The 72,089-nt window shown below is 37.2% G+C and overlaps 1 protein-coding gene across 1 annotated transcript; it reads right to left on the bottom strand.

Moving 5' to 3' along the window:
- Positions 1-27,966: 27,966 nt before the first annotated feature.
- On the bottom strand, positions 27,967-31,932 carry LOC132029520 (EIN3-binding F-box protein 1-like). The gene is made up of 2 exons (XM_059418768.1): positions 31,612-31,932; positions 27,967-30,647 (listed from the first exon to the last, which is right to left on the bottom strand). The coding sequence occupies exons 1-2, from the start codon at positions 31,634-31,636 to the stop codon at positions 28,678-28,680; spliced, it is 1,995 nt and encodes a 664-aa protein (XP_059274751.1). The 5' UTR covers positions 31,637-31,932; the 3' UTR covers positions 27,967-28,677.
- Between the last annotated feature and the right edge of the window lie 40,157 nt (positions 31,933-72,089).

Here is a 72,089-nt window from a genome sequence, read left to right on the forward strand (position 1 = left end):
AAGCCTCGCACCGTCATCATCGTTGCTCGGCTCCGGATTGAATCTGCACTTCATAAAATTCTCATGAGATTTACAGCCTTCGAGTGAGTTCGCTATTCACCAAAGTTTGCAGTACTGCTACTACAGTGAGTAAATCGTTCTATCTTGGGAGGATATATTGCACAACCTTGGGTACATTGAGGGGAATAATTTCCTTAAGGACACACTGTGCATTCAGTGGGCTCGATTTAATTCTGAAATTATTTTTAGATACTGTTTCTTCTAATATTTTCCAGATTCTGTTGTTTTCTTAAAATTCCAATTTCTGGTTTAAGTTGTTTTTCGAATACATGTCCATAAAAATCTTAAGGAAATTATTTTATATATTTTTTGGTAATCTGTATTCTATTTCTGGAGATTAAAACCTTTCTGGTTTTCTACTCCATTTGAATTTTTTCAGTCCAATTTGAAGAACATAAAAACTTCGTTGGATTATTAAGGTTCATAACAGTGAAACAATTTGAAGAACATAAAAGCTTCGGTTAACTTGTGAAACAATTTATTCTCTGTTTACTGTTCTGTTTTTGTTTGCCATTGATTAAACTGTTTGTCAACTATTGACAGAGAAAAGGAAAAATGGCAATAGAAAAGGATGTCAATGCCTCTACTCTAATGGAGACTGATGCGGCGGCGACTGTTGCGGCGATGACTGTTGCATCGTTAAGCCGTTCAACTGCTGCACATGCCATGGCACCCGTAGAGAAACCAAGAAAGTTTTTTGCAGTTAACTTCAAAGGATGGCAGCATAGAATTTTCTTTTGGTTGACCACTCTTGGTATGCAAAAGTTCACAAACGACAATCCTCATGTTCCTGAAGAAGGAATGCCTGAAAATCAGCGCTTTATGGTTGTTGAAACTTGGAAGCATTCGGATTTCTTGTGCAAAGGTTACATCCTCAGTGCTTTAGAGGATGATTTGTACAACGTCTACAGTTCTGCGAAGACTTCAAAGGAATTGTGGATTGCACTTGAAAAGAAATATAAAACCGAAGATGCATGCTTGAAAAAATTTGTGGTTGCCAAGTTTCTAGACTACAAATTGGTGGACAGTAAGACTGTTGGAACCCAAGTTCAAGAACTCTAGGTCCTTATCCATGATCTTATTCTTTGAAGGTATTGTGATTAATGAGGCATTTCAAGTGGCTGTTGTGATTGAGAAGTTGCCTCCTTCGTGGAGAGACTTCAAAAACTATCTGAAACACAAGCGCAAGGAAATGTCGCTGGAAGATCTTGTGATTCGCTTGAAGATCGAGGAGGATAATAAAGCAGCCGAAAGGGAGTCACATGGAAATTCAACGATTATGGGAGCAACTATGGTAAAGGAAGCTGCTCCAAAGAATAAGAAAAGGAAGAAGCCTTCAGGACAGAGGAAGGAACAAAATAAGAAAAAATTCAAAGGCAACTGCTATAATTGTGGGAAAGCTAAACATAAGGTGTCGGGCCCTAAGAAAAATAAGAAAAAATATCAAGCAAAGATGGTGGGAAAATATGATGACATTGATGAACTATGTGCTATGCTCACGGAATGCAACTTAGTTGGAAACCCAAAAGAGTGGTGGATTGACTCTGGCGCCACTCGACATGTTTGTGCTGTCAAAGAAGAATTTGCTACATATACTCTAGCGGGACCCGAAGGAGAGCTTTCAATGGATAATATTGCAACAGCCAAGGTTGAAGGGTATGGGAAGACATTCCTGAAGATGACTTCCGGCAAGGTGCTGACGCTCCACAACGTTTTTCATTTTCCTGCAATTAGGAAGAACTTAGTCTCAACTTCCCTACTAGTCAAGAATGAATTCAAATGTGTTTTTGTATCTGATAAAGTTGTTGTAAGTAAAAATGATATGTATGTTGGAAAGGGCTACCTCACAGAGGGCCTTTTCAAACTCAATGTAATGGTTGTTGACAGTATTAATAAAATTTCAACTTCTTCTTATATATTGGAGTCAAATGATTTATGGCATGTTTGTTTTGGACATGTCAACTATAAAATATTGCAGAAATTGATCAACTTAAAAGTATTTCCTAAATTCTGTGTAATAAATTAAAATGTCAAATATGTGCTGAATCTAAGTTTGTTAAACATCCTTATAAGTCTATCGAGAGGAATTCCAATCCTTTAGACTTAATTCATACAGATATTTGTGATATGAAGTCAATACCACCTCATGGTGGGAAAAAGTATTTCACAACTTTTATTGACGATTGCACTCGATATTGCTATGTTTATTTGCTTAATAGTAAGGATGAAGCAATTGAAGCATTTAAGCAATACAAAACTAAAGTTGAAAATCAATTGAATAAAAAGATAAAAATGATGAAAAATGATAGGGGTGGAGAGTATGAATCTCCTTTTGCAGAGATATGTTTAGAATATGGAATTATCCATCAAACTACTGCCCCTTACACACCACAATCCAATGGAATTGCGGAAAGGAAAAATCGAACATTAAAGAAAATGGTGAATGCTTTATTAATAAGTTCCGGTTTGCCGCAGAGCCTTTGGGGAGGAAGCTATCCTTACAATTAACCGAATACTCAAAAAAGTGCCCTACATTCGACATGCTTTTCTGTTGGTAGCATATCCAATGAAAACACAATCAATAGTTTTTGGTCCTATTTTGACCCTTTTAGCTATAGGAACTTGTACTTTGGCTAAGCACCCCTCACACTTCGAAATATTTCAAGTTGGGTTTCTTCCTTTCCATTTTTCATATGGAATAGATTGTGTTTTGCTGATTTTTGGTTCACAAATACGAAAATCCAGACATCCATTTTAATACGGTAATTGAATCAGATAATGCTGAATTCTTTGAAACCATTTATCCGTATAAAAATGAATGTGAGTCGTCTGGAAAAAGATCTAAATGACCTCGGGAAGAGGCAAAGGAAAATACTCCAAGTAATGAGGATCCAAGACGGAGCAAACGCCTAAGGACATCTACATCCTTTGGACCGGACTTTGTGACGTTTTTGCTAGAAAATGAGCCTCAAACATTTAAGAAGCCATGTCTTCTTCAAATTCACCATTTGAGAAAGTGGCAGTCAATAGTGAGATTAAATCAATCTTGAACAACTATACATGAGAATCGGTTGATCTTTCTCCTGGAAATAAACCCTTAGGTTCGAAATGGATCTTTAAAAGAAAAATGAAAATTGATGGCACTATTGACAAATATAAGGCAAGACTTATTGTTAAAGGTTATAGACAAAAAAAAGGCCTTGATTATTTTGACACATTCTCGTCGGTGACAAGGATAACATCCATTCGGGTGTTAATAGCACTAGCAGCAGTATATGGTCTTGAAATCCATCAAATGAATGTTAAGACAGCTTTCTTAAATGGAGACTTAAAGGAAGAAATTTACATGGAACAACCTGAAGGTTTTGTGGTTCCTGGTAAAGAGAGAAAAGTGTGCAAACTTGTTAAGTCGCTCTATGGACTAAAACAAGCACCCAAACAATGGCATGCAAAATTTGACCAAACAATGTTGGCAAATGAATTTAAGATCAATGAGTGTGACAAATGTGTTTACATAAAAAACACTCCAAATCATGAAGTCATTGCTTGTTTATATGTTGATGACATGTTGAGAATGAGTAGAGATATTGTGGACGTAAATGCTACTAAGCGTATGCTTGCTAGAAAATTTGACATGAAAGACTTAAGAGTTCTTTGGTTTGATCTTAGGAATTAGGATTCATAAAACTCCACAAGGTCTAGCATTATCACAGTCTCATTATATCGAAAGGGTACTTGACAAGTTCAAGTATTTGAATTTCAATGTTGCAAAGTATTGCAGGCTATGCGCTCACCAAACAGTATATGAGAGACCTGGTTGAATACCAGTTCCCTTATGCAATGCAGTAAGTAAGGGACACAGAATGTTACCGTGGAAAACTCCTTACTCAAGGAATTAAAAATCACGACCTAACCCAGTAGGATTTCAACTCCACTACACAAGCAACTTCAGGTTACAACTCTATCGTAAGCTAGGAATTAACTCAAAAAATCCCTCTTACAATAACTCTCATCCAACCTAGGAACTAACCCATAGTCCCTCCACCCTTGCAATACTCTTATTGCAAGTACCTCCAGTTGACTACTGATTGCAAGCACCTCCACTTGACTAACTCTAGCCAAGGACCACTAATACACCTAGACTAACTCTAGCCTAGTGTACCACTCAAAAGCTTGCGGAAACACACTTCCAGCAAGTACACTTTGAGACTTTTAGATACCTACAAACAGCTTCTAAACAAGAAGAGTAGGTTTTTTTTTTAAGCACAAATGTACAAAGATTTAAAACAACCTAAAGAACATAGACTAAACTCATATCAGGATCTGGTTCATCAGTTTGAAAGTAACTTTGTTCTTGAAAGATCTTAAGTACTTGTGTCGGCAGCTTTGCACAATTTAGATTTGGTTCTCAAGTCTACCAAATATGTTGCCATCATGTTGTATACATGGTAGGAGCATGTGGGATGGATAGAGGCCACTTATTCACTCTGACCTAAAGCATGGGCCAACTCACAATTGTACTTGTGTGCACCCAGTGGCTCGGTTTACAGCTGTCTCTACCGACAGTGCAAGGTGAACAGAGAGCAGATTATAGACCAGGTCTCTGTCTGGTTCTGAGTTAGTTTGACAATCATCAAAACACGAATGCACTTGAGCTTATCACAAAGACTCCAATTGACGTAAGCTTTGCACTTCAAAAGAATGAAGGTGAAAGTGATTCACAATTGGACTATGCACGAGGTTTGGGAAGTTTGATGTATCTTATGAATTGTACACGACCAAATATAGCATGTGCTATTAGTAAGCTGAGTCGGTTCACAAGTAATCCTAGTCAAACTCATTGGATGGCAATGAAACGAGTTTTGGGGTATTTAAAACACACCCAAAAGTATACTTTACACTATAATAAATATCCCGCAGTAATAGAGGGATATAGTGATGGAAACTGGATCACCGGATCATCTTAAGTTAAGTCCACAAGTGGATATATTTTCACTGTTGGTGGAGGAGCAGTGCCTTGTAAATCATCCAAACAGACTTGTATCGCCCTCTCTACAATGGATCTGAATTTATAGCTTTATACATGGCCAGTGAAGAAGCGGAATGGCTCCTAAATTTTTTGAAAGATATTCCATTTTGGCCCAAATCTTTGGCACCGATATGTATACATTGTGATAGCAACCGACAATAGGTAGGGCAGGGAGCATTATGTATAACAAGAAATCTCGTCACATACGACGGAGACACAATACTATTAGACAACTCCTCTCTAGTGGAGTTATCACTATTGACAACATAAAGTCAAGAGATAATGTGTCGGATCCATTTACAAAAGGTCTATCTAGAGAGGCAGTTTAAAGATCATCGAAGGGAATGGATTTAAGGCCTAAGACAAGTCATCATGGCGATAACTCTACCTAGTAGTTTGGAGATCCCAAGAACTAGGTTCAAAGAGATCAAAAAATGCTATGAATGACGGTTCAACATTTTCAAATAACTCAACCCATTCTCGTGATGAAGACAACGTTCAGAAATAAGGATAAAGTGTTAAGTCTTTTTGATGAGTTAATAAAGCATTAAAGCTTTTTAATGGTTTCTAAGTTTGGCAAGATATGACAAAATAGCTTATCTATAGGATTATATGTTTAGAAATTACCTATATGAGTGTGAAGTGTAAGCCGCTTCAAGGAGAATGATAGTAAAGGCTCATTCTCTATGCACTCATGAAACTAGGCGGTGTTCATGGCTGAAACGAATACAACCGTGAGAACCATAGATGATTAAAGGTTAATTGTGTGACTTATGTTGTCTAGGTATACAACAAAGCTCGACTGTTTAAAGATATCACATCTACCGGTTGACCGACTATATCCGATATAAGTTCACTAAGGAAAGTTCAAAGGGAAACCTACTTATCCAGATGCAATTAATCTTTACTTGTAAATCACACACTTGTCCGTGCATTACTTTATCTTATAGTCATTCCCCATTCATGTGGGGGATTGTTGGGTTTTAATGATTGGTTGAATGAGAAATGGAGGGAAGAAATATGGAGGGAAAATGAATTATTCCCTTTTGCTTTATGGAGGAAGCATTTCTCCCTCATTGGTAATGGAAAGAAAAGTCGTTGTACTTAAATATAGAAAAATTCCTTCTAGTTGTTAAAGGGTTGCGAGGAAGGCAAGCCTCGCGCTATCGTCGTTGTCGCTCGCTCGGCTCGGCTTCGGATTTGAATTTGTATTTGGTCAAATGATCTGATTGATTGATAATCTTTTTGGTCCAAATTTATTTAATTTTTAATTGTATAGTTAGTAATTAATTATCCAAAATTCTGACTTGGTTTTCCGGATGAATTGAAATCTGGATTATGACCCGGTCCGTTTCTGACCTGATGACTCATTTTTCTTTCCCGAATTATTCTAAATCGCACCTTTCTAAACCAACACATCTATGGCTATTTATAATCTGTTGATCCTCAGATTTTTTTTCTTGCGAAATTTCTGAAATTCTTCTCTCTTCTTCTTTTGCACTTCATAAAATTCTCTTATGATTTATAGCCTTCAAGTGAGTTCACTGTTCACCAAAGTTTGCAGTATCACTACTACGGTGAGTAAATCGTTCTATCCTGGAAGGATATATTTCACAAACTCAGGTACATTGAGGGGAATAATTTCCTTAAGGACACACTGTGCATTCAGTGGGCTTGATTTAATTCTGATCCTTTTTTTTTAGATACTGTTTCTTCTAACATTTTCCAGATTCTGTTGTTTTCTTAAAATTCCAGTTTCTAGTTTAAGTTGTTTTTCGAATACAGGTCAATAAGGCCAACTTGAATGAAAGTGTGTCTATTAAACACAAAAGGTGGTGTGGCACAAAGAGTGCTTTTCAACTCGGTGGTAAGCGCGTGAATTACTTAATATAATATTTTATGGAAAAATTTCTGAAATATACAAGTTGGTCACTTACATTACAAAAAAAATAGCCCAAAACTTACATTACGAAAAATAGCCCAAAATATATAAAAATATACAAACATATACAAACATGTACAGACACTTATATCAACATATACCAACATATACAAACGTATATACAAAGGCAAAGAGAGTGAGAGCGAGAGAGAGTGAGAGAGAAAAGTTTGGGTCACTTTTTGTAAGAATTAAAAAAAGGGGTCATTCTTGGTAGCATTGTTGCCCCAATGAACATACAGTATAATTTTCTCTTTTTTTTTTTTTTTCTTCTTTTTCCAACTTTTTCTTTCTTCTCTTTTCCCTTTAGCTTCTCTGCTGCCAGCCGCAACAAAAATTAAGGTCCAGATCATCGAAAATACATAAACCTCTCCACCATCATTCAGATCCAGATCATTGGAAAATCATAACTTTGCAATTTTTTCCTAACCTTTTTCATCTGAAATAAACTTCGTATGTCGAAATTCAACTCTTTTTTCCCCAGATTATATTTCTAAACTCATAAACAGTATAAGGAATAAAAAATCTAACAACATAAAACAAATACATCACGATTTAGTTCACAAATCTCTTACAAAATAACGACTAAAAATATGGGACGAACCCATAAATTGAGCAGCAATTTATCTTCGGATTTGAATATCTAAAGAACCTTTGGAGGAGATTACACAACCTAACAATAATTTTCAAATGTTGGTATTTTAGTACTTGGTGTTTTCTAGGTTTTGATGAATAAAGATGAATGCGATCAATGGAGAGATGAAGAATATGGTGATTTTAAGAGTGAAAGGAGAAAAATGAATTTCAGAAAGCCTTTGAGTGCACTGGTGGGTGCCTGCTTGGTATGGAGAATTTTTTGATGTTCAGAGAAAAAAAGCCACATTGGTTTTTTTATTTGTTGATCTTGCCACATCACAAGCGTGTAGTTCACGCTCTGTATCTGTTTGGCTGCTTCATTACGAGGGTTTAAGAGGTACACTTTCAATTAAGTTGGAAGTGTCAAATAGGAACAAGTCTTAATTGAGGTGCTAAAATGAAAAATACAACCAAATTTGGTAACCCAAGATGATAACAGTAATGGTTGAAACTTTCCTGCAAAAATTTCCATCAAAGTTTTAGGTAAAGGAAAAATATATTTGGCACAACCAAAATGACCCAACTTAGCACAACTCCACCTTTTTAGGGGTATTAATGTAATTCCACATGGCTTTTGAGGGTGTACCAGTAAATTCCTCTTTTTTCTATTCCATTGATACCCTTCCTGAAAAGTTAGAGGGAAAAGTCAAAATAATTTAAATTTTACTCTCTCTTTCTTCAAGACCATAATTACTCTTTTCTTTCCAATAACATTCAACAAGAAAAAACGTGCAATACACCTATTCCAAGTACATACTTGCATGCCTTTTTTTTTTTAAATACGACTCCAAAAATATCTTCATTAGATAAATCAGATAATTATCATATGCAACATATTGTTGAAATGTTGAAAAAATTCAAGCTCAATCCAATAGCTAAGGAAATTTTTCTTCCTTCTTATAATAATCGTGGTGGTGATCAGATGCTTCTCACTAACTTCGTACCGGTTAATAAGACTGATGGTTTTCAATATAACAGATTTTTAATTCTGATTAAAAGTCTTTGTTATTTTTTTGTTTTGTTTTGGAAATTGATGTTTTTGCCTGTTTTGTTTTATGAGTCGATTCAAAATTGAATTAGTGCAAATTAACTAAGATTAGATTAGGATTGAGTAAAAAAAATTGCTAAGTGTTGATTTAATTTCGTCAAATTAAAAAAAAATGTATGCAACAAATAGTCAACACTATGGTTGGGACGAAAAAACGAATCAACTAGAACATAATCTAATCTAAAACCTAACGTTCTCTTCTCTCTCTACACGGAGGCCTGAGGGCTTAGCCATTGCTGCTACAGCTAGTTGACTTTAACTGAAATATTAAATTATCGCAATTTAGCTAAGATTAGATATAATTGAGTAATAATTAGCAAGTTTTGATTTAATTCAATAACTTTTTTTTTTAAATAGTGGATGTAACAAGTAGGGATGGGCATAAACATCGAAAACCGAAAAACCGAACCAAACCGAATTAATTCGGTTTTTCGGTTTCGGTTTTTTTAATAACAAATTCGGTGTTCGGTTCCGGTTCACCGGTTCTTCGGTTTTTCGATTAATCTGAAAATTTACTAAATATTTTTTACACCCCTCAGATCACTCAACCCACTCCACTCTTCAGGCCCAAATTAATATATCCAACTATCCAAGCCCATCCCTAACTGACCCAAATTAATAAATCCAAGGATCCAAAACCAAGAGAACAGACGCAACTGTCCCAGTTGCAAGTTCCTTTGCAAGACTGCGATATTTCCTCGGAGAAGTAGCTTCATAGATAAAGAAAGAAGCAGTAACAACAAGTCCAATTGCAAGAGTAAACACAGCTAGGGTTGGGTACCACGCATGAGGTACTGGACTCGAAATTGGTTTTGCTGATTGAGCCATTTTTTTGAAAAAATTTGAGAGCAAATTAGATGATCTTAGATATGGACTTAAAACTGTTTTGGAAAGTCTCTTTAGTGTAACTAGTAGGAAAAGAAATTATAACAAACAAAATTGGATCTTTTATGTAACTAGCAAAAGGAATTATTTCATGTACTCATTTTGATGTTAAATGTTTATGGTTGCTCAGGAAGTAAACATGTGTCCCTGCAATGCTCAAGAACCTTTAGTGGATTAACGGATTTGCTATTCAACAGAAGGTATGTTATTGTCTAGTAGTTAAATGCCATTTCCATGAACAAACTTCCTCTATCCATTTGTCATTCAACTCCATCATCCAGAAGTTACAGTGGTGCTACCAACATAGCATGAACATAGATAAGTATATCATGTTGTGATCATTCTCTTATGTTGTCTGCATAGTTAAGCCTTGAAGCGAGGCACAAAACATGTCGATGAATTGAAATAGAACATTTTGAATTAAAAAAACATAAAATAGCTCATTTTTAATTAAAAAGAAAGTCCATTTTACAAGCAGAAAACTGAATTAGAAAAACCGAAACCGAACCGAACCGAACTTCAAAAAATCGAACCGAACTGAATTAATTCGGTGCTTTGTTCGGTGTCCACTTTCAAAAAACCGAACCGAAGTTTGAAAAACCGAACCGAAGAACTGAACGCCCACCGCTAGTAACAAGTGTTCAACACTATGGTTGACTTACAGAATTTATTCAATTTAGCTAAGTATTATATAAGATTACGTAAAACAAGTTGATAACTATTGATTCAATTTCATCAATTTTTTTTTAAAATAAAAAAAGTGGATGTAAGAGTTTGTCAACACTATGGTTGACTTTAATTGAAATTGTTATATCCCGTATTTTTGTACATTGGAACAATCCGGATTAATTATGATAAGTTAAGGACGAAACCATTCGGGGATACAAAGTCGAGACTTTTGACCTTCGATTTTATTTTGAGACATAAGTTGTGCATGAATTTATTGGTATGGAACAATTAGGAAAATTTGGGACCAAAATTGGAATTTATGGAACTTGCAAATCATGCATTTTTCATGCATTTGGCCGTGTAGCTATTGGGATTGGCCCACCCATTTTGTGTTCATTTTTAATTGATCCAACACATGGAGTGGGCCATGAATACATGTGCAAGTCTTGTGAAGGCTTAAAAGATGACTACCAACTCATTTCATCATTTAACACTTAGAAAAAAAAGGAACCAAGAAGTTGAAGAGCAAGAATGTCATATCCCGTATTTTGAACAACGGGATAATATGAGTAAGTTGTGACAAGTTAGGAGCAAGACAATTCCGGGACATGAAGTCGATATTTTCAACCATGATTTTGTTCTAAAAGCATAAGTCATGAATGACTTTGTTGGCATGGAAAATATTAAGTAAACACTTGGGGCCAAAAATGAATTAAGAAAACTTGGGAATTATTGAAGTTGAAGGGCTAAAGTGGCCGGCCAAGCAACTTGTGGGCCAAGGCCACATGGAATTCATTTTATATATGGCCAAATTAAGAGATGACTAAGTCATCTTTCTCACTTGAACCATATAGAATTTTCAAGAAAACTTGAGAGAACAAAGAGAGAAAACTCACGGCCAAGGTGAGTAAAAATCAAGCCCAAGAATTAACCATAGAAAAATTTGATTCTTCTAGCAAAACAACTAATTCAAGGGTGCTCGTTAACGTGGAAGCGTTGTTTGAATCATTGGATCAATCGTTTCCACTCTTGGAAGCCTTAGTGGACGTGTGAAGTGAAGAAGAAAAGGGTAAGAACTAATCCTCTTTTATGTGTTGTAAGTGGTGTGGGTGTGTTGTAGTATGCAAATATGAATGAAATTCATACTAGAAGTTGAGTTGAAGTTAAGGCCGAATAGGTGTGCATGGCCGTGCATGTGTAGTTAGGATTGGAAGTAATGAATTAATGTTAGTTAGCATGTTTTGGTTGTTGTGGAGTGAAGAAAAGATTGAAAATCATTTTTGTGTGTGTTTTGGGTGTTGGCCGAATGGCCCCTTTATGTAATTTGGAAATGAACAAATTGTTGTTAGCGTGTTAGTTATCGTCGTTGTGGATTCTATGATGAGAAATGCAAGTTTGATGACTCAAAACAAGGTTATGTTAGTTATGGGATGGTTTGGAAGCTTATGTACATTTTATGTGATTTTTGTGTTTATGAGAATTGTTTTGTTAAGATGTAGATTATTAGCGTAATTCATGAATTTGGAAGGAAAGAATATATTTGGTGTTGTTCTCGGGTTGGAGACAATTTCGGGTAAGTTGGAGCAATATTTGGCTTGGTTGAAATATTGTATGACTTGCTTAAAGTATTCTTGTATATGGTTTGAATGGGTTCGGATTAGCAGTCGAGCGTATGAGCCTTAATGTTAGTTTGATTACATGAGTATAGTTGAATAAATTGGAATATTTCTAAGTATGTAGTAAATGTGTTTAATGTTGGAATGTGTTGAAATTGGATATTTATGTTGGAATGTATTGTGAATTGATTATTGATGTTGTAGTTTGGTTGTCGGTTTGGTTGTTGTTGGAATTGGCCGAGTTGAAATCTCGGGGTTGGTGTAATTATAGGGGAGATGCTGCCCAAATCTTTGTAGCCAAGAATTGGTTAAGATCGAATTCTTAAAACCTTATGATTAATATTGGGTAAATATGACCAAATGTAGATTTTGGACGAAACGGGACTTGAAGTTGGACGAGCGTAAAGGACGAATAAGGTATGTAAAGCTCTCCCATTTCTTCTCTTGGCATGTCTTAGATCTACTAGGCTCGAACTTGGACCTTGGGGACAACTCTATTCTTCAGAGTCTACGTCTAGAAACGCTTCTTTTTCATTCAGTAGAATTGAATGGTTTATTGTGTGAATAGTTAGAGAAATTGTTTTAAACCTCTAAAACTTGTGCAAATGAAATCCGATTGTCCTAAGATACTCATGAATGACGTTATGAAGTTTGACATGTGCAATTTACATACGCCACCTCATTTGACCGAGGTGGGCCCACTTTGTCCGGATTTTTCCCTATTATTCCGCTTGAACTACTTGAAAATAAAAACTAAGGAAAGTTTAGCTACCTTTCTAATTTCTACAGAATAACTGTTATATTTATCTATTTGAGTCCTATGATCTACTTTGGAATTTGCAATTACTCCGGAAAGATTGTTACGATATGAAATATTTCGACATCCGAAAGACTTATGCTCGACTATTATTAAAGGTCCGCTATGAGATCCGTCATACATGCTACGCCTCCGAGTCTCTGTAAGATTGTTGTATGTTTTATATTGCATATGGTATTCTCACTACTGCGCTCGTGCAAGCTTAATACGTCTTTCACCGAGTCCCGGGCCGGGTATGAAATCGTGCGCGGTCTCGTTGCATTATTCACGAGTCCCCATGAGAGGGCCTGGGTACGCTATATATATATACATATATGATGATCGATGATGTGATGGTATGGAGATGGCGGCCGAGGATGGCATTTGATAATCCTACTCGCCGAGTCCCTCACTGTAGGGCGGGTACGGTGATATGCATATGATTACATGACTACATGATTGCTATATATGATGTTTACATGACTACTTACCGAGTCCCTCCCTAGAGGGCGGGTACGTATATGTATATAATGATGTGATTACATGAAATGGATATGCATGAGATATAATTCACGAAGCAAGTTTTTTGATTCCCGATTTCTATATCTATTCGATAAAGTCCGGTTCGGTTGTGGTTATTCTTGTATTCGTGCTTTACATACTCGGTACATATTCCGTGCTTGACCCCCTTTCTTCGGGGCTGCGTTTCATGCCCGCAGTGCCGCTCGGTTTGAGGATCCACTTGCCTAGGCCATACGTTGCCTTTGCGGGAGTGCTCCTTCTTTCGGAGCTCATATATTTTGGTATATATATACTTTACGTTGCATATGTATGTATTTGTTCGGGGGGGGGGGGGGTACGGCGGGGCCACGTCCGTAAATGTGATTACGTACGTACGTACTAGAGGTACGTGGACATGTTTGTGGGTTAGGGTCATGCGTACGGATGCGTATGTATATGTTGTGTGCGGGCGACCCCGTTCGCGCGGCGGCCGGTCCGCATATATATATATATATGTTGTGTTGTGTTGTTGTGTGGCCTTTGTTGGTATTTTACGCGTGCGGGGCTATTACAGATAATTCGTAAAACAAGGAAGCTGCGAAATTTTTACGGAAATTATCCAAATTTGGAACATAGCCTTGTCGGCCTAGGTTGGATACCTGGACGTGTTTGATATAACTTCAGATAGGGTTCGATAGATGCGTTTGGGTGCCCAGATCGAGCACCAGTCACGGCCTACGGGGTTGGGTCGTGACAAAGAAGCTCTCGGCCAAGGAGCCAAAATTTGAAGTTTCATTCAAGCTCTTCTAAAATTATTTTGGTGATGCAAACCCACTATTTTGAGGTCCCTAAGTAGCGTGGAAGTGTCGTTGGAGCGATCAACCCGCTAGTTTTCATTATCGCAAACCCTAGCCTCTTGTGAAGTGGAAGGAAAAAGGTAAGAATTTATCATGTTTTATGTGTTATAAAGGTTGTATGTATGTTGTAGTATGCTAAAATGAAGGAAATTCATGAAATATAGTGTGTTGGAGTTGAGGCCATGTGTGTGAGATTTAGCCGTGTAAGTGTGTGTGTGTTGTGTTGTATTGAAGTGATGAATTAAGTTTTATATAGTATGTTGATGGTTGTAGTGTGAAGAAATGGATGAGAATTATCCATATGTATATATGTTGTGTGTTGGCCGAAAATGATCATGGAATATGACAAAGAACGCATTAATGTCGCTTAGTGTTTTAGTCGTCGTCGCCATGAATTCTATGTTGGAAATGAATGTTTAATGACTCAAATTGATGTTGTAATTGATGCGGACTGATTTGAAGATTATTGTGTATTTAATGTAAATTGTATATTGATGAGAATAGCATTGTTAGGATGTGAATTGTGGATGCAAATCATGATTTGAAAATGGGGAATGTGTTAAAGTGAGGTTCTCGGGTTTGGGGACTGATTTCGGGTGGATTGGAGAAACTGTTGGATTGTTTGGAATGTTGTATGAATTGCTTGGAATGTCTTTAAATATTGTTGGTATGGGTTCGGGTTAGTATTTGAATGTATAAGCGTCGATGTTGGCTTGAAGGTAAGCCGTTGAATCGAATTTATGAATGTTGTTGAATGATGGAAAAGAGGCTTATTAATGTTATATTGTCTTAGGATTGGTTATTGATGTTGCTAGGTTGGTTTTTGTTGTTGTTGTTGATTGATTTGGCCGAGTTAAATTCTCGGGGTGGCCTATTACAGGGGAAATGCTGCCCAAATTTCTGTAGAATTTAGTGTCAGTTTGGGATTAAATGCCTAAACGTCCATAGCTAATGTTTGGCATATTATGACTTGTTTGTAGACCTTGGGCAGCCCGAGACGTAGGTTGGATTTAGCTTGAATTTGGGTTATCTTGGAGAGCGTTTGAGGTATGTAAAGTCAACCTTTCTTCTTTGGCATGCCTTAGTTAAAATAGGCTATGACACGAGCCTCGAGGAAACTCTATTCTCGCAAATTCGAGCATGTCTATGATACGCATTTGTTTCTTGATATTTGTAGCATCCCCTTTGGGAGGGTGCCACCTTCGAATCAAAGCTAATTTTACACTTACGACCTTTAGAAGAAGCTTATGCCAAAGGATATTCACGAATAGGTTTAACAGCGGAAAAAAAAGGGCCACGCGAAAAAGGGGAAAAAGTGCGGCATTCTTCTTTTTTTTCATTACGCCCTTCAAAAATTTCTTAGATAAAATGTAACATCAGGGTATCATTTTAAAGTGGTAATTCCCTTCTCAAATATTCAACTTATTTAAGAAACTTCGTTTTGAAATTTCGCTTCCAAATCCAAGACCATTGCGGGCTCATAAGATACATAAAACTCAAACTAGTGATTATCGCAAAACTATTGTCTTTCTTTGTACATAATTTCAAGACAAAATATAGACCCGGTACATGGCATGACTTAAGTTAAAAGCACACCCTAAAATGGCAAAACAAGTCACCAAGTTCATGTTGCAAGCATATGGTCTTGTTTTCCACAAGCCTTCAAAATTTCATACATAAGTGTCACACGTGTATCATGTACAAGTCCCCAAAATTTTACAAGAACCAGATGCAAATGCAAATGTGAACTTCACAAGGGCTCCCAAAAATCTACTCCAATCGGCCATCTTCACATCTCATCTTGCACCTTACCTACGATAGAAAACAACTATCGCTAAGCATAAAGCTTAGTGGTGTATGTACTTTGGGCTTGGAGCCATTAGATTCTCCAATTCCCTTATTCGTCATAGGTAGCTCAATAAGATAACAATAAACCAAGCAAACAAGTGTATCAAAGTATCAAATACCAACCTTGAAGAGTTTCAAAATATCGATGCTAATATTCGTAGGCTTAAGTATCAAGAAAGCTTATAATTGAATTCAAGAGTAGTTGTCAAATAACCAATTTCGCCCAATGTGTACGTCATGCCATCCCACCAAGCACAATCAAAATCAAGATGGGCCGTAGCCCCAAATCAAGAAGGACTGAAGCCCGTATCAAGAAGGTCGTCACCCAATAGTCAAGAGAATCAAGAGCCATGTTGAAAGTGGCCTTCCACTCGTACTTGAGAATGGACGAAAATCCATCGTCAAGGCGAAATGTAAATTCCAAAGTCAATATGGCCGAGATCCGAATTGAGGGGCATGCCAATATCGATGAAAAAGTCACCGTAACAAGAAGGACAAAGTCCCAACAAGGGTGCAAAATGATCAAGCAATTCGTACAAGTGGGCGATTTAGCGGAAGTTTTGCAATGCTTGAAACAATAATCATATCCGTGACATAAGATGAAAAGTAAGGAAACAACCCACCAAGGTACTTTAAAAATTCCAGAAAACAAAGGTATTTTAAGTTCGAGTTTATACACAAACCTTGGCGTTTTACCATACGACAAGTTCTACCGCGGCCCGAAAGAGCTCACATATCGCCACGCCATAGACCAACCGAGTCCACTTCGTCAAACAATTCCCCTTAGCTTGTACAAGAGTATATATACCTTAAATATACAACCAAATATCTACTTAAGTTCAAGAGTCTCGGCACATCAAAACTAAACATGAAATCGGTGAAAATCGGCCCTAAGCTTTGTCAAAACAGAATTCGGACAGTTCTACTGTCTTGTACTGTCGCTCAGTTTCGAAGGGGTAAATGGCAAGAATAGACTTTGTGGCCTTAATTAAAGTTGTACATATATGTCTTAGGGCCTCAGGGAATTTCAGATCACCCCCATATCAATTTTGTACAAAAAGATATGCTCAAAATACTAACAGCAGTGCATGTAGGAAGTCCAAAACAAAAACTGGACAGCACCTCCCCTGTACTTCTTCGCCCCTTTTCGGGTGGATACAAGAAAAACTGGGTTTTAGACCCTGAATGAAAGTTCTAGGTCTATGAATTAGCTTTCTAAAACATCCAGAATCACTCAAAACGGAGGTCTACACAAAGAGTTATGCTAAAAATACTAACAGCAGTCCAATTCAAAAACGGGTTTGTGACTTACCTTAATCGCGTGGAGTTGTTTGGGGCTCAACCAAGGAAATTCTTGAGGATTGATTTGGTGGATGAATTTTAGGAGAGGAGGGAAGTTTTTGGTCTTCTTTTTCTAGAAAGGAACCGAAAATTATAGAGGTGGGGGAAATAAGAGACAAAGGGGTATTTATCTTACTTGATGAGAAGGAAAAAAGTTAGTAAAATAATTGTATCTTCCATGAGAAAATTGAAGGAAAATAATAAAATAAACTAGAGTAAGTTAAAAAGGTTGCCCACCTTTATAAATATTTAATCCATTTGATAAATTTAATAAGATAATCATAATAGGAGTAGTTTAAATAACTACACCATAACTTTCAAACAAGTTTCAAACATCGTCAAGTTCATATTCAGGAAGTGTGAAGTAAAACATACCCTTATTATCAAATAATGGTCAATCAAAAATTCAAAAGCTAGTTTTAAAAGAATTGGGGTGTCACAATATTCATATGTTGATGTTATGAAATATTGATCCTTTGTCCTTGGAATTATTGATTTGTAAAGGTTGCATGAAAGTTTGGTTTTTAAAGAGTTTATTCTTTAACGATTCTAAAACTACAAACACCCATAACTTTCACGGAAAAGCTCGGATTGCTTTGAGATTTTCGTAGAAGGTTGTATGTTGTAGGATGAGTATGTTTTCCATAGGCGGGCCCAGCTCGGGTCTACACCCGTCCGTGGGTCCCGCGACGCTCCTTTATGAAATTTCGACAACTTTTGAAAGAAAATGTTGTAATTATTATTCCGATTTCAAATATGACTATATTACTTATCTTTTGAATTTATGACAATGATTTTATGCATATGATTCCTCACGACTCCGCTCGTGCGTTACGTTATATCTTTCGCCGAGTCCGGGCCGGATTACGTTGTCGTGCGCACTTTGTTATACTCCGATATTATGCTGTGATTATGGTTCGCCGAGCCCCTCGCTCGAGGGCCGGGTTCCACTTATATTTGGTGTTATGATGTGTATGGCGTTATGCTGTGTATGATATGTGACGGGGATACGGAGATTTGAAACTTTACGGTGTTATCTTGTGTTATGGCGCCGTCGGCAGTGAGCGACCATATTTTACGTATACTATGCATGATTCGTATTTTTAAAGTAACATTGTGATATTTTGGAAATGCATTTTATTTTACTGTACCTCTATTTCGATTATGACTCGGATTTGTATACACATTTTCGCTTTGCATACTCGGTACATATTTCGTGCGGCCCGCTTTCTTCGGGGGGCCGCGTTTCATGCCGCAGGTACGACGCACGGTTTGGTGATCCATGAGTTTAGGACACCCTTTTCACCGTTTGGAGTGCTCCCCTCGTTCCGAGCTCACATTTTTGGTATATATTCGTTCGTTGCATTTGTATATATTTGTTCATGGGTACGGCGGGGCCGTCCCGTCATATAATTCTGTTCTTCGTTTAGGGTACGTGGACATGTATGTGGGTTATGCCTACTACTATGTGTGTGTGTTTGTATATATTGTGTTAGGTGATCCTATTCGCGTGGGTAGCGACCTCGTCGGCGTGCACTTGTATATGTTTTGGGCCGTTGCGCCATTTGATAGCCTTGTCGGCTTTTGATATATATCCGGTTGTGTTTGAGATGTGTTTGAGATAGTTTGATATAACCTGAGACAGCGTTTGATATTTGTGTCTGTATAAGTCATCTGTTTGCGACTCGGATTTACGAATGTGTTTAGGTGCCCAGTTCGGGCACTAGTCACGACCTACGGGGTTGGGTCGTGACAGAAATATTGAATTATCTCAACTTAGCTAAGTATTAGATAGAATTAAATAGCAATTAGTAAATTTAGATCTAATTTAATAAATTAAACAGCGGATGTAACAAGTACTCAACACTATGATTGACTTTGATTAAAACATTGAATTGCTTCAATTCACCTAAGTATTATATAAGATTGAGTAACAATTAGCAGCCTTTGATTTAATTCTATCAATTTAAAAAGAAAAAAGCATATGTAATTAGTAGTTAGTACTATGGTTGACTTTAACTGAAACATTGAATTATCTCGATTAGTTAATTATTAAATGGGAAAAAGTACCCATGAGCAACTTTAGATCTAATTCAATCAATTTTTTTTTAAAAAAAAGAGTGGATGTAACAAGTAGTCAACACTATGGTTGACTTTAATTGAAACAATGAATTATCTCAATTTAGCTGAGTATTAGATAGAATTGAGTAGCAATTAGTAAGTTTATATCTAATTCAATTAATAAAATAGTGGATGTAACAAGTAGCCAATATTACGATTAACTTTAAATGAAATATTGAATTGCTTCAATTTAGCTAAGTATTATATAGGATTGAATAACAATTAGCAACTTTTGATTTAATTCAATCATTTTTTAAAAAGTAGATGTAGCAAGTAGTCAATACTATGGTTAACTTTAATTGAAACATACAATTATCTCAATTAGTTAAGTACTAAATAGAATTGAGTAGCAATTAGTAAGTTTAGATCTAATTCAATCAATTTAAACAAAAATAAAGGATGTAACAAGTAGTCAATACTATGGTCGACTTTCATTAAAACATTGAATTGCTTCAATTTATCTATGTATTATATAGGATTGCATAAAAATTTGCAACTTCTGATTTAATTCAATCAATTTAAAAAAAAAAAAAAAAAAGTAGATGTAACAAATAGTCAATACAATAGTTGACTTTAATTGGAACATTGAATTATCTCAATTAGATGAGTGTAACATCCCGTAAATTCGGGTTAGGTGTGAATATGTAGAAAAATCTAGTGTTAAGATGATATTATATCTATATGAATCCATTCTTGATGACTTCGGGTGGAAGAGGGTCGTTTTGAAGTCAAACCAACAATTGAAGTTCTTAAGGGCTCTTAAATTCGCCTAAGTTTTGGTAAGTCTGTCTTCTGGACGATTTTCATGAAAATGTGTTGCGAATTTGGAAAAACTTCCTTTACGAAATTGTAGATCTTTGAAATAGCTTTCCAATGGCAGGTCGCCCATCCCAAGAAAAGTTACGTACAAAAAGTTATGATCATTTTACTGAGCGAAGGTCAATTGTCGAAAACGAAAAAAAATGTGCTAGGCCCACGTCGCGGACCCAGCACGGAAAAATCAGTTGCAGACCAAAATAAAAACATGATCAGGTGCTGAACCCGTGACGCGGACTCAGCGCGGATCGGGAGTTATTTTCTGATTCCGAATTTTCTTTAAGTCTTACTTTGTTGTGTTATTTCCCACTTCGTCTCAAATCAATATTTCTGAGGAAAAGAACCCTAGAAAAGTCTCTCTAACCCTAATGTGAGTTCTCACTCAATATTGATCATTCCACACCATATCCATCCCTCTTGATAGCAAATCATCTCTCTAAAACCCTAAGTTCTTGTATATTCAAGAAGAGGAAGAAGAGAGGCGTGTGGGATTCCATCAAAAGGTAAGACTCTTGATTTTATGGGGTTATTATTGTTGTTTGAACTAGTTTAGAATAAAAAAAGAGGCTAGGATCCACCAATGATTTCCATAAGCTTTAAGAACAAGATTTAAGGCTTGCGAAAAACCCTAGTTTTCGAAATTCCAAGAAAACTTCAAGAAACTATTCAAGTTCTAATCTTTATCATCTAAAACCATTGTAGTGCGATTATTGAGTCTTGGAAAGTGCGTTTAGCGGGATTTGAGGTATGCCTCTTTTGAACATACTCTTTCGATCAGTTTTTATGAACTCTTTGGCTGTGATTTGTATGTCTCTTTTAAAATCATTTTTGACTATAAAAGTGATTTGTATGTCTCTTTTTACAAACTCTCTTGAAAGATTGATTCTTTATAAAAGCATGTTTTGAATGATATGATGAATTGGATTTACACTCTTGAAATCTATTACATGTTTTGATTAATGGTTAATGTGTGTGACGGGACGAGCCCACATTAAACCTAGATTGTAACAAACCCTATATATGTATAATATATTATGAATGTTTTCCTCTATGAGAGATGCTTAGTGATGATGGTTAATTGTTGGTATTGATGATTTTACAAAGGAACTATGACAAAGTGATCTTGTTTAAAGAAGTGGAAACGTTTTCATGATTATCTATGAAATTATGGATTTTCGTAATGACATTCTCCTTGATGAATTGGGACATGGAAATCTTTTGTAAAGAAGGTATATGTTTTCAAAACATTGATTAGAATGACTTACTCTTTCGATATGGCATAATGAACTTTAATGTTATTGATGGTGTGACTACTTTGAGATAAATTGTGAATCGGCTTCTATGCCATGGACCTTGTTGTTGTGTTTGCCTTGTTATTCGGGAGGAAGAGTAGCCACTATGGATCCTAGTGTATTAATGCCTAGCCATTCGAGATGAAGAGTGGCCACCGCTGGGTTCGCTACCCGGGTGTGATTTATGCCTAGCTATTCGGGAGGAAGGGTGGCCACCGCTGGGTTCGCTACCCGGGGTGTGATTTATGCCTAGCTATTCGGGAGGAAGGATAGCCACCGCGTACTACATAGTCCAGTGTGATTTATGCCTAACTATTCGGGAGGAAGGATAGCCACCGTGTACTACATAGTCCAGTGTGATTTATGCCTAGCTATTCGGGAGGAAGGATAGCCACCGCGTACTACATAGTCCAGTGTGATTTATGCCTAGCTATTCGGGAGGAAGGATAGCCACCGAGAATTATATGTTCCGATGTGGTGCGCTATGCGCGATATGCTTGATTATTGGGCCTGTATTGGCATGTGTGACATTCTTATTCTCTTATGGAATTGTTGATGACTATCTTAGTTGATTTAAAGGGCATATTTGAAGTTGTAACTCGACAAATGGCTTTATAATTAGTTTTCATACTTATTATTGAGATACATAAACTGAATAACTGTTCTTTCTTACATTGGGTTCACATGATTTTAAGGACTAATTTCTTTATGTATTATGTACTCTATTTTCTTATTACTTATTGTCCCCGAGGCACTCACTGAGTACGAAGTACTCAAGCATACCATTATTGTTTTTTATGGTATGTTAGGTAACGGAGAAGAGCAGGTTCTTGATACTCCAGGCGTTTAGGAAGGACTTGCTATGCTGCTGATTTGGTGAGCCCACACATTCATTCGTGGGACACTCTATTTAGTTAATTCCCTTTATTTATTCTAGTTTTAAATTTGCGTCCCGATGGGTTAGACATTTATTCCTTATTCTTAGAAGCTCCTTAGTTTACATTCGAATGTGGGTAGAAGAAGAGTTGTCGTTTAATTCTTTGAACGAGTATCATGTTTTGGGTGAATTATTTAAATTATAAAGACTTATTTGATTTAATTCATATATTCATGATTTGTTACATTTATTTTATAAATTGTTGGAGGCGAATGTTGAACCTGGCGGGTTCAAGTATTATTATCGTGTTGTTTAGGTTCTTCTGATGTTATTCATGACATCGGATGCCAGTCACGTCTACGGTGGGTTTTGGGGCGTGCAACTGCTGATTTAATTCAATCAATTTAAAAATAAAAAAAAATAAAAAAAAAGTAGATGTAACAAATAGTCAATACAATAGTTGACTTTAATTGGAACATTGAATTATCTCAATTAGATGAGTATAAGATAGAATTGAGTAACAATGACCAAGTTTAGATCTAATTCCATCAATTTAAACAAAAAAATGTAGATGAAACAAGTAGTCAACACTATGGTTGATTTTAATTGAAATATTAAATTGCTTCAATTTAGCTAAGCATTATATAGGATTGAGTAACAATTAGCAACTCTTGATTCAATTCAATCAATTTTTTTAATAAAAAAGTAGGCAAACAAGTAGTCAATATATGGTTGACTTTAATTGAAAAATTGAATTATCTCAATTAGTCAAGTATTAAATAAAATTGAGTAACAATTAGCAAGTTTTGATCTAATTTAATCAATCTGAACAAAAATAATGAATGTAACAAGTAGTCAACACTATGATTAACTTTAATTAAAACATAAAAATTATCTCAATTTAACTAAGTATTAGATAGAATTGAGTAGCAATTAGTAAGTTTAAATCTAATTCTATTAATAAAATAGTGGATGTAACAGTAGTCAACACTATGGTTGACTTTAATTTAAACATTGAATTGCTTCAATTTAGCTAAGAATAGGATTGAGTAACAATTAGCAACTTTTAATTTAACTCAATCAATTAAAAAAAAGTAGACGTAACAAGTAGTCAATACTATCTTTGACTTTAATTGAAATATGAATTATCTCAATTAATTAATTATTAAATAGAATTGACTGACAATTAGCAAGTTCATATCTAATTCATTCAATTTAAACAAAAATAGTAGATGTAACGAGTGGTTAACACTATGATAATGGTTGACTTTGATTGGAATATTTAATTATCTCAATTTAGGAAAGTATTAGATATGATTGAGTAACAATTAACAAGTTTTGATTTAAGTCAAAAAAAATTTTTAAAAATATGGATGTAACAAATAGTCAACACTATGGTTGACTTTAATTGCAATATTAAATTATCTCAATTTAGTTAAGCATTAGATAGGATTGAATAACAATTAGTAAGTTTTTATTTAATTCAATTTTTTCTGGAAAAAAAATAGGCGATGTAACAAGTAGTGTCTCTTCGTAGACATTCGATAAAATTGTAACGATACAAAGAGACGTAACAAGTAGTCAATACTATGGTTGACTTTAATTGCAATATTAAATTATCTCAATTTAGTTAAGCATTAGATAGGATTGAATAACAATTAGCAAGTTTTGATTTAATTAAAAAAAAATAGACGATGTAACAATTAGTGTCTCTTCGTAGACATTCGATAAAATTGAAACAATACAAAGAGACGTAACAAGTAGTCACCACTATGGTTGACTTTGATTGAAGTTGAATTATCTCAATTTAGCTAAGCATTAGCCATTATTAAGTAAAAGTTTTCCGAAGTGTTGATTCAATTCAATCATTTTTTTTTTAAATAAGTGGATATAACAAGTAGTCAACACTATGATTGACTTTAGTTGAAATGTTGAATTATCTTAGTTTTTCTAAGAGTTAGATAAATTTGAGTACCAATTAGCAAGTTTTGATTTAATTCCATCATTTTTTTTTTTTAAAGGATGTAACAAGCAGTCAACACTATGGTTGGCTCTAATTGAAATATTAAATTATCTCAAATTAGCTAAGTATTAGATATGATTGAGTAACAATTATCGGCTTTTAATTGAATTCAATCAACTTTTAAAAAAAATTATGGATGTAACAAGTAGTTGACATTGTGATTGACTTTAATTAAAACATTGAATTATCTCAATTTGTTAAGCATTAGATAAGATTAGATCGAATAAATGTTTTGTAAGTGCTGATTTAATTTAATCAATTTAAGAAAATACAAAAATAGTGAATGTAACAATTAGTCAACACCAAGTTGACTTTAATGAAAACATTGAATTATCTCAATTTAGCTAAGTATTAAATATAATTGAATAACAATTAGCTAATTTCAATTTACTTCAATCATTTTTTTGAAATAGCGGGTTTAACAAGTAGTCACACTATTGTTGACTTTGAATTAAAGATTTATTCTAGCAAGAATTTAGATAATTCAATCACTTTTTAAAAAAATGAAAAAACTGGATTGAAACAAGCAATTAACACTATGATTGACTGTAATTGAAATGTTGAATTACTCAATTTAGCTAAATATTATATAGGATTGAGTAAATATTTTTACTAAGTTTTGATTCAATTCAATCATTTTTTATATAAAATAAATGCAATTTCCTCAAAAAATTAGACAATTTTTGTATGTAATTTAGGACTTTTTTTTCTATTGTTTAAAAGATATTTATAGGGTATATTAACTTGTAGTTTGTATTGATAGACCGTATATATAGGTTGACCAAATAACTAAATTAGGTGTATGTATAAATTATATAAAAATATTAGAGGGAAAAAATTGAAGTGAATCTTTATCCAAGATAAATTTATGGGTTCTAAGTGTTGGAAGAATGAAAAGCTTAAGCATGCTATTTGTAATAATTGCTTTGTCTCTGACGGAAAGGCTACCTATTTGAGCCAAATCTTCATTAAGGATAATTAGGACTTTTTAATAGAATTGTGGCATTTTTGGGTTGTGCCAAATAGCAGCACCAGTAGGTAAATAGTCTACGTTCTTTGATGAAACAAAAAAAAAGTCTACGTTCTTTGCCCAGCTTTTCATCTGGTCTCGAACTTAACAGTCAAAATAGGAGTGCATTTCTCGTGTAAATAACTTGTTTTTAGGTCCGTAATTTCCAAAGATAGTTACGCAAGTTCATAACGCTTCCTTGTTACAAAGGAGGAAAAATACAAAGTTACCTAAAGAGATAGGCTACTTTCCACTATCCAATTTGCGTATGCATACAGTGACATCACGTTCCTTATTCCTAAAGGCTCCCGTGTTGGAGAAAAGGACAAATACACACTCAATTCATCAATTGACCCCAAGATATATCCAGGAGGCAAAGGTCGATTCAATCATCTCAAAGTGTGTGTATGTTCATTCATTGGATTCTGCCCAATTCCAAACAAACATAGTGGAGTAGAGCCAACAAAACCAAAAAATAACTCAACGTATGATTACGGTGCCTAATCCACCACGCATATAAGAGATTCAAGCGGCCAAAGCAGATCAAGGAGGCTGGCAAAGTTCAATTAAGGGGAAGTTACACAAATATAATTTTTTGAAATGGTAATTAAAAAGATTATAACTATTTTCTAAAAATTACATAAATACAATTTATTCAAATTTTTAATTACAAAAATACAACTTTTTACATTCCTAAAATATCAATAATACTTAATTTTAGGAGTTATTATCATTAATGCATATCCACTTTTTACTTTCTGTTTCTCCCTCCCAACCCCCCCCCCCCTCCCTCTCTCCCACCCCACCCCAAAAAAAAATCTATCAAAAGGGCGATAGAGAAAATGTAATTCTCCAAATAAACAAAACAAAATCAACTTCAATTCTCATATCCCATCTACCGTTTTAAAATTATTATTTTCTTTCATTTTCTCCTCTTTATTCTTCTTTTTTTATTTTCACTTGATGACTCATGCAATTATTTTTTTGTGACTAAAAGGAATTATTTGAATACATTAATATTAAGAAAAGTACATGAAAAGATATGATATATGGTATAAGAAAAGTACATGAAAATATACCTAAAAAGTATATGGTATATTTAAATTGGTAATTTAACTGAAAAGATCATAACAAAATATTTGTGGACATAATAGTAGAAGTTAGTATATTTAAGTTTGTATATTATATATAGTATATATATAATGATACCTTTTGTGTATATAGTATATAATATTACAATATACCTAATATATAAATATATTACTATACATGCCAACGAATTCTACTCTACAATAACATGTATAGTATACAATATACAATATATAGATGGAATAATATATATACTTGTTAAAATCACACAAATACAACTTTTTCTAATGGTAATTAAAAAGATTACAACTACTTTTAAAAAATTACATAAATACAACTTATTCAAAATTTTAACTTTTTAATTATAAAAATACAACTTTTTACATTCCTAAATTATCAATAATATATCAGCAAAAAGTTACATCACAGAAGACATAGCTTAACAAAATCAATTTCAACTCTCATATTCCATCTACCGTTTTAAAAAGAAATTTTTTCTTTCGTTTCCTCCTCTTTATTCTTCTTTTTTTTTTTTTTTTCACTTGATAACTAATGCAATTATTTTTTATGACTAAAAGAAATTATTTGAATATATTAATATTGAGGAAAGTACACAAATATATATGGTATATTGTATAACAAAAATATATAAAAATATACCTAAAAAAATATATGGTACATTCAAATTGGTAAATTTAGGAGCCGTTTGGACATGATTTGAATTCATGAGATGAAATCATGTTTGGACATGCAATTTGAATTTCTTAAGTTGCATTTTTTCTTATAGGCATAAAACACCACAAGTTATGGAAACCATCAAAACTTTCCCAATTATTAGACAATATTATCAAATAAGCAAGTCATACTTCATAACAATATTAATACACTACTAGAAGACCTTTCTAAAAAATACAACATTAATTGATCAAACTTTAATTCAATAAAAAATTAACTTTAACATAAATAGTAATGTAACTACCTTTAATATAATCCTCCCACCTCCCACATACAGTAGTATATTTGTTCATGAATTAACTTTTTTTTTAATTTATTAAAATTCATGAATTAGCTTGCTAGTAGACTATATTGAAGCTTTTTTAGGTAAGCAATTATTGTATTTTTATATGCATTTAATTATATTATCACTAATATAAGATATCTCCTTATTTTTAACTTTTTATTCATAACAATAATCTCCTTATTTTTAGCTTTAATTTAGCATAATTTATAATATCTAAATTAGTTGAATATTATATAATTAACTCTTATATATCTTGTATTTATGAAATTTAGCATAATTTATAATATCTAAATTAGTTGTATATTATATAATTAACTCTTATATATCTTGTATTTATGAAAGTTCCCCTTCAATTAAAGCTCAATGTGCAAATTCACTGGATTCAAGACCAACGAAACTTATCAAGGAGATTATTTGGATTCCACTAATAAAAGAGAAGAGTAAGAGAGTAAAGCAAGTAGTAATCAATTTCTGGAGATCAAACACACAGATACACAACCTAACTTTTTTTTCTTTTTTTTTTTCTTTTTATTTCATAAAAAGCATAGATACAAACTAACATTTCCATAGGTAACAGGAGGTTGCATGGTAAGTTCATGAACAAGAGAGGCCTGCAAAACTAAGGCTTGGTGAAAAGAAAAAACAACCCGAGGGTTGTCATGGCAGAAAAGAAACTTACTGCCATGGCCAAAGCCCATGAAAGCGAGGCACTTAAAACCTAGAACTACCCAACAGCAACCTAAGTACAAGACACAATCTCAAACCCAACCATCACGAGCTGAACACGAAGGTTCAAGAACGTGTAAGACTCGGTAAAACTAGAAGTGCACACACATAAAAGACTAAGACAACTTGGAAAAGCTTCTACCGTTGCAAGATCTGGAAATCAATGCAAGGCTAGAAGCTAAAAAGTAGTGGCAACGACTAGGACCAGACGTGAATCTCTAAATCCAAAACCCAGCATCTGTATTCTCAGGGATGTATGGCTGGAAGAACAGGAAAAAAATTCCCAAAAACAGCTTCAGCTGCAAAAAAGAGGACCAGCCACATACCCTGGAAAAAGGAGCCGAGGTACTGGACCATTAGAAGACCCAAGATCGTGGACCAAAAAACTTTATGCTAACGCTAACAAAGAAAAGACTAGTTAAACTTCCTTTCTACACCCCATCTTCAAAGGCCATCAACTTGTAAGCTGCACTGATTCTTAAGAGAGGATATCACACCTCCAGAGTTGTTCTAAGAGCAGATCAACGCTGCTGCTACTGACCCCATTGCAATGCTGGATGTTTAAGCCCACAAGTGTCTGGCCCAACTTCAGCAGGAATGGTACACTTTTGTCTGAAACAAGAGAGCAACCCGATAGTGAGAGGATCTGCAAATTATGCTGCACAGCACCGGCCAAAGATACAATCCCTGAATCAGTGATTCCGCACTTTGAAACATCAAGTTCACTGAGCAACCAGCAGTTGTTGGTGACTGCTAACAAAGTTGCATCAGTAACATTTTTACAACCATCAACATTCAGAAACTCAAGACTTCCCCCATGCAACTCAATTATTGCTGAAACTGATTTGTCAGTAACATTAACACATCCGCTTAGATTCACCTTGACCAAACCAGCTTCACAGCTCTGCACAAGAGGGAAAAGACCCTCATCAGTTACTCCAAGAAGGCCACTCAGCTCCAGATGAGTCAATTTCGTGCACAGCCTACCCACTATGGCCAGGGTAGCATTACCAACTCCAGGACAGTTGCGAATAGTCACAGACTGCAGTGAGTTGCAAGGCAGCACCGACGGAAACCGACATGCTAAGTCTTTAACACCAAAGCAGTTCACCAGGGATAGAGCCTTCAACTTCTCACCACAGTTCAAAAGAACGCCAAAGAGCCCAGCCTGGGTGATCCTGTGGCATTCTTCTAATTGGAGGTTCTCCAGTGCGCCTGAACCTTTGGCAAAAGCAACCAACCCATTATCTGACAGCACCGTACATTTTCGGAGGCAAAACAGCTTCAAGTTTGGACAACCTTTACCAAGAGCTTCAAACCCCAAATCAGTAACTCCTTGGCAAGCAGCTATTGCAAGGGACCTCAGCTTCTGCAAACCTTGGCCATTGCCCATGACCCAGAATCCTCTTTCATTTATGTTTTGAAGACCAATAAGAGCTATGTCAGTCACTGCAATGCCATAATGTCCGATAACAGCAAGGGAGATGTCACTAATGTTCAGTGCGTGAAGCTTCACCTTTTCCAAAACATGACCGGCTGATGAAAAGAGACTTGCAATTCCTCGATCGCCGATGAGTGGGCAGTTTCTGAGAGACACAAACTTCAATTTAGGGCAAAAACGAGCTACAGCTTGAAGACTTTCATTCCCAATATTTGAACAAGATTCTATCGTTAGAGAGGTCAGACTAGGACAATTCTTTGCAATAGCCAACAAAGACTTATCAGTAATTGCAGGACATTGGCAAAGATCAAGCTTCTCTAACAGATGACATCCCTCAGCAATCTCAGATAAACCTTCATCACTAACAGAAGACACGTTCCACAGAGAAAGAGCCCTGAGAGAAGGGCAACCATGAGCAATAGCCTTGAGCCCGGTATCAGTCACACCACGGCTTGGGTTGCTTCCTCGAATAGCAAGCTTCCCTAACCCTCCATGGCTTGCAGTTCCAACAGCAATAGCAGCAAGTCTGACATCTGTTGCTTTCTTTCCATCAAGGCACCTGGAAAGATGACCTCCTCCTTCAATATCTTGAGCTTCAGTGTCAGCGACTTCTACAACCTCACCCTTCTTAATACAGTCCACGGGCTTAACAGGGGTGCTTTGAATAGATCTTTCCTCAGTCTCCAAAGATGGAATGGGACCTGAGATGACTGTTTCATCCCCGCGGATGCTGCTTAAAAGCATAAGCCAGTGCTTGGAAACACAAGCACAGGCACTCCTCTCTTTGCCATCAGAAAGACGCCTGAACACCTCAAAAAGGCATTCATCAGGTAGGACATCGATGGAAGGCAACTTCTTCTTTTCAGTGAAAACGAAGGGGGCAGTGACGCGAGACCTCTTGCAAGTGGGAAAATAGACATCCACATGATGCCCAAGGGACAGAAATAGGCTGGATTCCTTGGGACTTGGGTATACAGCAGCCCCGCCATGGTAAAAAGCATCATCACCTGAAATCCAAAAGATGGTAACAAACATCAGCCAAAGATCAAAATAGAGATTAAACAAATCTTGCGAAAGGTCAAACCCACTTCAGATAGAAGTCCGCCCAGATTCAGATTTAGAGCATATATCGCAGAAATACAAGATACTCCTTATGTCAGGTTAATCAGTTTTGAAGTGTTCTGTAAGGATAAATATTTCAGTCAACCATGAGAAAACCAATTTATCTATAACATATATCCATCAGTGAGTTTCCTGATCAATATTGACAATTTTTTTCCCAGATGAGCATATTACTAACAGCTAATTTGTGAACCTGAATATTCCTCTAGATATTAAATTGTATCACCTCAAGATAGATCAAAGTGGAAATCACAATTAGGCTAAAATCAAGGAAAAAGCTCTACAACACAAGTAATTCACATATAGAAACACAAGGAACCATAAGCTTTGTTTTATGCTCAAATCTTTTTGATTACTGACAGATCTTGTTATCCCAAGTGATGTAGCAAAAAAGAACTAGATCTCTTCCATAATAGATTTGCTTAAGGATCCAAAAGTGACAAAGATCTAAAGGAATATGTAAAGGGAATCAAGAAATGACCGTAAGCAAGCAGTAAATTTGTACTACAAAATCTAAAATCCCACCAGCATCAAGAATACAGAAAAACGTATAATTAAAATCAAGAAATAAACTTTAAGCCAAGAAAACCAAAACCTTTACAGATCAACTGGTTCCAAAAAGAGAAAAAGCTTAAATTATCAAGATATGAACTTTAAGTAAAGGAAAAATGGACCTAAATATAGAAACCCCACTAGTTTCAACTAGAAAGTTACACAAAGTCACAACACCACATAAACTCTAAGCAAAACGTAAAGTCTAGAACACTAGTTCCAAAAAGAGAGAGAAAACAGTGAATTAACATAAAGATTGAATTTGTAAGCAAACCAAGAAAAGGATCAAGAACATACCACTAAAATTGAAGACTTTAGACATTGAAAAACACTAGGGAGGTAGAATCTGCACTGTTCAAGCCCAAAAAACCCTCTATGGAGAGCAAAAATTGAGAGATGAACCAAAAGAAAGACAATCAATAGAGCTTGAACAACTGATTGCATCAGAAAATAAAGGCTAGCAAGAGATCATATGGAAACCCTATTGAATAGGGCAAAAAGAAAAGAGTGAGGGGAAAAGGGGGTGGGTGGATGAAGAGGTGCAAAACTATGTGTCCGAATTGAGGTTTGTGTGGGTGTGGTATTCTCTATCTATATCTTTTCTTTTCTTGTCTTGTGTTTGTGTTGTGTAAGGTGGGGTTAAAGTTTTTTTTTTTATTTTATTTTTTTTAAATTTTATTTAGGAAAGAGAGAAGAAAAGGAATCCCATTCAGATACAATGAACCAAATCTATAGATGATCTTGACATGCTATGTTCAATGTTCCTTGCATTTATTTAATAGTAAAAAAAATATATACTTTTTATTTAACCCAAAGGCTTACCTTTCAAGGAATACACAAAATCAATAAAGGTAGGTAACCATCAAATACTTTTCTATGGTTAGACTTAACTATGGCAATAGGTTAGTTGGGTAAGAAAAGGAAACCATGCCCCAACTCGTATTTAATTTTATTTATTTTCAGCATAGTATTGCAACCAAGTATCTGTTTCTTAACTTCTTTTAATTTAAAAAGAATGATGGTGTTTGAAGCAGATTGCATAAATTTTTTTATAGTAATAAGTATGGATATCAATATTCAAAAGCTCCATATTACATAAAGAACATGCATAATAACTAAAAGGATTCAAAGAAGAAACTGTTTACTTCTCTATATTAATAATAGTCGCATCCAAAATAAGACAGGATAAGTAATTTTTTTATAGAAAATCTAGGGGAAGAGTTGGTATTTATTAGAAATTTAAAAGTTGTCATACCTCGAAGTTGATATTTCTTTAAAACAAAAGAGCTGTCTTTGAATTTAATTTTTCAATAGAAACACATAAAAAAGAGTCCTTTTTTTTCATACGAAAAGGGCCTAAAATACACTTGAAGTATTAGATTTGGTGCAAAAATTCTCTGCATCCACTTTTGGGGCCTAAAATACTCTTAACGTTAACCTTTGGGGCCTAAAATACCCCTGGAGTCAATCTTTGGGGCCTAAAATACTCTTATTTTTAACGGACCCATTTCAAGACCCAATTAACAATTTCATTTATTACGTAATGCGAACTTCCTTATCTGGTTAATAAAATAATTAACTTAAACTAATTAATCTCCCATTTAACCCGATCCAACTAATAAGCCCTACCGGCCAATTAAATCCTCTTTTATCCATATCAAAAGAAATCCTTCGAACCCATTCAACTAATAACCCTCGAATTTTCCGGGCCGGTCGAGCATTTTGATGGTGATTCAACCAATACATGAAACACCGAAAGAAATGAACCATGAAATAGAAATACATTGTTTCTATTTTAATTTAGTTCAAATTTTCAAAGTAGAATTAATCAAACACCACCCTGTAAAAGTAATATTCTTTTCTATTTTCTTTCTTACATTGATATATATATGTTGCTTCATACATTCATGATTCACTAATAAATAACTCAACATAAAAAGGATCATTTAAATTGATAAACCTTTACGTTGAAACACTTGAAAACTTACCAGAATTTGACTACAGGAGATTTCTTGTTAAAGGAAATTAAATATGTCATTTTCAGCTGAAATTATGACCATAAAACACTATAAGAAACAAATCATGAAACAAAAACACACTGTTTCTTTCAGTGTTTCATGTATTGGTTGAATCATCACCCAAATGTCTGCACCGTTCGAGGGTTGGGCTTATTAGTTGAATGGGTTCAAGGGTTGCTTTCGATATGGATAAAAGAGGATTTAATTGGGCGGGTAGGGCTAATTAGTTGGATCGGGCTAAATGAGAGATTAATTAGTTTAAGTTCATTATTTTATTAACCAATGAGAAGCTGTCACGTAATAAATGAAATTGTTAATTGGGTTTTGAAATGGGTCCGTTAAAAATAAGGGTATCTTAGGCCCCAAAGGTTAACGTCGGGTGTATTTTAGGCCCCAAAGGTGGATGGAGGGTATTTTTACACTAAATTTAATAGTTCAAGGACATTTTAGGCCCTTTTCCGTTTTATATATTGTGTCTATGGAAGTTCATCTTATTTTAGCTCTATCAAATTTCTCTAACAAGCTCAAGAAGTGTGCTTCATATTAAACTATCCTTACTACTTGAAACTACATATGCCATGCGGTCATCATTAAAAAAAAATGGCTTAATGCATATGCAGCTTCCTAAATTTGTCCTTTTTTTACATTTTGGCACTTTAACTAAGTGTTGTTTCTATTAAATTTCTGAACTCGTCCTCAAGTGTGTCTATGAACACCTTAAGCATTGTACCGATATAACCTTGTTTCATGCGACATAAATTATGAAACTCAATTAAATGTATAGTCAATCAACCAATAGTTTGTAAAGCCATATGCATTGGGATAGAAAAATTACTCACTTACCATGCAACTAGATCGAGATTATTTGCAAATAAATAACTAAATTAAATCACCAAGATTGAGTCGTATAGTTGTGATCTAACGCGAGAACCCACTTCATCGAAATAATTATTACGTAGAGATAGAATTAATACAACTTTCTTAGCACAATCACATAGATATTTTTTAAATGTTTGAGATGAATAATTGTGTGCTAGGGTGAAGTTTTTTTCTTAATATCATTTGTCGTTTGCTAGTTAATATATTACGATCGTGATGGAGAAGGCTGATGAAATCAAGTTAAAGATAGGTCCCCGGGACAAGTGCATGCGATAATCGACACCATAATATATATATATATATATATATATATATATATATATATATATATATATATATATATATATATATATATATATATATACATATAAGAACAAGTTCAAATAATTTACACACTCATTTAACTTAATTGTGGTGTAACTCGAGATAATTCGTAAAATTTGCTGGACCAAAATGGACAATAACTAATACTATTGAAACTAGCTCCCTGAACACGATGTTGAAATATACCTCAAGGAAGACACTAAAGTGCCTAAGGAAGTAGCAGCAGACCCAAAATTTTAGGCAAGCGGGTTCAGTAAAAAATGTTTATCGACAATAAAGGCAATATCAACAAGTGAAATTTGTCCAAAACTCTTTTAATAAAGACCAATTACTTAAACTAAAATAGTTAACAATTTATCCATTTTATTCAAAAATGTTATTTTAACGAATTTACAATTTGTTAAACTTTAACAAAAAATTCACAAAAAATTCTATTATCCAAATTAGGAATTTAATAGACCCTAGTGACAAATCTAAAATCTTTTTCTTGTTGATAAATAATAAAGTTACTAGCATCTATGAACGTGCCTCGCACGTTATTCTCCCTCAATCCTAATATATGTTAGGTAATATTATTTATTTTATGAGGTACAAAAATATTATTTGTTCTTATCCACTTAATACTTTCCAGTAAAATGTTATTTTTGATAGATATCCTTTATGTTTTTACCTACGTGGAAAACTATATTAGGATTAAACTAATCAAACATTAAGAATTGAGTTAGTAACGTTTTAATTACATTTCGTTTGTTTTCTGAGGTACAAAGTTTTATACTATTACAGGTAAAATCTTTTTTGTTTAATTTATTAAAGTATTCTCCTTGACCAAATGATTTTTTTTTGTTTTTCATCTGGTGTTTGATATTTGTTATTGAAAAACCGACTATATTCGAATTCGCGTCATGTAAGGCCCATTCGAGAGAAACGCTCCCTACCAATAGTTTTTCCTTGACCAAATGGTAGTGATTACCTTATTATGGTCGGATCACATGACAATGCACGGAAAGAACGACTATCGTTGAAGATAATCTTGTCATAATTTGTATATTTACTACTTTTGTCTTTATTTTATATGTCTATTTGGTTTCACGAATGTCAGTCTCCTACTTTTCCCACCATTCTATATTTGTTTTGTTCTTTTTTTTTAACATTACCATTGTATATTTATTAATCACTTAATACCAAATAAAATGATCAACTCAATTTATTTAATCACTTAATATCAAATCAAGTGAATAAATCTTAGTTACTTTCTCAATTTCAATTTGTTTGTCTTACTTTCCCTTTTAGTCTATTTAGAAAAGAAAGTCACTTTCTACATTTAGTAACGAGTTATATATGCCCAACATCCTACATGACATATTTAAGACCACAAGATTCAAATGGTATTTTAATACTCACACACATCTTTAATTTAATACTACAAGATTCAACTGTCTTCTTCATTTTCTTAAATTTCTTGTCAAGTCAAACTAAAACAAACAAATTGAAACGGGGGAGTATAATTTATCACGCTGATAAGAATATTTTAGTTTTGTGTCTCTAATCATTATTAAGTTGTTTTATTATTTGTAATGGTAGACCATAAGGGGACCCCGACTATAAAAGTATTTGGTCAGGTAAATTCCTTCTCCAACTCGTCTTGATAGTGTAGAGATTTAGGATTATAGTTTTAAAATTGTAGTCAAATAACAATTCTTTATTGGAAATCAAAGTCCAAGATATCTAGTAAAATCCTAATATAATTATTTTTTAATTTTTTTTTTAGTTTTTTAGTTGAGTTCGAAGTCCTAGATATTAGGAAAAATTAATATTACTATTTTATCCAATATGATATTTGAAGGATATTTTGGTCAATCAACATTTATATTCATGCTTTTAAAATAAATAGTTTCTACGAACGTGTGTTGCACGTTAATAATTGAACGTCATATTTAGTCAATTATAATTGCATGTACATCTACAGTCAATCAATAATTCGCTTTGAAGATTCATTTTTTTTATTTCACGTGTCTCGCACGTGTAGCCGCTACCACTATTGTTATTTTATATCTAAGAAAATTGAACTTTTAACACAATACATAATATAAAGGGAAAAGACGTAGATGCCCCCTAAATACAAAATAATTACCCACCCATGAGCCCTTACTTTATGTCCCAAAAACTATTTACCCGGATGCCTCCAAAATTATGATACCAATATGGTATCGTCCTGTCTCTTATATACCATGATGGTATCACGTAGGACTTCTTTCATTTTTTCAAAACCACTCATCAAACCTCTATGAAACCCATATGACATCTATAAAATACTAACACGGTATCATAAAGGATCACTCATTTATTCAAAACACACACTTTTCTCAAAAAATATATAATACCATCATATTAATACATATATTGTGATGGTATCATGCAAGACTGCTTCAGTCTTCAATGGAACACTGCTCAGTGTGGTATATGCCATATACTGAGATGGTATCATAGAGGACTATCTCAGTCCTTCAATGGGACACTCTCTTTCCTGCATGATACCATCATGGTATATAAATATACTGAGATGTATCATGAAGGAAGGGTTTTATGCGAGGGGGTACTCTGATAAATATTTTTTGACTGGACTGGTTAAATGCGAATATAGTTTAGGAGAGACATGGACTGATAATAACTTTCTCTCCAATAGGCATTTTGCGTTGTTTTTCCAAATATAAAGTACTAATATTTTTTGATGTAAACTTTGAAAAAGGGCATTGGAAAAACTTAAAAATGGTATGTGTCTTACATGTATATCTCATAAAATTCTACGGAAAAAAGTTGCCACTTTTTTAATGTTGAAATGTCTTATGCATCGATTTGTTTTGCCTCTTGTTAGCAATATTATTTACTATTCGCGTAGTTTCTTGCTCTTCAATGTGCATTACCATATATTGAACATTTGTTTTCTTACTCTTCGATGTGCATTACCATTTATTGAACATTTGTGTTGTATCGTGTTATTCTGCCGCTATACTATTTGTATCTGCTCCGAATTAGTTTTCTGTTACTTTCACTTTTCTCTCTCTTCTTTTCTTCTATTTTCCTTTCTTTGAGCCGAGAGTCTTTCGAAAATAGTCTCTTTGCCCCACAAAAATGGGGATAAGGTCTGTGTACATCCTATCCTCCCAGACCCCACTTGTAGAATCACATTGGACATGTTGTTGTTGTTTATCTCTTATGCATCCAAAGGTTGATATAAAATCTCTCTCAAAATAGTTCACAAGTGATGAATAATATGTACCGCAAGTATCATCATATAGACGAATTCATATTATCCTTGGTTCACCCATTTAGATGTCAAAGAGACCATATATCATTACAAACCAATGGAATTCAATTGTCATCAAAAGATTAAGTCTCCCACAAGTAAATTTCTATAAATTATAGCTTGTTTGGCCAAGCTTTTAAAATCAGTTTATTTTGAAAGGTGGTGTTCAAAAAATTACTTTTGGTAAGAAGTTGTTTGTGTTTGATAAATTAATTTAAAAAATACTTTTGAGCAGCAATTAGTGTTTGACCAAACTTTTAAAATGCGTCTTTCTCAAAAGTAGTTTTCAAAAAAGTACTTTTGGGGAAAACCAATATTTTTTTAGCTTATGAAAAACAGATACTCCCCAAAAACACTTATTTTCTCCAAAAGCTTGGTCAAATTCTTGCTTTTTTAAATAAGTATCTTTGTCCTCCCAAAAACTTGGCCAAACAAGCTCTTAACTCGCTGGATATCCTAACTCACTTGTTCTTCGTTTGATAATATGTCAGCAATATGAGCGAGTAACACATGACAAAGAATTAGTTTTGTTCATATATAACGCTTAAAAGAATTTATCAAAATTGTCTTTTTAAAGAAAGAATAAAAGCTTTAAAACGTATAACTTTGTTGAGACCGTAGAGTCATCAATTAATCAGAATCCATACCCTTATTTAGGAGTTGTTCCTATTATTTAAATCAAATAAACTTCTCCACATACTTGCTCCTTAGCCTACGAGGTATTAGCAGCAATAAGTGAATAATTACCACGTTAAACAAAAAAAAGTGAATAATTACCAAAATAATATGAGCATGTGCATAACTCCAAGATTTTCAAAATAACAGACTCCTACATTTTATTAACAGAAGTACAAAATCAGTACCATTTTAAAACATGAGAAATTATCATAGACCGCCTAAAAGTGTGATATTTGATATACTCTTGCATATATGTTTATCTCCATGAATAGAAAATAAAGAATGAAAGAATCTACATTGAGAACCTTGGAAAAATCCATCTTAACCGCCGGAGAGTTCGCACTCAATTATCTTCATCTTCCCAAATCCTCCTTTTAGTTCTTTTAATGAGAAGGAAGAGTCCGGGACTAACTTAACTTTAAAAAAGATAAGCCACACATGCTTAGAATTAAGATTCTATATTTTCATTGAACTCAACGTCCAAATATTAAAAAACTTTCAAATATTACAATTTTATCCTAACATATAATTTGTTCTGTTTCTCTAAAAAAATGGTGTCATATTAACAAATAATTTTTTATGTCAGAATTAAAATATACCCACAGAGCAACTTCTAATTGTTAACACACTTCAAGGCAAATAAGGTTACAATAGACGTTAAATATGTTAAGGCTATTTTGGTCAACCAAAAGATTTTGTATTAAATGCTTTTATAATAATATAGATATAGATTAAGTTACCAAACAAAAAAGTAAAAATGAAGAGTTATAACTTAAACAAAACTAATATGTACTTACTATAAGAGAAGAGAGCTTACATATTAGTTTTGTTTGAGTTCTAATTGTTAACACACTTCAAGGCAAATAAGGTTACAATAGACGTTAAATATGTTAAGGCTATTTTGGTCAACCAGTATTTGTATTCATGCTTTTATAATAATATAGATATAGATTAAGTTACCAAACAAAAAAGTAAAAATGAAGAGTTATAACTTAAACAAAACTAATATGTACTTACTATAAGAGAAGAGAGCTTATAAAGTAAACTTACAATTTCAAAGTAACATAAATAACTAACTTAGCATAAACTAATTTAAGATGAAATAAATTATTATTTTTCAATGATAGAACTTGCAAAATTTAGCAAAAACAAGATAATATTCATTTTCTAGAATATTTTGATCTTTTGAAATGAAAATCACTCTAGAATAATTCTAATTTGAGTAAAGAGATCAAATATAAAATAAATTTAAAAACAAAATAGATTACATTTTTTTTTTCTTTTTGTAAAAGGAAGAAGAATAAACTAACAGAACATAAACTATGGATATGAATTTTGCAGTAAAGACAGAGAAGAGTGAAGAGATAAACAGACTATACAATATAAGTGTTTCCCCTCAAAAGAGAGCAACAATTGAATTTGTACGCGGTTTAAAGGATATGTAACCGGGCTTATTAACAAGATAAAACGAATGATCGAAAAGTAAAGAATTCACGTAAAATTAAAAGAAGATAGCCTGTGTAATGAAGGCGAGCAAAGGGTCCGAGTGGGAGAAGGTTTTATCTCCTTGCTTGGACCAAAAATAAACTAAAATAGACGTAACTTTGCTAATATTGGGCCTTTACTATAAAAGAAATTTTTATATGTTAACTGCTAACTTGAGATGGAGATGAGACGAAGATGCCCTCTAATGGGGCTGTTACATGTGCATTTATAGTGCTAGAGTCCTAAACTAACTATATGACTCAAGCTTCAATATGGGTAAATATTTCCGGAAATACCGGACACGTTCGTTGAGGGCGTGATTTTCGGAGAAGTCAGCAAAAGGATAAACTTAGATTTATCTTCTCGGACTCCCTTCGTGCAGGTCTGATTTATTCCCTCCGTCTTCTCGGACTGACCCTTGATAATCTCCCCGTAACCGAGGTGAACTTTCTAAGTTCTCACTGTACGTATAGTCCTTCCATTTTCCGGAGTAAAGAAATGGATGCGGGAAATGGATTGAAAAGACGTCGTTCTTCCCTAAGATCGTGCTTTATTTCGATCGCTTAACTGACTAACCTGAGTCCGAGCCTAATTAATGTTGTGCCGTCATCTGCCTTGGAAACGTGCACTTGTCAGAATCCTTTGGCCTTCCGCATTCTAACGTTACTAGAGACCTTTTCAAATTCAACTGCCTCATTATATAAAGCCATGCATTGTATCAGTTCTTCACGTATTCTGAAAATCTTGGCTTTTGATGCTTATTTGCCTTCCATATCTTTGTTTATGATGTCTTCTTCTCCATTATTGTTTACGCGATCTTTGCCATGCCTCCAAATTCTCCTCCACCATCTCCTACTGAACCTTCTCCCCCACCATCTCCTACTGAACCTTCTGACATGAAAAACCTCGAGCTCCAAGCGGTTGAAATAGTTCCGGCTGGGTTCAAATATGAGGATGATTGCAAAGTTGGCCATCACTACGACCATGTGAGGCATTTCGAATCTTTTGTTGTCGATGCCACAATTCCCAGGGTTAGGAGAGAGTGCCATTTAGATGATAGTGTTGAGATTTCCCCCGTTGGGTAGGGTGTGCAGATTAATCACCACATCCCAGGTTATTCTCTAGTATACATTTATCTATTTGCCATCGAGTTCACACTTCCGGTTCCTCAGGTGATCGAAGATCTATGCCGACGTTATCGGATTTGCTCAGATATGGCGACTCGTTTATTGCATCCAGTTTTTGGCCGGTATGGCCGGAGTCCCATTTACCTTAGACCATTTAATCCTTATTTACATTCCCCGGATCATCCATGGGGGCATTGTGCATCTGATCCCTTGGGGCCCTCGGGGTCGACTTTGATCGGGGATGGTTGTATCGGTTCGTCATGACGAGAACGATCCAATTGCAACGTACCAACCCCGATCCTTTACCGGAGGAGTGGAATTCCGAACCAACTGTTGTTGAACCCGAACTTATACCCGGGATCTTTGAATGGGTAACTACCGTGTTGGGCATCGAACACGTAGGTCATTCTTGGAAAGACCTGGGCTTGATTGGATGGAGGGGCAAGAATCATGGTAAATCCCATTCTTTTTCTACCATTATTTACAGTTCTCCAACTTAACTTATTTCTTCGTGTATCAGGGCTTCCGATGAAGAAGGAACCAACGGCTAGGGCTGCCAAAGTAAAGCCCGAAGACACTGCCGAAGGAAGTGCTACTAGTTCAGCCAAAGCGCTGAAGAGAAGAGTCATCCCAGAGGTATCAGCCGTTAGTCCGAGAATTGGTGTGGTCGGAAGTCTCGGATCTCTCGGGAGCATCCTACGGGAAGGTCCGCTCCGATCGTGGAGATCGAGGACGATCCCGAAGAAGAGGCTATTGCGAGTTCCCGTGATAGTGCTCCTCCTCCGGCCTGAACAAAGAAGAACTTTCTCGAGGAGATTGCCCGAATCCAGGCATAGAATGAGCGACTTAAAGCAGCTTTATCCAGAGATGGTGACGAGAACAAGGTTGATGAGGTCTAGATCCCGAAAGTTTAGGATTTCTTTTTTGTTGATTTGCTTTGTACGGTCGTTTTGACCGATGTCAATCTTGTACGGATGCTTAATTGAATAAAAATTGTGTTTCTGAATTGGCTCGTAGCTCGATTTGTCTTCTCCGAACTTAATTTGGCTCGAAGTTAATCTGTTCAAACTTATTTCATTAGGAATATACGGGAAACCCGAACGTCCCATCATGTCACTTCACACTAACATGGGGCACGCGTCGGTTCCCGATTGGACGCTATGGGGCATGCGCCAGGTCTCGATTGGCTACTACGGGGCACGCGTCGGTTCCCGAGCGGTTGTTTGGGAGGCGACGAATGGGGAGCGTTGCCTCTCCCCCTATAAATACTCCATTCTCAGCTCATTTTCCCATTTTCCGATTCTCCAAAGCTTCCTTCTTTCTCTCAAATCTTCAAACTTTCTCTCTTTCAAAACCTTCAAATCTTTGAGTCTTAAAAAACCTTCAAATCTTTTAAGTCTTTTCATCTTCAAACGTTGCTTCAAACCTTGCAACAAAACTTCTCAGATTTTGCCCACTTTCTTATTTGATCTTCTATTTTTCAACTCACTTTCCCCCAGATTCATCCTCTCTTTTCTTGGAAAAAATGGCTTTAAGTTCTAGACCTTCCTCTCGTGAGAATACTCAAGTCGATTCCCTTCGTGCCGTCGCATGCTGTCGAGGTAGATACCGAGGTTCCTTATGAACCTCAAGGAAGGGATGTGATACCGTTGTCATATAATTTCGACTCGGAGTTTGCTCCCGAGAAGCTCCCGAAGGGGGATAATGCGGACCGGGGTTACGACGTGAGGTGTTACCTCACGGCTATCATCGAGGCAATCCTACCTAAGGTCCGATCTGATTGTGTCTACGACGTCAGTCCGACACCCCTTTCTGCCGGTGAGTGGAGATACGGCCCCTCGAAGATCATGATCTCGGGCCCCAATGAAGATACCACGACATACGTGGAGGGATATTCAAGTGTGGACACTTTCCCTTTCACGTTCAATTTGAAGTCGGCCATTGACGAAGTTATTTTGGACATGTGCTGGACATACCAACTGTACCCCGGGCAGATCGGATCGAATGTCTGGCGCGTGGTTACATGCATTCGATTTTTGGCCAATGAAGTCAATGCTGAATTCACTTTTGATCATTTGATCCGGCTTTACTTGCCCCATTTCTTTCGGGGAGGCATAGTGAAGCTTTTGAAACGGGAAATTTTCCCAATTCTTTCCATTGTGGACGATAAAAACCGTGGATGGTTGGTGCGGTACGTCCGTGTCAAGACCGAGAAAATTATTCCTTCAAACCATCGCCCCTTCCCCGAGAAGTGGAAAAAATGACATAAGTGACCTCCATGCTTAGAAATTCTCTTCGGTTTGTTCCCATTCATCTATTTACTTTTTTCTTCTATTTTATAGCTAAAAAATGGGTCCCCCGCTTTATTGATAACCTCGAAGAGTGGCTTGAGGACCTCGTGGCCCAATGCCCTCATGTGCTTCGATCTTGGAGCCACTTGCCATTGGGCACTTAGGCCTCACACCCTCGGTTATGCTTTTTTTTTTTTTTGGGTCGTGACTTCCTGTTATATTCGTAGGCTTAAAGCGAAACAAGACCCAACTGAGGGATCCTCCGCCCGTGTCCCCCAGGGAGAGTTTGATGTTCGATCCGGCCGACACCGAGCAACTCGTTGCCGAGGTGGCCACAAGTAGGAAACGGAGCAGATTTTCACAGCCTTCATCTTCCATGGGCCCAAAAAGAAGAAAACCCGCCATGGCTCACAGTGGACTTTTACGGTCACTGAAGGATGTGCTCGAGAAGGATGACAATGACTTTGTGATCGCCTTCCACATTCAACAAACTGCACCACCCGTAGTTAAGCCTACTATGGTCGGCGTGGACTTGCAGCGCGTTTATCCACAGGAGGTATCTGAAGTTGGCTCCTAGAAGCCTTTAGAGAGCCCAGTCTGGATCTCTGGTGACGTCATTGTGATCGAGGACGATCAGTCCGATGAGTAACATGCCACTGATGCGACTAACTTGCCCAGGGCTTCTTCTTCCCCCTCTTTACACGGGGAAGACCTCGATACTATGTTGGAAGAGGTTGCCCCGGCTGATGTTGTTAGGGTTGATCCCTCGGGTTTTAACATGCCGACCCCCCAAGGTAGGAGACGGCCTTTGCATATTACTGAATCGGGTTCTCGACCCCACCTTGTAGGCACGTTTCCCGCTCCAAGTGTTGACCCGAGGAGGATGAAATCTACCGTCATTTCTGTACCGGAGGATACACATTTTTTATCCTGTCCGGTTGGTGTAGCCAGCTATCTCCGACCTTTGGTGTCCCATGAAGATCGAGAAAAGATAGATAATGTATCGTGGTCGTTTCTCCTAAATGAGAGTATGCACGCTTGCAACCGGGTATGTACTAGTGAATTACCCTTTTATTTCATACCTTCTAAATTGTCATATTAATCCATTCTCAAATGCAGGCCGTGGTGTTGCTGCACCAGGGATTTGTCCGGGGTTCGAAGGAGAGTGGTAAGCTGCGAAGTCAGTTTGATGATACCCGGGGTCAATTGGATGCCCAGGGTCGTGAGACCCACAAGTTTGAGGCCCTTTTCTAGGAGGCCGAAAAGCAGCTATCGGAGTCCCATGATGCTTCTGTTCTTAAGGCCGAGGTTGATGCTGTCAAGGCCGATCTTAATATCGCCAGGGCTGAACTCGAGGTGACAAAAACCGAACTTGCTCTTGCAAGGGAAGAGAACCTCCAAGCGGGGAATTAGCTGGTGGACATGGCCGAAAAGTTCATTATCTTTCAGGTTGACAAAGAAAAGCTGGTCGTGGAGGCCGAGGTTTCTTCCAAAGCCTTTGAAGAATGGTGGATGCCATCTTTGAGAAGAGTAGGAGCTTCTTAAGGCCGAATTTAGAAGGTTGATGACCGAGCGTTCTGCACAGGGAGAGGCTCTGAAAATGACCTAGAAGGCGGCGGATGATCAAGCCAAGGCCGTGGAAGATCTGACCACCCAACTGAACCAGTCCTTGGCAGCTCATCGTCGGATCCAAGATCAAGCTGTTGCCGATGTCCAAGCGGCCACTAACCATTCAACTCTGAAGGGCGAGCATATGAAATGGCTAACTCGGGTTCACACTCTTCGTGAGATCCCGGAGCAAGACCTCGAAGGTATTGGGGCCAATCGCTCAGGCCGAGGAGATGGAGGCCAAGACGAGCAAGGCTGTTAATGGTAAAAGCTCAGGGGATGACCTCTCGAACTCTGAAGATTTGGCCTCCTCAGAAGAGGAGTAATCCCCTCTTTTTTTTTCTTTCTCTTTTTTAGTTTTTGGCTTCCCGTGTAAAATTATTAATGATTCGGCATATTTTGGGCCTATATATATATATATATATATATATATATGTTTTTGGGTTTGGTGTAACCTCTATTCTTTTGGTGCTTGGGCCGAACACAATGTGGATGTTTTTGGACCGACTGACCGAACTTATAGCAACGTGAACTTCATCGAGTATTACCAATTTGAGGCCGTTTTCCGTTCCTTTATGTTATCATGGGCTTTACTTTATGCTTGTGAATTCGGATGTCTCCGAATCCACACTAGGCATTTTAGGTCGATATTTTTTTACCTTAAAATTTTAGATAGTGCTCGGGCTTAGTTCGGACTGTTAACGCCGTATGTTTGTATCGAGCTTAACTCTCTTAGAACTTGTTAGGGCTCGTAGTTGGTTGCCCTATTATAGCGGAGAGTCCCTTGTGAAAAGGGAGAATGGAAATATGAGCAGCTTGAGTTTTGACTCGAAAGTGAAATTTCACCAAGTTTGAACCGAAGTGCTTTTTTCATTTTAGAATCACAAACGGTTACAGAACCTAAGGGCATGGCTCGTTTGGCCGTTTAGCCTTTGCAAAATAACTTATTCGGGCACAACTCCTTCGGTCGTTTGGCCTTAACCGGGAACGACTCATTCTGTCATTTGGCCCTTACAAAGATAACCTAACACAGAAGCCCTTCCATGCCCTCGGTTTATGCTTGGAAGTAGAAGAAAAAATGCCGTCGTTGTTACTAAGGAGTTCCTAGTCTCGGCTCATAGCCAGTCTTTGATATTTTAAGTAACACGTTGTACGTTGTTGCCTCATTAAAAACCTTGCTGGAAAACCCAAGTTAGGACAAAACCGGGCTAAGGGAAAAAGAGTGCAACACGTGTTTTCCGACCTAAATCCGGCCATCACCGCTTCGTTTGTGCTATTACCTGGAAAGGTTGAATAACATGTTTAAGAAATTCACTAGGGTTAACTTTGTACCTTAGCAATAGTATCTCTTTAGGTGTGCCACATTCCAATTGTTCGGCACCTGCTGTCCATCCATTGCCTCGAGCTAATAAAACCCTTTGCTTGTTATTTCGGTTACCTTGTATGGTCCTTCCCAATTTGGCCCGAGTTTTCCTTTGTTGGGGTTCTTCGTATGCAGCGTTACCTTCCGAAAGACCAAGTCCCCGATTTGAAAATGCCGGAGGTTCATCCTTTAGTTGTAGTATCTGCCCATTCATTGTTTTTGGGCTGCTAATCGGACTAAAGTGGCTTCGCGCAATCCCTCAGTTAAATCCAGCTTTATAGCCATAGCTTCGTCATTTGATCCTCTCGTGGTGTATTGGAATCTGAAGCTAGGCTCGCCTACTTCCACTGGGATTAGAGCCTCTGTGCCGTACACCAGAGAAAATGGTGTTTTCCCGGTGCTCGACTTTGGCGTTGTTTTATATGCCCATAATATCTCGGGGAGAACTTCTCTCCATGTGCCTTTAGACTCGTCGAGATGCTTCCTCAAGTTCTGAATGATTGTTTTGGTCGTGGATTCCGCTTGTCTAGTTGCATTTGGGTGGTACGAAGTTGACATTATTTTCTTTATCTTCAGTCCTTTGAGGAAATCATTTACCTTGGCCCCTAGGAATTGACGACCATTGTCACATGTGATCTCGATCGGGATGCCGAATCGGCAAACAATGTTGTCCCATATGAAACTGATGACCTCTTTTTCTCGGACGTTTTGAAATGCATGTGCTTCAACCCACTTAGAAAAATAGTCAGTCATAAATAATATAAAGCGAGCCTTACCTGGTGCCGATGGTAAAGGTCCAATTATGTCCATCCCCCATTTCATGAACGGCTATGGGAAAAGTACCGGGTGAAGCAATTTGCCCGACTGGTGTATCATCGGGGCGTGTCTCTGACACTGGTCGCATTTGCGGATGAAGTTCTTCGCATCCGTTTTCATATGATCCCAATAATAACCTTCCCGGATCAGCTTTCGGACCAATGATTCTGCTCCGGAATGATTGCCGCACATTCCTTTATGTACCTATCACATTGCATAGTTGGCTTCCCTGGGCCCTAAACATCTGGCGAAGGGGCCATAGAAGGAACGTCGGTATAGCCTACCATCAACCATGCAATATCTCGCATCTTTAGTTCGTAATGCACGTGATTCCTTCGGATCCGTTGGCAGCTTCCCATCCACTAAATAATCTATGTATTTATTTCGCCAATCCCAAGTCAAGATTTTTGCGTTGACTTCGACTTGATTGGTTTCTATAATCGAACTCATTAACTGGACAACAGTGCCCGAGTTTAGTCCCTCCATTTCTGCCGAGGAACCCAAGTTCGCCAAAGCATCTGCCTCAGTGTTTTGCTCTCTCAGGGTATGTTGTAACGTCCATTCTTTGAATCGGTGTAAGACCACTTGAACTTTTTCCAAGTATTTTTGTATCCTATCCTCTTTTACCTCGAAAGTCCCATTAATTTGGTCCACGACCAGGAGGGAATCGCATTTTGCTTCAACGACCTCAATTGCCAGTCCCCGAGCTAACTCTAAACCTGTAATCAAGGCCTCGTACTCGACTTCATTGTTAGTCAATTTCGATAATGATTTTATAGACTGTCGTATAATATCTCCGGTCGGACTTTTTAGCACGATACCAAGTCCGGACCTCTTTACGTTGGATGCACCATCCGTATGTAAGGTCCAGACCCCTGATGTTTTACCCGACATTAACAATAGTTCCTTTTCAACCTCGGGTATCATTGCGGGTGTAAAATCTGTCACGAAGTCTGCCAAGATTTGAGACTTTATGGCTGTTCGGGGTTTGTACTCCATGTTATACCCGCTGATTTCAACCGCCCATTTTTCTAACCTACCGAATAATTCTAGTTTATGCATTATGTTTCTTAGTGGGTAAGTAGTTATTACGCATATGGGGTGACATTGGAAGTACGGTTTCAACTTTTTAGACACACTTAACAATGCTAAAGCAAGCTTTTCCAAGTGGGGATAATGCTTCTTAATGTCCTTTAAAGTTCTACTGACATAATAAATCGAAAATTGTGTACCTTTTTCCTCTCGGACCAGGACACCGCTTACGGCGATCTCGGACACGGCCAAGTACAAGTACAACTGCTCGTCGGCCTTTGGTGTGTGCAGTAGGGGCGGGCTTGACAGATATTGCTTCAATTCATCTAAAGCTTGTTGACATTCAGGCGTCTATACGAAGTCATTTTTCTTCTTGAGTAGGGAAAAGAAACGATGACCTTTGTCGGAGGATCTGGAGATGAATCTGCTTAAGGCCGCGATTCTCCCGATGAGTCTTTGTACGCCCTTCACATCATCGACCACCCTGATATCTTCGATGGCTTTTATCTTGTCCAGGTTAATTTCAATTCCTCGGTTTGACACCATGAACCCTAGAAACTTGCCCGACCCTACTCCGAAGGCACACTTCTCCGGATTCAGCTTCATGTTGTATTTGCACAGAACATCGAAGGTTTCCTGCAAATGCTTTAAGTGGTCCTCTGTTTCCAAGGACTTAACTAGCATGTCGTTAATGTAAACTTCCATCGTTTTTCCTATCTGTTCTTCGAACATTTTTTTAACTAGGCATTAATAGGTGCCCCGACATTTTTTAATCCAAAGGGCATTACGTTATAACAATAAGTTCCATATTGAGTTATAAAAAATATTTTCTCCTGATCCTCCGGGTTCATTTGGATCTGATTGTACTCAGAGTATGCGTCAAGAAAACTTAACAGAGCATGTCCGGCCGTCGCATCTATCATACGATCGATGTGAGGCAAAGGAAAAGAATCCTTCGGACACGCCTTATTTAAATCTTTAAAGTCAATGCACATTCTAAAAATTTTACCTTTATTTGGTACGACGACCACGTTGGCTAACCAGTCCAGGTACTTAACCTCCCGGATGGACCCTATTTTTAACAACTTCGTGTTTGGCCTCTGACATTGGCCTTTATTTCTGTTTTACCGGGGGGAAACTCAGGTCCAAGCTTAATGGATGAGTGGTTACTTCCAGCGGTATTTCTGTCATGTCTAAATGGGACCATGCAAAAAAATTCGAATTAGCTTTAAGAAATTTAATTAATTCACTCCTGAGTTTCGGGGTGAATCCCATGCCCAGGTATACCTTTCTTTCCGACAGATGAACGAAAAGGACAACTTATTCCAGTTCTTCTATTGTTGACTTTGTTGCATCAGATTCTTCCGGCAGCATGAAGGATCCCGGTATGCTGAAGTCATTTTCCTCTTCGGCCACCACATTCTGTGATTTCTATTTGGCCCCTTTGTCCGCGTCCAAATTCTTAGTGCGACTTACTGTTGGGTCCTTCGGTACGGGTTCTTTTAGTATTGCTTTCTCGACTGCGAACATCTCTTTGGCAGCTGGCTGCTCTCCTCGGATTAGTTTTATCCCATCGGGGGTTGGGAATTTCAGCATTTGATGTAATGTAGAAGGTACTGCTCTCATCATGTGTATCCAAGGTCTCCCGAATAAGGCATTGTACTTCATTTCTCCATCAATGACGTAGAACTTTGTATGTTGCACAACTTCGGCTGTGTTCACAGGCAAGGTGATTTCTTCTTTGGTGGTTTCACAGGCCATGTTGAACCCGTTCAAGACCCGAGTTGTAGGTACGATTTGACTCAACATACCCAGTTGTTCAACAACCTTCCAATGGATAATATTTGCCGAGCTACCTGGATCAATCAAAATACGTTTAACGTGAGTTTTATTTATAAGTACGTAGATTACTACGGAGTTATCATGCGAGGTCAAGGATGCCTTCCACTTCCTCGTCGGCCGAACGAAATGAATCCATCCGATACGTAGTCCCCGCTCCTCTCTCTCTCTCGCGATGAGAACTTCGTCCCTTTCACAAAGTCAAGCCGAGGCTGCCACGACCCAACCCCGTAGGCCGCGACTAGTGCCCGAGCCGGACACTAACATATATACCCGTTAACTATAATCGCTCCCACAATTAGCATAATAAGAAACTTGTATATAAAAGGCATGATGTCGTCTCAAACTATTGTATATATATATATATACCAAAACAATCGTTTCAGGAGTCACAAATACCACCGTATAACATCGTACACAAGTCAAGAAGGCTATCGCAACATGTGGGTACACCCCAACTAAACATGAACACAAGCCGATAAGGCTGCCACTACATACAACATACCAAAATATATATATACGCAAGCCGACAAGGCTGCCACTACGAATGGGAACGCCCCAACATATATCATATAGACAGAACTGAACAACGACTATATACAAACCCACATATGTCTACGTACCTCTAAGAGTGATAATAGTATCATATGACGGGACAGGCCCCGCCGTACCCCTAGATAGACACATATATATACAACCAAGGATCCGTACCCAAAAAAGAAGGGGTTCGGGAACAAAGGAGCACTCCAAGATAGTCGAATCAGATCCTAAGTCAAGCGGATCTCCAAATCGAGTGTCTGTACCTGCGGGCATGAAACGCAGCCCCTCGAAGAAAGGGGGTCAGTACGGAATATGTACTGAGTATATGAAGCATAAAGTACAGTAACAGAATCATACCGAAATACGGGATATAGAAAAACTAGCACGATAACTTAAAACCACAAAGCTTACCTTGAAACGTAACTCATACATAAACATATCATACCCAACTCATTATAGGACTTAGTAACATAGTTAAATAGTTATTCTGAACATATGCATATATAATAAATCATCATATACATATACATATAACGTGTCCCGGCCCTCTAGTGAGGGACTCGGTGAAATGAGTCATCATATGCCCTCCTGGCCGCCATCCCCATATCATCATATATATATATATATATATATAACGTGTCCCGGCCCTCTAGTGAGGGACTCGGTGAATAATATAATAAAGCTGTGCACGAGAATATGTCCCCGGCCCGGACTTAGTGCCAAGGATGTAACCATAAGCACGAGCGGAGTAGTAAGCAACCATATACACATAAGACATCATTTGAGATTCATTAGACACGTAAACTAATCAATGCTCGAGTATTAAAATGATAATCATGTTACGTTTCCGCTAATGTCACTAAGAACTATATTAAAGAAAACCTCAGAAGTCATAAGCATGTGTTAAGTCAATCCGATTGACATTTACAAAAGTTATGACATTATTCATTATAAGATCTTTTAGGAATAGGAACTTTTATACATCATTTACTTACTTAGTCATATAAAGACTCGAGGGCAATAGCCCGATCATCATAAGGAATTCACTATCAAGAAGTGAATAGGAATCATAAGACATGCTCGAAATATGAATAGAGTTACCCCAAAGCTTATATCACTTCATGCTTACATCTAGGACATGCCAAAAGAAGGAAAGGATAGGCTTCACATACCTTTAGCGTTTACTCGCAACGCAACTCGTATACGCTGCCCAATAGTATCTCAACCTATATTAAGACGTCAAGAATTACGATTAATTTACGAAGAGGTTCAAACGCATCCTAGAGTTAGTAACTCCCTTCTAAACAACTTGACGACATTTCCTTTACATTCAAATTAACTACGTACAATCAAGCCAATATCAAGGGTCATGCGTTTAAGTGCTAACCCGAGACCCTTTAAACAAGACTCGACAACGCTTCCGACAACCCATGCGACATCTCAAACAGCCCAACCACTACACCATGCCACCCGAAATTCCAATTCAACAAGAACAATAACAACACATTCTTTCCTTTCAATTTCATGAACTACATCAACAACCACATGTTGACAACATCATTTTCATAACTATAACAACTATATTAACATCATATTAACTCCTACAACAGCCCACAACAATTGCAACTTCAATTTAGAATCATTAATCCTTTATTTTCTCCATACAATTCATAACAACAACAATCAAATGCCAAGCAAAATTAATCCATCGTTTTCATGTAAAACAGCCCCTACACGGCTTGGAAAGCCTTCCAACATCAACATACATAATTTTATACACATCTACACATCACCACACGTTCAAATTATTCACAACACATTCAAGAGAAGATTGAATCTCACCTTATAGACTTGGTTTTTCAACTTGGTTCCAACTTGTGCTTTGAATTTATTCTTGTTTTTGTTGCTCTAAGCTCAGCTCCATGTTATTATACACTTTCTACTGAGTTGAATTACTTGAAAAAAATAATTTTTGATCAACAATACACAACCTTAGTCTCGGCCAGCCATGGCCGAGAGCTTTCTCTCACTGGGTTACTTGTGGTTCTTAACTTTGTTGAAGATGAAAATGATTGTGTAGTTGAAGTATGAATCAGAATATTGCTATATATAGGAAGCCTAAGGGCTGGACATGTGTCCCACCCAAAATGTGGGCCAATTATAGTTGGCCACATCACGGGTGGGGCCCACACGACCACTATGGCCAATTAATAATGTGATTAAGCATTAATCCCACTTTAATAATCTAATCTTGGTTAATTAATCCCTAATCTCCAATAATATTTTCATACCAAATGTAATTTATAAGCAGTTTGTGATTAAAACAAAATCGGAGATTAAAATCTCTACTCCGTATTCCAAAATAGTCTTGTCCTTAACTTGTCGCGATTAGCTTTAGGATGTCCCAATGTTTAAAAATACGGGATATAACAGAGGCATTTCAACCCTGCCAATGATCATGTTGATTATATGCTTAGGTTCTTCCGGCTCAGCCATTTTGTTACCTTCCCTGTTCTTGTAGTTACTCCTCCCTCGTTCGCTAAAAAATTCTCTAAGATGACCGTTCTTGAGTAACTGGGCTACTTCATCTCTTAACCCCCTGCAATCATTGGTTCGATGTCCAGCGGGTACCATGATAGTCACATATCGGGGCTCGGATCCCGCCGTGAAGTGGTCGGTGCGCGTGGTCTTGGCCACGTTACTCCTTCGATCTTTCCAATAGCCGCCACCAGAGCCGATGAGTCGACGTTGAAATTATATTCTGAAAACCTAGGGCTTTCTCTGGTATTTGAGAGTGCGGCAGCATTATTTTTGTACAGGAGACCCCTGCTCACGAACCTTGGTCACTCCGCCTGTCTCTTCGATCGATCCGCCTGTCCCCTCGGTTCATGCTAAGGCCGAGGGTACCTCTATTTTTTCTCTAACCGAAAGCCAGGCCTTGCAGACGGGTAAGGATGATACCTGTCTGAAGGGTTGTATTCTGGCTCAAATGCCTTTTTTGATCTGTCATTCCTTGTTCAGGCTACCGGACCTGGTGGGAGCCCGAGCTGATCATCCTCTACTCTGATTTTTGATTTGTACCTGTTGTGCTTATCTGCCCAAGTCGTAGCACTGAATTCCAACAAATTTTCCTTTAGTTTGAGGGAAGCGTTGGAACTTCTTGGATTAAGTCCTTTCGTGAATGCTTGGGCGGCCCATTCCTCAGGGACCGGGGGTAACAATATTATTTCCTGCTGGAACCTGGTAATGAACTCTTTGAGTCGCTCATCATCCCTTTGGAAAATCTTAAATATGTCCGCCTTCCGTGCTTGTACCTTCTGTGCCCCTGCGTAAGCTTTCACGAAGGCATCCGCAAGTAACTCAAAGGATGGGATGGAGTGTTAGGGTAATGAACAGTACCACTACATGGCCTCTTTGGTTAAGGTTTCACCGAACGTTTTCAAGCTTACTGACTCGATCTCATCGTCTTCGAGATCATTGCCGGCTATAGCACATGTGTAGGCAGTAATGTGCTCTTGTGGGTCGGTTGTTCTATCGTACTTTGGTATATCTGGCATTTTGAATCTCTTCGGGATTAGCTTTGGTGCGGCACTCGGAGAAAAGGGCCTTCTCACAATGTATTTGTTTCTTGTCCGGTGAGAATCAGAGGCGCTCTCGGGATCTGATCCACCCGGGAGTTATAGTCATCCACCTTTTTCTCGTTGGAATCTATACGTTTGGTCAATGCTTAGAGCATTCTTATCATCTCGGATGACTTGCCAATGGCCGGCCTGTCATAACTGTCACCGACCTCCATTTTCCTTCGAATTGGTTCTGACACTCGGTCCGGTTCTGGTGCCAATGCATCGCTGAGATCCCTTTGAAGTCGTACAATGGCTTCTTATTGTTATTGCATGGTGACTTGGTGTTCCTACAAAAAATTATAGATCACATGTAAATTAATTTCCTCCGCTGCCCCTTCGGGGGCTCCATGCCTATCCGTTCCATTAACATGCGAATTTTGGACGGGCTAGTCATCCACTGGGTCAACGGCGGGTATGTTGTTGGGTGGTACCCCGTTGAGGTTCGCGTTTTGCTCGCTAGATTCATCTTTGTTGAGGTGAATGGAGCAGCTTAGGTTCGACATGATCCTGAAATCACAAAAACGAATAGAAACAAGTGAAGGTTATCTAGTCAATAAGCCGTCACTATTATCCTTAGCCCCATGATGGGCGCCAAGCTGTTTCTCCTCAAAAGAGAACAACAATTGAATTTGTACGCGGTTTAAAGGATATGTGACTGGGCTTGTTAACAAGATAAGACGAATGATCGAAAAGTAAAGAATTAACGTAAAATTAAAAGAAGATAGCCTGTGTAATGAAGGCGAGCAACGGGTCCAAGTGGGAGAAGGTTTTATCTCCTTGCTTGGACAAAAAATAAACTAAAATAGACGAAACTTTGCTAATATCGTGCCTTTACTATGAAAGAAATTTTTATATGTTAACTGCTAACTTGAGATGGAGATGAGATGAAGGTGCCCTCTAATGGGGCTGTAACATGTGCATTTATAGTGCTAGAGTCCTAAACTAACTGTATGACTCAAGCTTCAACGTGGGTAAATAGTTTCGGAAATACCGGACACGTCCGTTGAGGGTGTGATTTTAGGATAAGTCAGCAAAAGGATAAACTCAGATTTATCTTCTCGGACTCCCTTCATGTAGGTCCGGTTTGTTCCCTCCGTCTTCTCGGACTGACCCTTGATAATCTCCCCGTATGAGCCTTCGATGAACCGAGGTGCACTTTTCAAGTTCTCACTGTACACAATAAGAACAATTGCTGCAATTCGGTATCGGACTCCTGAACTTCGCTAAAGGCTTGAACCCCCTTCACCATCCTTCCACAACATCATATTGATTTAAGTAGATTCGATGTATTTATTTGACTTTTATAGAATTTGACCAATATAACGTAGCAAAATTTTACGACGAAGTAGACTCATTTGAACGCTCTTGATCCTACATGGGTTAGTTCCTGTAAGGAAGGGTGTATGACGTTTATGGCCCAGGGCTGGTTAAAGTTAGCAGGAGGGTGCATGTGACATGATTCTCACATGGAAAAGAACCAAAAAAATTAAGCTATAAATGATTTTAAGAAAATTTATATGACACGCATGCTTTTAACCTTAGCATAATCAAAATAATAAATAGATGCATAAGATATAAAAGGACAATATATGTCTAATTTTAGCCCTATTTGTTTGTGATATGATAAAAAGTTTGGTTTGATATTTCACAATTTTGTTAATCTGTAAACCTAATATACTTAATCATCGTCCAAGCATCAATTTATGTCTGTAAAGCTTTAAAAGCATTTCTGTTCTTGCAAAAACTATAAAACTACTTAGTAGCGGTTATCAACAACAACAATATATTCAGTGTAATCTCACAAGTATGGTATTTTTTTTCTGTTCCTATATATATGGGTCCGTGCATATGGTGAGGGTAGGATCATGTATGGAAACCTTACCTCTACCCTTGTGTTGGGCTAAACGACCCAAATATACTCTTAACATGATGTGATATTGTTCGTTTTGGGCCAAGCCCGTACGGTATTCCCCCAAAGGCCTCACATCATTAAGAAGTATCCAACACCTGATAACTAGCTCCTTTTTCTTTTCAGCTACCAATGTGGTACTTTGTTCACACACCCAAACAATTTTCCTCTCGAACTAAGTTCCACATGGCTCATTACCATAATTCACGGGGTCAGAGATTCAACATATCTATGTTCTACCCACATCGTCGCAGTTACTCACCGAAGCCCAAAGGTCGTTGTGATGCGTTCTTTCAAAGCTACGGGTAAAGGTTGTAAATCGGCCCATAGACGGGCAAAGGCACTAAGACGGGCCCCACACCACACTCCGCCATCTTCATACTCATCCCACCAAAACCATTGGCTCTGATACCAGTTGTTGGGATAAAACGGCCCAAAGATACTCTTAACATGATGTGATATTGTCTGCTTTGGACCAAGCCCTCATGATTTTTCCCAAAAGGCCTCACATCATTAAAGAGTATCAACACCTTATAACTAGCTCCTTTTTCTTTTCAGCTACCAATGTGGTACTCTGTTTGCACACCCAAACACCTTGTGGGGTAGAGAGATTGTTTACGATATATCCTTGGCTCAAAAGAGATGCAACTGATGCAAGAAAGTGGGAAAGAAAAAAAGAGACAACAAAATAGTAATCTACAAAATAAATGTAGCAACAGATAGCAATACATATAGGTGAAAAATAAACTACACAATACCTAAATCATACTACTAAAAGTACGACAACACTCAACTACCTGCAAACCGTCTACCCTAATCCTCGACCTCCAATACCTTCTTATCTAAGGTCACGTCCTTAGTCGACTGAAGTTGTGCCATATCCTGTCTAATCACCTCCCCCTCAGTTCTTCTTAGACCTGCCTCTACCTCTCTTAACTGCTGCTACAACCAACCTCTCACACCTCTTTACTGACGCATTCTCGTACCTCCTCTTCACATGTCTGAACCATCTCAGTCTAGCTTCCCTCATCTTGTCCACCATGAAAGTCACTCCCACCTTGTACTTATAACTTCGTTATTAATCATATCTCTCCTAGTATGCTCATACATGCATCTGAGCATCCTCATCTCTGCTACCTTCATCTATGAACTGGCATTCTTGACTGGTCGGCACTCTGCCCCATATAATAGTGCTAGTAGTGCTAGTCTAAATATAACTCTAAAGAACATACTTCTAAGCCTTGACAACGGTGTGCAACATCATCGTCGGGGTAAGCCTCTCTTTCACCCACTTTGCTTCAGAACGGTGTGCAACATCATCGTCAATCGCACCATCTCCTTAAATTATGTACTCACGATACTTGACGCTTTCTCAATTGGGTTTGATTAATGCATCGATTTCAATAGTGTTTATCAGTTTTTTTGCAAAATTGAGAACCGTTTTTAAGATAGTGTTTGGTATAAAAAAAAAATTAAAAAGGGTAAAAAAAGTGTCACTACAAAAAACAGGTTATTTGCGGAGGTTGAAATTGCAATTCGCGGAGGTTAAAAAACCTAATATTTGTTGTCAGCAAGACAACAAATAGCGGAGTTTAAAACCTCCGTGAATTGCAAATTTTAACCTCCACAAATTATCTTTTTTTATTTTAATTTTAAAAATACTGTGTCCTTGAGGTATGTAAAATTCATAACATTAACCCTCCTTTAATAGTTTGGCCAACCATGCAGTTATCACTACTTAATTGAGCCAAAATGCCCGTATTTCACACAGAACTTAACCGAGCATAAGTAAAAGACTAATAAGGGCAACTTTTGACCTAGACATATACGTTAAGGACTTAATTTGTCCAATTTAGTTTCTAACTGCAAATATGTGATAGCTTGTGTAGCTGCATTTATGAACCAACTTAGTTAAAGAGTAGTGAATTTTTTCAGCAACATAAGGCATCACATGCACATTTTGAGCCAATTTAAGCAACTTAACGTGCCGTTTTATATAATATAAATTACAAGTTCTAGGTAAAGATACAATAACCATGATGTCATAAAACAAGAAAATTCATTACATTACTTTAAACCACAAAATATCTTTACGTTCTATCAAATCACCAATTCCATAAGATTTCATCAAATCACAAGTATAATTGCATGGCATCAAAATAACCTAATTAAACACACTAATTACTCCAAACCAAATGTCATTAGATTTTATCAATCCTGAACATGTGATTTTTCCATTTTAGTTAAGGATGACGGACTGAAAGACTTTGTCATGCATACTTTTAATAATCTTATTGTTAGAATGGAAGAATGTCATCTGAATGTAAGTTCTTGCACTTTAGTCTTATTTTTGGGACAAGGTAGGGACAACCATAACAGTGCTCAACCACCTATCCTTCCCTCATCTCTCTCATTTCTGCGTTTGATGGAATTGAATGACATTTGGTGGTTTAATGAATTGTAGAGATATTTTGTGGTTCGATGCAATATGGTAATTTTTTTTTGTTTTGTGACATTTATTGTTGTTGTATCTTTACCTAGAACTTATAATTTAAATTGTACAAAATGGCATATTAAGTCGCTTAAAATGGCTCAGAATGTGCTCTATCTGATGCCTTAAATGGGTGACAAAATTCACTGCAATTTAACTTAGTTGCTTCAAAAATGAGACTTCACAAGTTGTTGCATATTTGCGGTGAGAAACTAAATTGGGTCAAGTATGCCCTTAATGTAGGTGTGTGGGTCCAAATATCCCCTTATTAATCTTCTAAGTACGATCAGTTAAGTTTTGTGTGATATAAGGATATTATTAGCCCAATTAAGTTATTGCAGGGACATGATTAGGCCAAACAATTAGCATATGACAAATGTTATGAATGCTGCATACTTTCGGCCATCTTTTACCTCATTTCGAAAAGATTTTCAAACAATTCTTCAAACACTCTTTGAAACACAAATGTCAAGTTACGACTATCTATTTGTTCACCCCGCAGACCCAAAAAAAGTATTCAAAATTACCTTTGACCTAATGAATTTTTCAGAAATATTTATTTCCTTTTCTATTAGTAATTTTTCTTAAAACGTATATATGCGTATAAATTTAAATGCTCTCACTGATATCTATTTGCAAGAGAATAGATGATGTAAATGGACATTTAGGAGCACGAAAATTTATAAGTACGTTTTTAAAGACGTAATGTTTTCTTGGTAGTGTACATTGATCTATATTTAATATTGAGGCGTTAGTTGTTATTTTTGATTTTTTACATCACACGAATAAGATCATGCATGTTGAGATGCGCATTAGATCCAGCATTATAGGTTTTAATTCAAGAACACCAATAAGGCTTCATTCAGTGTATAAACATCAAACAGTCAATAACCAATTAAATAAATATCAAGTTGTAGTATAAAGAATTAATGCTTAACAAATCCAAGTTGTTACATTTAATTATGTTATTCCCATCCATTCAACTTCAAATGCTTTTAAAGGAAAAAGCTTAGTGAATAAAAATATATATCTAGTGGGAAGCTTTTAATAAAGCAAATTTATATCTTCAATTGAAATTTGGTTTAATTGGTTTTCTCTATATAACAACTATATCATAGAGTCATTGTTAAGGTATCGCTTTAATTTTCTTTTTGATAAGCAACACCTTAATTATTCACTACAATGTAACGACCCGGTGGTTTTGAGTTTTTGGACTCTTTTCCCCAAAAAATTCTTCCCACAGCTTTTTAGATGGTGTTTTTGACTTGAGGAGATGGATGACACGATTACCGAAGCAATCAGGTGAGAATCGAAGAAGAAAATGTAAATTTGGAAGTTTTTAAGTTAAGGAAATGGAAAGGTTTGACCAAATTCAATATCGGAGGTTAACGAGCTTAGATCTAATTTTTGAAAGTTCCATGAGGTCTGGAACGTGATTTATTACGTAGTCGAGAGGTTTGGACGGATCTCGAGGGCTTCGGGAGAGATTCATACTCTTGGTCGTGAAACTAGTTAAGTTCATGAGTTAGAGTTGATCATGGTCAATATCGGGTCAAGACAATCCCGAATAGGTGTTTTGAGTGCGAGCAAGTTCGTAGCTCGTTTTGTGATCGAAATGTATATTTGGTTTGCGTTCGAGAGATTTCGAGTGCTAAAACGAAGTCCGGACAACACCAGATTTCTCTGTTGCTGGTGTGACCGAATCCTTTCATCGCTATCACGTGGTCACGGTCGCGATCGAGAAGAGTACTTGGGCAATGCATTGCAATCTTGTAGGGTGTTGTTTTGGATTGGGTCGAACAGTGCTTCACGATTGGGGAGTCGGCCTCGCGATCGCGAAGAAGGCAATGTAACGGGCAGTGATTTTTTTCTCCAATCCGTGAAACATTTTATAAGTTCATATTTGAGTTCTAGAGTTCGGTTTGAGGTGATTCCAAAGGAATTTTGCACGGTTTGGCTCGGGGTAAGATTCTAATCTCTAATTTTATGACTTCTCTTGATTTCTTCCATTAATTAGTCTTTTAATCCATGATTTAGGTGGGTAATAAGGCGTTGTCTTAAGTTGAAAAATGATAAATATTTGATTTGGGATCCAATTTATAGATAGAATTGGCTAATTTTCTGGATATAGGACCCTTAGGTTATGGGTAAAGCAATTTTCAAATAAAATTTCAGTTTTTTCCTTGGGGCTAGGGTTTAATTTTTTTATAAATTTTCTAGACGGGGTATTACTATATCTATTTGGGTGTCTACAAAATCGTTTACTTGTGTACATCGTATATTTGATAGATTCAGAGCGTTCCGAGGCACTTCAAAAGGGGAAGGCCCTTTGGTGATTTGTATTCTCAGCTTTGAGGTAAGTTAAGACCTTTCTAGACTCTGTTTGGGAGATGTTTTCGATAACTAAATAATAATAATGATAGCAAGAAGGGGTAAATGCGAAATAAGGGATCTCATATCCGTGATGTGACGGGCACTTCTACGAGTAATGGTGCCATGTTATGAGTAATAGTGTAATCGTGTAATTATGGATTGCAATCCAAGAATGCCAAAGCATGTGAGCATTAACTGATAGGTAATACTTTCATTATTTGATTTTCTATGTATATTCATCACTCTATGAAATCTTGTACATTTGTGATAAATCATTTTGTTGGACAAATTCAGATAAGTTAATGGCTATAACTGTGTTACTTGAGATATTCATGCACTTTTATGATTGCCCATGTATATTCATTGATTTAGCCCGATGTGATCTAGTTGAAACTGATTTACGGGTGGACTGATGGTTATTTCAGTGTTAAATGGTTGGTTGCATGGTTATTTCAGACTTGTATGATTGGTTGCCCGATGTAATCTAGGAGATCTAGTTTTTGGATGGTATATGGACCTCGCGAGTCCCCCATGGGTCATGTCTCCCGTACAGTTCGTTGGAGCTTCGTGTGTGTACGGGGAGCATATTGCATTGTAAATTCTTATTTGACTATTTGGTTCTCTGCCTGCCTGATTAATTGATTATCTGGATCTACTTAGTATTTAATTATTTTCTATCCTATTAGTTGAACGGTTCAGAGTTAAGATAAACCTGTAATGCTAAATAAGACCTTTCTTAATGTCACGACCCAAATCACTAGTCGTGCGAGCACCCACACACTTCCCCCTAGTGGATGAACCCTTCCCTTACCCAACATATATTCTTTCAATGCGGAAGAATAATATAAATGCTGATAAGTCTCAAATATCATTTAAAAGTAATAAGTGCGGAAATACATAAACTACCCAAGGCATCTGGTCTGTCTCAGTACAAGAGCTTTTACTTACTACATAAGTCTAAACCAATAAGTACAAATATCTGAATATTTCCATACAAGGCTCATAACAAGATAACGAATACTATCCAGAAAGTAAAGACAGATCTAATGAGGAATGGAAACTCGGGCTGCAGATCTGGCAGTGGCTCACCCTAACTCTCCAAAGGAACTGCCTCGAGGATCACTCATGAGAGCCTGGCGTGGATCCTGTCTCAAACTCTACACCTCGAAAAGGATTGTAGCAAAGTAGCATCAGTACGAACAACACATACTGAGTAGGCATCATAGGCCGACAACAGTTAGTTCATATATATATATATATAAAAGAAATAGATAAACAAATAGGCAAGTAAACAATCAAATATGATCACTAAGCAAATACAAGTTGACCCACGGTAATAAGAACCATAATAGATCTCCATAACCTCAAGTCATAGCCTAGGAGAAAGTCTTTAATCCTCGAGTCCATCAATTCCCAAGAATGTATTAACCATACACACGACAACTCAAGTCAAAAATCAACCCAGGAATCAATGCCGAAACGAACCATGCAATACAATAAATACAACACAATCCAAGAATAGCCTCACAAGTACAGAAAGATCAACAGCCGAATCATAGCCTATGGTGAAGCACTTAAACACAAGTCGGCCAAGTTTCCCAAAATTCCTCAGAATGATCACAAATACAAGTACAACCCACGAATCCGACAGTCATGACCCATGGGGGACCCGCAAAGTCCATTACTGGCCCGCCCGCATAGCCCGATCCAACATATATATATATATATATATATATATATATATATATATGTATGTTGCGAAATGTGCAACTCGGTCCAATATATGTATATATATGTCGCGGCACGCAACCCGATCCAATATATATATATATATATATATATATGTTGCAGGCTATGCGTTCACCAAATAACGTATGAGGGACCTGGTTGTATACCAGTTCCCTTATGCAATGCAGTTTGTAAAGGACATTGGATGTTACTGTGGAAAACTCCTTGCTCAAGGGATTAAAATCCACAACCTACCCTAGTAGGATTTCAACTCCACTACACGAGCAACTTCAGATTACAACCCATTGTAAGCTAGGAACTAACTCCCATAATCCCTCAACCCTTACAATAGTAGCAACCTAGGAACTAACTCCCGTAGTCCCTCCACACTTGCAATGCTCCGACTGCAAGCACCTCCACTTGACTAACTCTACTCAAGGACCACTAATACACCTAGACTAACTCTAGCCTAGTGTACCACTCAACAGCTTGCGAAAACACACTTCTAGCAAGTACACTTTAAGACTTTTTAAAACACTTACAAACAGCTTCTTAACATAGAAGAGTAGATTTACAATTTAAGCACAAACGAACAAAGACTTACAACAACATAAAGAACTTTAGACTAAATTTGTGTCTGGATCGGGTTCTTTAGTTTTGCAAGTGACTTGTTCTTGAGAGAATTTGAGAACTTGTGATGGAAAAATTTGCTCGATTTTGATTAGGTTTTCAAGTCTACTCAATATATTGCCATCATGTTGTATATATAGTGGGAGCATGTGGGGTGAAAAAAGACCACTCTTTAATTTTGACCTAAAGCATGGGCCAGCTCACTACTGTACTTATGTGCAACAAGTAACTCGGCTTTTAAATTGTCTCTCTACCGAAGTGCAAGGTGCACAGAGAGCAAGACATGCACAGGTCTCTATCGGTTTCGGAACAAGCTTGACAATCATCAAAACACGAATGCACTTGGAACTATCAATTTTTCCTTTTTTGATGATGACAAACTCATGATCGATGTTCCCCGAGAACCGCTCTTCCCACTTGTTCCCCTTGCGAGGCAGACCATCATTGTCAAGGCACTTGCAACATGTTAGCAACATAATACCAATTTCAACTGGAAGACAAAATTGACACAATATCATCACATGTCAATCTTCCAGTTCTTCCCCCTTGCTTAGTACCTCTTCCACTGTTGTGACCTTTCAGCACAATTATTTGACATGTTTTCCCCCTTGATCACTACATGTTTAGTTCAGTTCACTTTCACCTCACGATTATATCTTCCCCTTTTTGGCATCATCAAAAAATATTAAAGCACAACCAATAAGAAGATCAGATATATTAACTCAGAGCCATAAGGGAAACAAAATCATGAGTAAGATAGAGGAAATCAAGCTAGAAATGATGCACAAGAACACAACAATATGCCAATAGAAAGATCAGCACAAGTGCAGTTGATGCTCAGGCTTAAGCTCACTCCATCTTTGGAAAAAGCCCCTTGCTGACTAACTTGAAAGCTCGCTGATACTCATGCTTAAGCTCACTCTTTTAGAGACAAGTTGTTGTGTGCTGACCCTGCATCTTTGACAATGACTTTCTGGGATTCTGGGGATCTCTTATCTGTTACAGCTCTCAGTCTCGTGTCTTTACTCCTAAGATTTTCCCAAGTGTCGACTTAGTGAGCACACACTCTGTCAGATTCACTGTTGGGGCCAGAGCATTATCAAAACAGAGCAGATTCTTATAGAATTCAACCACTTCTGCTTCACATACACATGGTTGTAGTTGAGTAAAGATATAGCTCTGCTCTTGGAATTCCACTATTTCCATCAAATTCTTCATTGCTGGCTCTTCTCTCAACTTGGCATCAAAAACTCTCCCAAAGAGAACCTTTTGATTTTGTAGGTTCTTTTTACTACTTCTTCTCTTGGAGGAACCTGGTCTCTGTGCTCCACAGGTTTGGGAAATTGAATTGAGGATTGGATGAGAAGGATGTCTTTTACACAAGCTGAGTTGGCATTTTTGGAATAGGTGTAACAGAGGACAAAGGATTTGATTAAGAGGCGATTTGGCACAGATACTATTTTGAAAGATCTTGGAAGAGGAAAGGACATATACTTTATTTGGAAATCTTACAGGTCAAATACATTTATGAGTACTGAAAGGATTATTGACCTAAGATATGGAGACCAGGTCTCAGAACGATAATTTGAATGTATCGGCAATTGCTGTGAACTGTGCAGAATTGCTTGTGCTTAAGTTTTCTTGATCCTCCTTTGTATGTATACCTGTAATGGTATAAAAGTGAGTTAGATATAGCTAAAAAACACTAGTCTGCAATGTACCTAACCTTCTTTGTAGCCATTGAGAGATCCATTCCTGCACCATTAAAGAAAAATAAACTCATCTCCATACGACACATATCCTGCTATAAGGGCTTTGAAAGGAGACCTTTTGACCTCAATATTGCATCTTGGAGTTGTCACAATTTATCAATTTATGTTGACTGCTCCTTCTCTCTCACACCCCTTTAGGCGATGTTAGTAGTTTGATTTGGAAACCCAAACCAGCTTAGGTCCTTTGTAGTTATAGAAAGGATGGATTAAGGTTCTTCTAGCCCACTCGGGCAGCATGTTCCTTTTCTTCCTTCGAGATCCTTTCTTTTGAGGACCTGTTCCTTTCTTTCTCGTTCCTTTCTTGACAAGGTTCCTTTCTGTTTGAACAGTTTCAGTCCTTATTTCAAAGGCTTCCTGGTGGTGATCAGCTTGTCCACCATGTGTGTATGCGCAATTTTTCATATTGAAAACATGATTGTTGTGAAGATTGTAGGGTGTCTTCTCCTCCACAAAGCCAAGTCCTCTTTTGCTGTTTCCATTAGTCTCATTTCTGGAAGTAAATTCATCGTAAAAACCAGATCTATTTGAGAGTTTTGTCAAGATCTAACTTATCCCTTTCTAAGTCGTTCTTGAGTTGCTCATTCTTTTTAGTTTCAGCAGTGAGGTTCAGCTTTACTTTCTTTATCTCCTCTTTATGCTCCAAGAAGGTATTGTTTGCTTCTCCTCTTATTTTGAAGGATATTTCCTCATCTTTTCTCACTTGACTTTCTAACAGGATATTTTGTTGGTTTGTCTCATGAAATTGATTCTTCATATCTTTAGCTAACACATACAAGTCCTTCTTATCCAGTTCTATTTCATCAAGAGTAAGATTTAACTAATAAGATTTAACTAATGTGTCTCTGCGATCAGGGCGAGATATGCATCAGTCAGCACGCCTGACAGTGATATGAGTTTCTTTTGAGAGTAAACTTTCAGCCTTTTCTTTATATCAAAGAAATTTACCTCTTTGTTCTCATCATCATCATCATCATCCGTGTCAGATTCAACCGTGAGTGCAAGGTCTGACTTATGCTCAGTTGCTCCATCATCAATTGCCATCATGGACAATTCCCTTTTGTCATTTTCTCCTTCAGACTCACTTGAGGAGTCTCCCCAGGCTGCAAGTGCTTACTTCACAATCTCATCAGCAGCTTTTTTCCTTTTGAAACTCCTGTCGGGGACCTGGTTCCTCTTTTCGTGCTCCGTCATAACGATCCCGCTTGTTTTCGGGATGCCTCTTCAGCGAAACGACGTTTCCTACATATATGACAACAATAGTCATTTCCCTTGAAGTTTCTATTGGAACCTCCTGTTCTGGGAAATCCCTCACTTCTCTTGATCCTTTTGTGAAACCTCTACGTGAGATAGGCCATTTCTGTCTTGTCATCACTTGAGTCTCTTCTTGCAGTTTTGAGAACTAGGCTCTTATCCTCATTCTTTTCTGCCTTTTTCATAATCATCTTCATTGCTCCTGTCATGATGAATCCTGCGATATATTGGTGGTGGGTATATAATGTGTACTGAGTAGTAAAGTCTTGTGCTATGAATGCATGCAAAGAGTACGCGTCGAGCTACCAAAGAAGTAATAACCCCTAAAGAAGCTAGAGCAAGGCCTTCATGACTCTTAAGGTTCCCAATGAGCTCATTGGCTATCAATTTGCTGAGATCCTTGGCCTTAGAGATAGCATTTACCTTGTTATCCCATGAATCAGGTAATACACCAAGCAACTTTCTTACGAGCTTGGTGGTTGTGATGACTTCTCCGAGATAGTGGAGCTTATTGATTATAGAGGTGAATCTGGTATGCATCTCATGAATTTATTCACTCTCTTTCATTTTGAACATCTCGTACTCCGTGGTGAGCATGCCGATCTTGGAGTTTTTTACCCGAGTTGTTCCTTCATGGGCAGTTTGAAGAGCTTCCGCATCTCTTTGGCTAATGAACAAGCTGAGACTCGTTGTACTCATCCGGTCCTATTCCACACATGAGAATCTTCTTGGCTTTATAGTTTTTTTCAATCCTTTTTATGTCAGCTTCGTTGTATTCCTTTCTCGTTTTGACAGTGGTCTCTTTACCTTTTTCATTTGTGTGAACTGGAATGTTGGGACCATCACAGATGACATCGCATAGCTCTGAGCCTTCAGCCATGATGAAGTCGTGCATCCTAGTCTTCCACCACCCATAGTACTTTCCATTAAATCTGGGAGGTCTTGTGAATGACTGTCCTTCTTCCATATTTGGTGGGGCTGTCATTGACAGATCCTTTCTATGTGTTAACCTTTTAGAAAGAGTCTGCTCTGGTACCAATTGTTGCAGGCTGTGCGTCCACCAAATAATGTATAAGGGACCTGGTTGTGTACCAGTTCCCTTATGCAATGTAGTATGTAAAGGACACCAGATGTTACTGTGGAAAAATCCTTATTCAAGGGATTAAAAACCACGACCTACCCCAGTAGGATTTCAACTCCACTACACGAGCAACTTCAAATTACAATCTATTGGAAGCTAGGAACTAACTCCCATAATCTCTCAACCCTTACAATAGTAGCAACCTAGGAGCTAACTCCCTTAGTCCCTCCGTACTTACAATGCTCCGATTGCAAGCACCTTCACTTGACTAACTGTAGCCAAGGACCACTAATACATCTAGACTAACTCTAGCCTAGTGTACCGCTCAAAAGCTTACAAGAACACACTTCCAAAGAAGTACACTTTGAGACTTTTCAAAACACTCACAAAAACAACTTAACACAAAGTAGGTTTACAATTTAAACACAGAAGAGTAGGTTTACAATTTAAGCACAAACAAACAAAGACTTACAACAACATAAAGAAGTTTAGATAAAATCTGTGTCTGGATCAGGTTCTTCAGTTTTGTAAGTGACTTGTTCTTGAGAGAACTTGAGAACTTGTGACGGAAAAGATTTACTCGATTTTGATTAGGTTTTCAAGTCTACTCAATATGTTGTCATCATGTTGTATATATAGTGGGAGCATATGGGGTGAAAAGAGACCACTCTTTAATTTTGACCTAAAGCATGGGCCAGCTCACTACTGTACTTGTGTGAAGCAAGTGGCTCGGTTTTACAGCTGTCTTTGCCGACAGTGCAAGGTGCATAGAGAGCAGACACACTGGTCTCTATCCGGCTCAAACATGTGGGGCTTGACAATCATCAAAACACGAATGCACTTGGAACTATCAATATATATTGTGGAACGTGCAACCCCGTCCAATATATGAGTATGAATGCATGAATGATATCAATGCCAATGAGAAACTATCTATACCAATCGTGCCACACATGGACACATATCACAATATCACGAATAAGTCAATCCTTCCTCTTTGCAAGATAATATCCAATAAGTGAGAGATACAATTTCACAATCATTATGGCAAGTAAATAATGAGTCCAATATCACACACAACAACAAGCCAATACACAACAAGAGACAGCGATGACATATGAAATATGGAATGCATGCAGTACACTTCCTCAGCCCTAATTAGACATATCAATCACACTAGTCCTCAAATCTATATGATATTGTACAGATCAACATTTCAATTCTCAATAACAACATCCCTCTTTCATATGACCATGGAATAACAAGAGGGAGATGGGCGAGTATGTCAGTCACAAGAATATCACACATAGCCTGTAGAGCGACAGGCCCAATTTCAAGAATCATAGCGACGAGCCGACATAATCAATCAACAATACCAACCTAAGAATATCTCTCCCAACTTCATACCCGAAGGCTTAACATGCCTTCTCCGTCAATAACTAACTCATACATATGCTTCGCTAACTGAAGTCTAACCAAAAGGTAAGCCATAACCTATCTGGTAGCCGAGCGGGAGCCACGAACAATCAAACCTTTGCCTTGCCTTTTTGGAGAGCCTCCAAGTACTCAAAGTCCACAAGAGAATCAGCCAAGAACTCCTTCAAATCGCCTCAAAAGTGCTTAGGAATAATAAATGTAGGGTTTTAACTTAGGCATTGGGCCAGATTTCGGTCCCGTCATCCGTCGGGTAGCCGGTCACGAGTCGTGGGGCCACACAGCGGGCCCACGCCAACAGTTAGCTATTCGGCATCACGAGTCCGCCATAGTGAACTACCAACTGGTGTGGCGAATCACCACATATCCCTCCCCCTTACCATAGCGGACCAGGCCCTCGATGTGGAAAATCCGCTACGGCGTATCTGGTGCCGCTGCGGCGGACACCAGGCACTTGAATTTCCCTGGTTTTTCTCAATCTTAATCCTGACATCTGACAATCACCCGAGACCTCACAAATACAAACTAGCCATGCATTCATACATAAAAGCTCGCTGCAGACTCACTCGAGGTCTCAGAATTTCCAACGGAGATTTATTTGATCGGGTCAACACCCAATGGCCAAATACTAACTTTCCAACCAATAACCCGAAATGCTTCCAAGTGCCTTGGGAACTGAACTAAACCAAACATCCCACTAAGTCATAATCGGCCATCCGGAAGTCTCGAAATTGACAGATTTCCAAAAAAGATTCGTTTACCCAAAAGTTAACTATTGATCAAACATTTTTCACTTTAAGGCTCTCTTTCACATAAGTTATCATAATACTTGCCAAACTACCTTGGGAACCGTGCCACTATCCCCGCGGGTCAAAGTTACACTACTAGAGCTCGGAAAAGGATCAACGAGGGTAAATGGGTCAAAAGCACTATAACGACCAAATGGGTCGTTACACTTAATAACTTCGTCATTACTTCATCGTTGTCGGTCTATTAGATTTACTGAGTACATGTGCTTCCCATACTCATACTACACTTGTTGTACTTTTTGTGGTATCCCACAGAGTTGTCTGAGTTTGAGGCATCTGATTTTTGCAAATTGTGATGAGGTGCTTGGTTGATCACAATGCCATTCTCCCTCTATCCATTTATGTATTCCTTTTTTTTTTTTTTTTTTTTTTTACTTATTCCAGATAGTGTATTGGATATCCAAGACTTGAATTTATACACTTAGTGACTCTTGCACACATGACACCAGTCTTGGATGGTATTTTGTATTTCAGCGCTTTGTTTTTTTTTTGTTTTTTGTTTTTTTGTTTTTTTAAAGAAATTGATATTTGGATATTACTACGTTATTACTTTACTTTCCGCTTATTTAAATTAAATGAATTGGCTAATCGGTAGTTGATGGTTCTTCTGCCGAGTGGAGTAGGTGCCTTCACAGCTAGTGAAATTTGGATCGTGACATATAATTTTTTCATATACATTTGTAATCCTTTTTTTTTTTTTTTAAATTTCAAGTCACGATTTTACTACCATTGTTAATATAATTTATAGAGGGGGAGGGTATATCATAACCTTCTCTGCAAATTTGAGAGATTGTCAACACAAACTCATACAAAGTACAACACCACATTTAAAACATATTGAAAACCAAAAGGATAAAAAATCTATCAAATGGTAATGACGCTAAAAAGATCATGGATGCTCGTATATGTGAGAGCATTTCATCTTCTCTTCTTGACTCGGAATGAGAGAATTTGCTATCTATCAACAGTAAGTAGTCATTTGACTTGTCTTGCCATTATGTCTAAATGAGTATAGATGAGTGTTGTTTTCAGATTATGTTTCAAAGTAGCCCTTTTGTCTGTGACTTGATTGCCTTGGTCCTTTTCATCTCATCTTCAAGATATTGGAACATCTAAAATGCAGTTAACAAGTAAGAGGGAGTCAGAATTTTCAATTATTAGATCATGATCCTGTGAGATGCACTATTTTAGGCTAAAGAGGAGAGCATAAGCTTTAGTCCAATTGCTAGTTTCCTGTCCTACTGTCATGGCATATGCCATCAAGGCTTCCCCTTGTCTATCTCTTACCACTCCTCCCCCAACAAAATTTTCATTGATGCAACTTTCATCATTGTTGATTTTTACTACAAAAAGTGGTGGTTTCATCCATTTAATCGCAAGAGAAATTTGTCTTAGAAGGATAAATCAAATAACTTACAAATGTCCTCCCAGTAGTTGCCAAAAAAGACCTTTTTTAAGTTTAATTTAACAATATGCAAGATATGAAATGAGAGTCGAGAGTTGAATTTAAAAACTGAAGGATACTCCAAGTCATGTTTGTTGCTACATCTCGATCTCCATAATTCCCACATTATGAGAAGAATCATGATCTTACATATACAAGAGTCGATGATTTTTTTTTTTTTATTTTTTTTTTTTATTTTTTTTTTATGATTCTAAAAGTTAGTAAAAAGAGTTCTCATAATAAAATATTTTCATACGGTATACCCGAGTTGTCAGCGAGTAGACTCAAATGGTCTGAGCGAATTGACCACTGTAGAACTAGTGATCCCAAGTTTCAATGCCAGGGTTCATTATGGGAGATGAGCAGCCGCTAAATTTTGAGACCAAATAGTGCCCAAATATCAGTAGATACTTTATTATTGATAGCTCTCCAAGTTAAAAAGGACATTTTAAATGGAACATTTTTATGCCATGTTTTGAAATCAAAGGGAGCAATATATTTCCCTGTGTAAAATAGTCCCAGACAGATGAAATTGAGAATTTTCTATTTGAGGAATTTGTCCAAATTGGGACATCCTCCTTCTCTTGATTAACAGTGATGCGAGACGAGAAAATCATATTTCTTTAACCGCCTCAGGAGGATGAATAAGCAGATTAGACCAAATCCATTGGCCATTAATATAGGTCACATTCAACTTAGTGTTATCATGTGTGGTATTATCATCAAGACTGCTAAAAAGAGGATTGAAATTGATCAAGTTATCATATCAAAAGTTAATATCATCTTCGCCAAATTTTCAAAGAAATATTTGTTCAACCTCATATTCGATCTTACACAATTCATTCCAACTATGAGATTGACCCACATTCCTGTTACGCCTCTCGTTCTCGTCGTAGTAGAACCTATGGTTTCATAGTCGGGTATGC

Source organism: Lycium ferocissimum, chromosome 9 (genome assembly GCF_029784015.1).
Source record: "Lycium ferocissimum isolate CSIRO_LF1 chromosome 9, AGI_CSIRO_Lferr_CH_V1, whole genome shotgun sequence".
Lineage (NCBI taxonomy): Eukaryota > Viridiplantae > Streptophyta > Magnoliopsida > Solanales > Solanaceae > Lycium > Lycium ferocissimum.

Coding starts and splice junctions, on each gene's coding strand:
- LOC132029520 (XM_059418768.1), bottom strand. CDS start 31,636: ATGTCTAAAGTCTTCAATTTTAGTG. Junction 30,648..31,611: donor TAAAGTCTTCAATTTTAGTG/GTATGTTCTTGA, acceptor TTTGGATTTCAG/GTGATGATGCTTTTTACCAT.